The sequence below is a fragment of the Scardinius erythrophthalmus genome (assembly GCF_964197995.2).
Source record: "Scardinius erythrophthalmus genome assembly, chromosome: 10".
In the NCBI taxonomy this organism is placed as follows: domain Eukaryota; kingdom Metazoa; phylum Chordata; class Actinopteri; order Cypriniformes; family Leuciscidae; genus Scardinius; species Scardinius erythrophthalmus.
This window is the reverse complement of record NC_138230.1, coordinates 8,584,832-8,656,920: the sequence shown is the minus strand read 5'-3', so window position 1 is coordinate 8,656,920 and position 72,089 is coordinate 8,584,832. Positions and strand designations below refer to the sequence as shown.

The 72,089-nt window shown below is 40.0% G+C and overlaps 2 protein-coding genes and 1 long non-coding RNA gene across 3 annotated transcripts; all 3 read left to right on the top strand.

Annotated features, from left to right (window-relative positions):
* The first annotated feature begins 2,387 nt into the window (after positions 1–2,387).
* On the top strand, positions 2,388–3,210 carry LOC308697540. The gene is made up of 3 exons (XR_014030951.1): positions 2,388–2,481; positions 2,999–3,073; positions 3,164–3,210. It is a non-coding gene; the product is annotated as an uncharacterized lncRNA (long non-coding RNA).
* A 6,881-nt stretch (positions 3,211–10,091) lies between these two features.
* LOC308696848 (erythroid membrane-associated protein-like) lies at positions 10,092–13,296 on the top strand (the record flags this gene model as incomplete). The annotated part of the gene is made up of 5 exons (XM_081375751.1): positions 10,092–10,097; positions 10,989–11,222; positions 11,314–11,452; positions 12,266–12,301; positions 12,454–13,296. The coding sequence occupies 5 exons, from the start codon at positions 10,092–10,094 to the stop codon at positions 12,999–13,001; spliced, it is 963 nt and encodes a 320-aa protein (XP_081231877.1). The 3' UTR covers positions 13,002–13,296.
* Positions 13,297–24,460: 11,164 nt separating this feature from the next.
* Positions 24,461–49,935, top strand: LOC308696847 (uncharacterized protein). The gene is made up of 14 exons (XM_081375750.1): positions 24,461–24,581; positions 27,741–31,016; positions 31,173–31,744; positions 31,859–31,927; positions 34,640–34,807; positions 34,899–35,037; positions 35,425–35,460; positions 35,613–35,924; positions 46,043–46,596; positions 46,711–46,806; positions 47,123–47,356; positions 47,448–47,586; positions 48,393–48,428; positions 48,586–49,935. Exons 2-14 carry the CDS (start codon positions 30,947–30,949, stop codon positions 49,128–49,130), a joined length of 2,970 nt encoding a protein of 989 aa, XP_081231876.1. The 5' UTR covers positions 24,461–24,581; positions 27,741–30,946; the 3' UTR covers positions 49,131–49,935.
* The last annotated feature ends 22,154 nt before the right edge of the window (positions 49,936–72,089 follow it).

The following is a 72,089-nucleotide window of genomic DNA, read 5'->3' as shown; positions in this document are numbered from 1 at the left end:
AACAGTAGCCTACGTCTTTTTCACTTGGGTAGCTTACATTTATTTAGTATAGGCCTATTTTATTAAGTAATTTAAACCTTAAACAACAACACTAAATAATAATAATATTAATAAAATGAAGAAGAACCAGGAGAAGTTTTATTCTGTCACGAAACTGCTGCTATTCCTCCGCTGTCGTCGCTTCAGTGATCCTCGCGCTGCTCGCGCGCAACAAAGCTCAGCTGATCGACGTCATCGGGTTTGAAGTAACGGCTCCTCTCATCAAAGCTTCCGCCATTTGTTCGGCTCTCCGTTACAAGGTTTGTAAACTCGCCAAATAAATATAAATACAGAGTCTACTTACTATATATTCAAACACACACATATATAAACTAAATGTATTATACATTACTACGTTTTTACAGTGTTTACCATTTGTTTATTGCACAGTATCTGGTATGAAGGTTTTAGCCGCGATGCTAACTACGTTGATCTAATGAACAAATGGAAATTATTGATTTAGTCATTCAATTCAACATATTCTGTACAACTGTGTCTTCAAATTGCTGATATAGCCTAACTAATTTATTTCGTCATTGGCGTTTGTTATGAATAACAAAAGCAGGTTAATATAGTTTGGTCTATTTTTATAGCCTAAATTTACTGCTACAGGTGCCCTCATTCTCTCAAATACCATTTTAAAGCCATTTACTGGTCAATAAATATTATGTTGTGAATCAGGGCCGTGCACAGACCTTTTGAGGGGCATGTGCTGAAACTGAAAAAGGGCACCTCCCTCCCATTTTCAATAACAAAAAATAATAGTCTCAAAAGCTTTAGATTTGTTCACGATTAATAACAACCATGATAATAATAATATAGATAATATAGATAAACAGGGTTTTAAGGGCTTCTTTAAACCTAATTACAACAGCAACCTTCTGTGAGCCAGGGATGTTGGTCTCTTATTCACTACACTTCCCCTAAAATAAGCCAGCAATGAACAAAAATATATAAAATAGTGTGAAAAGTACAGCTGCAGTGAAAAGCATTTCTGAAGCATCACGTGACACTGAGTACAGAACTGGAGTAATGATGCTGAAAATGCAGCTTTGATCACAGAAATAAATTACATTTTAAAATATATTCAAATAGAAAACAGTTATTTTAAATTGTAAAAATATTTCACAATATTACTGTTTTTGCTGTATTTTGGATCAAATAAATGAAGCCTTGGAATAAATTAAATCATGAATAAAATATGAATATTCTGCATGATAAAATATAAAGATTTCACAGTGATCTTCTGTAATTCTGTAATTTTTTTTAGTTACTACTACAACATTACTGTAGTAAAACCATGTTTTACTACATTTTATACATGTGAGGACGAGGGGAGAGTAGAATACTATAGATTAAAAAATTAGCTAGCGAATACGCATATTAACAGCCTTGAATTAACCATCATTTATTATTATTACCATAACATGATTAGCCTAAATGTTAATAAATTAAGTGTATCAGCAATCATAAATCAAAGAAGAAATTTCTTACTTCTTAGAAATATATGTTACCTAGGTGACGAGGATCACTCGTCGCTTTGTGTAAGTTCCAGTACGAAACAGCGTGGGGGCGCACCTGTCATGATTTTCCGATGGTAAAAAATAAATAAAATTATGTTGTTGTATTACTTATCAATATATAGTTTTTGACCAGCGATTGAGTGCAAATGTGCATTTTTTTTTTTTTGTCGGTCATTAAAACGGCGCCGGCGGCATCACATTACATTCATCAACAGGTTACAAACAGTTTGCCTGTAGCTAACGTATAGGCGGGGCGCTCAGTTTTTCCTGTTTTAAAATACATTTGGCCAAAATCGCATTTTATAAAAGATGAAATGCTACTGTATGCACAGGATATTTAAGTGTAGGCTATGTATTGGCTATGACTAGATGGCAAATGCTAGCCTAGACCTCTCTTTCAGTCTCAGGCGACGTCCCACATGTCTCAGTCAGAGAGACAGACATCAAATAAATAAAATGTGAGCCTTTATAGACATAGTGTTTAGTAGTACTTATTCAAACAACAAGATATTTATTTACCCTTCGCAAAAATTCGTTCAGCTGCGGTCTACTGTGCGGCTGCTGTGGAACTTCAGTTGATTCAGTGAACATAGAGGGGGCGGAGTTATCAGCTTACTGACAGCTTGAGGATCGAATAAGATTTACACAAGCTCGTTTTAAGAACTTTCATTGGATAAATATTTGTAAAACAGACAGACAGGCGTAAAGGGTGACCAATAGCATTGATAAAAAAAAAAAACACCACCAAAAAAAGGGCACTTAGGAGTGTAAGGGCAAAAAGGGCATGTGCTCTGCACAGGTTGAGCCCTACCTGTGCACGTGCCTGTTGTGAATAATCAGCTTTGTTCTTTTGTTTCCCCAGAACAACCATTACATTTCTAAAATGATCTGAACATATCAGTGGCAACATTGAATTACAGTAAGTTACCTGCACCACATGCTGTACTTTATTACTATGAACTTTCTCTGTGTGAAATTGTATTGTTTGACTGTGTACTTGTGTTTTTTAATCAGTTATTCTCTGAAAATCTTCCCTCATGCTCTCAAATCTCAATCATGTTACTCAGAAAAATAATATCACAGGTTTGGTTCACAAATAATGCTATGCATTTTGTCTTATATCTTTATCATTTGCATTTGAATATAAGACATTTTAACTCTGAATTATAACTTCAAGTTTAGTATTTTTCGACAAAAAAAAAAAAAAAAAAAAAAAAGGAAAAAGCTAGGATATTATATGGCTCCAGAAGACTTACAACACAACCCATAACACATGAGTTGTGAACTCATTGATTATTTTTAGGATCTTTTCTGGGACATTTTTAGAGCTTAACCATTTTTACATAAATTGTTGCATTGAATTGAACTAGACAAGTGTACATAAGAATGGTTTCATGAATGATTTACACAATTTTTTCTGCTTGTGTTTCATGCAGTGAAACTGAATGGTGACTGGGGTTGCATTATGCCTGAGATCTGCTTTTGGGTTCCACAGACAGAAAGTCAAACAGGTTTGGAACATCACAAAGCTGAGGAAATTATTTAAATTTCACAACTATCACTTTAATAACATTACTAACAGTAAATTTTGTACTTTGCAGGGATCTCGGTAAGCTGAAATACAAGTTTGAACAAGAATAAAAATCCTCCTGTAGACCTGAAAATCATTGAAGTGCCTGGACCATCCACCAGAAAAGAGGGAAACCAGACGGAAAACGAATCTGCTGTACCTTTTCACTTTTCTAACTCTTTAAGTAGGCTACCTCACACCAACTTGGTCCCATAGTGACATTTTTGACCACAAACGAAATTGCTGATCGTGTGGATTCTTATTGAAATGACTGGAATTCACCAGTGAACATTCACAGAACAACAGATAATTTTACTGCACCTTAATACTGTTTCCGGGTCGAAGCCTCTACTTCCTCTATCTTGTTTCATGAGAATACTCAACAACCATTTATGAACACTGTTGATTCAAGTCACACATTTAAGCTTTTCAAAAGCTATAGTGAACATTACAGTCTCCAGTCTAATGGCATCCCAGACTTAAACATTTTATGATTCAAAATAGCTGAATAACTAACCATCTGAGATTTCGGTATAGAGATAAAGGTTAGGATCATAATTTTCAGGAATATTACAGCACAATGAGCACTTGCATATTAGCACTGTTTGTTGTTTGTTTTTGGCATCTGATAGAGTTTTGGACTTGGACCATCGGACTGAAACACAAATCTTTTTAAAGTTAAGTAAAGATGGACATTTTTAATTAGTCAAAATGTAATTTTATTTACATTGATTTATTTCGTGGAACATATGTGTTTCCATGCATTTTGTTGATATGTCTTTTCTTGTTTATCTATTGTATATACATGGTTGATTATTCATGTTGCTTATGTATTATACTATTTTTTTGTGTATTCATTGATATTAATCTATAGTTATCTTTTTTTCCCATGTGCATGGAAGTGTATGTATAAAAATGAATATCAAATATGTAATAAACAATTCTTATTTTGTATTTGGTTCAATTTGTTTATTATAATAGAAGTCAAAGGTAACCATAGTAACACCATGAAATTAAATATTAAAAAAAATGAAATTTGGTTCCTGGAGGCACCCAAAGTGGTTCCACACAGTGCCTTATATAAGAGTTCCTCAGGAAACCTGTGTGGTTCCTCAGAGAACCGCCCCTTTTTAAAGGGTGCCTAGAGGATCTACAGACGGTTCCGCCGGTGTGGCGAAGTGAAGAACCCCAAAAGGTTCCTCCAGGCACCTTTTATTTTTACAGTGTAATATATTCTGTGTATAGTTTATCAGCTGGTGAGCAGGGTTTTTAGATGAGACTGAGACATTTTGCCATATTGTCTCCCAATCAAAACTGCGATCCTGTGCCAAAAGCTCTCTGTCCCAAATTCGGGTGATACCAAGAGTCCCACATTTCTCCACGACAAGACTACCATAAATAATAGAGACCTTGGCTGTTTTCCCCTTCATGGATTCAAACCAATGAGCCATGGGGTGAGATGTCAAAGGTCTGTCCCAAGGAACTCCATAAGCTTTAAGTGAGGACCTTAACTGTAAATACAAGAACCATGAGAATCCAGGCAGATTATAACAGGACTGCAGATCCCGGAATGTCCTTAACCCTGTCTGATCATAAATATTATCTAATGTATTAATACCTCTATCTGACCACAGCGAACAGGTATATGATTTCATGTTTCGTAATAGGTAGTAATTGTTCCAAATGGGAGACTGCATGCAAAATTTGGATGAATGATTAACATATTTTTCTACCAGACGCCATGTAGATATTGAATTAGCTATAATTGGGCCAAATTCTTTAGAAGCTTTTTTAAGTTTGATTCCTGAAAATAGCACATCCTGCAATCTATGAGGAGAAACCAATGACTCTTCAATTAATTTCCACTGAGGAGCCCGGGAAGGTTGTACATCTAACCATGAATTTAAAGACTTTAACTGAAAAGACCAATAGTACAACTTAAAGTCCGGCAATGATAGGCCACCCAAAGACTTAGGACGTTTTAGGGTATCAAATTTGATACGGGGTTTTTTGTTATTCCAAATGAATTTAGAAGTCATCCTTTGGAGGTCTGTGAAGTAATCTTTAGGGGGAGAAACTGGCAGCATGGAGAACAAAAAATTTAAGCGCCCAAGAACATTCATCTTTACTAACGCAATCCTCCCTTGTAATGTCAATTTCAAGGATGACCACCTTTGTAAATCCGCTTGTATTTTGCCCTTAAGTGTAACATAATTCTCAAAGCCGATATTTGAAAAACAGGGAGGAATACATAGACCAAGGTAAGTAAATTTTGAAGTGTGCCACTCGAGAGGTAAGCTGTCAGGAAGGGGAGTCTTCTTCGCTGCATCATTTAAAGGAACTAATAGGGACTTCTCCCAATTTATTTTATATCCTGAAAAGGAACTAAAATTAGAAAAAAGGTTCATGATCTGAGGAAGCAAATTAGTAATATCAGAAAAATAAAGGATAATGTCATCAGCATATAATGAAATTTTATGACTTGTATCTTTAATAATTATTGGTGAGATCATGGAATTTTGTCTTATGGCCTGTGCTAAAGGCTCCACGGAAAGGGCAAATAAGACTGGCGAAAGTGGACAGCCTTGACGAGACCCTCTATTAAGAGGAAAAGAGTTGGAGATAACCTCCCCTGTTTGAACCACTGCCTGTGAGCAGCTGTATAGTGTTTCTATCATCTGTATAAAGTTACAATCAAAGCCAAATACATCAAGAACTGCCCATAAATACCTCCATTCAAGCCTGTCAAAGGCTTTTTCAGCATCTAGGCTGAAAAGTGCTGCTGGGTTATTAGATGCTTCAAGAATATTAAGAATGTGAAAAAGTCGTCTCCATAGTGACATTTTTGACCACAAACGAAATTGCTGATCGTGTGGATTCTTAGTGAAATGACTGGAATTCACCAGTGAACATTCACAGAACAACAGATAATTTTACTGCACCTTAACTCTGTTTCCGGGTCGAAGCCTCTACTTCTACTTCCTCTATCTTTTTTCATGAGAATACTCAACAACCATTTATGAACACTGTTGATTCAAGTCACACATTTAAGCTTTTCAAAAGCCATAGTGTACATTACAGTCTCCAGTCTAACGGCATCCCAGACTTAAACATTTTATGATTCAAAATAGCTGAATAACTAACCATCTGAGATTTCAGTATAGAGATAAAGGTTACAGCACAATGAGTGTATATTAGCACTGTTGTTTGTTTTTGGCATCTGATAGAGCTTTTGGACTTGGAAACAGTGATGTCAGACTAACCATCGGACTGAAACACAAATGTTTTAAAGTTAAGTATGATGGACATTTTTAATTAGTTCAAATGTAATTTTATTTACATTGATTTATTTCGTGGAACATATGTGTTTCCATGCATTTTGTTGAGATGTCTTTTCTTGTTTATCTATTGTATATACATGGTTGATTATTCATGTTGCTTATGTATTATACTATTTTTTTGTGTATTCATTGATATTAATCTGTAGTTAGCTTTTTTCCCCATGTGCATGGAAGTGTATGTATAAAAATGAATATCAAATATGTAATAAACAATTCTTATTTTGTATTTGGTTCAATTTGTTTATTATAATAGATGTCAAAGGTAACCATAGTAACAACATGAAATTAAATATTAAAAAAAAAATGAAATTTGGTTCCTGGAGGCACCCAAAGTGGTTCCACACAGTGCCTTATATAAGAGTTCCTCAGGAAACCTGTGTGGTTCCTCAGAGAACCGCCCCTTTTTAAAGGGTGCCTAGAGGATCTACAGACGGTTCCGCCGGTGTGGCGAAGTGAAGAACCCCAAAAGGTTCCTCCAGGCACCTTTTATTTTTACAGTGTAGGTACAGTATAGGACTTTGGCAGTTAATTATTAAATAATAAAACAGTAAAACAACATGAAAATCACCACAGTAGTAGTCTGTAAGATGTAGAACAAGAATCTGGTGAAGTTTGCAGAAAACAATTTGATTTAAAAAATGTATGAATGTATTAAATATTGCTATAGGCAGGTATACAGTATATGACTTTGACAGTTAATTATTAAATAATAAAACAGTAAAACAACATGTAAATCACCACAGTGGTAGTCTGTGAGATGTAGAACAAGAATCTGGTGGAATTTGCAGAAAACAATTTGATTTTATTATGAATATTTTTAAAAAAGTCTGCCGACACCAACCGAATACACATTGAGCCTACCACGCAACCTTGTGTAGACGCGCAATATGTTTTTAAGCGTAGATGGCGCGACCGCAGTCTCTTACTGGTGGTGACCACAGACCTGCATTATATGACTGAGAGACAAGACCGGTTTGACCTAAAAATATCAAAATTGAAACTACTGCGGATAAATAGACACCTACATCTTGGATGCCTTTGAGGTAAGCTAAAACATACCAAAATTTTATTTCAAAGTGAACTATCCCTTTAAGATGACTTCGTAATTATTCAGTTTTGTGTTTCACAATTCATAAGCTTTAATGGCACTGAATTTTAAAGCAGTTTATCTGCATCACTTCAAAAAATTATTAAAACGTTTATTAAAGGAAAATTAGTTATTTTGAAGAATGTGTTTTTCTTTAGTCCACACAATGAAAGTCCAATGTTATTTTGCACCCCATTCACTTCATTGCAAGGACAAAAGAATAATTCAGTTCTGTAGAAAAAACAGAAAGTCATACAGGTTTGAAACAACATGAGGATGTAATTTTTAGGTGAACTACTTTAAATAGTTTTAAACATTTTGAACTTGCCACTTAACTCTTTGTGTGCCGTTCCTGCGCAGAAACACCATAAAAACACATTTAAAACTACCAGTGCAAATACAGCTGCCGTTACTGCCAAATCATGCCTTCTAGATTCTTCACTGCGCTTCTCATCTGTAGGAAAACAACAACAGTCTTTTTACAATTTTTATGAATTCATAACAACATGCAATGACAAAAAAAAAAAATCTCCAAATTTAATTTGAGAAAATCTGACTGAGATTTGATCACAAATACAGGTAAAGAGGTCACAAATTAAAGTTAACTTCTGACAGGACATACTCTCATATTTACCCCACTGTGCTATAAGTGTCTGTGTCAGACTGCTATGAGAGACGTGACACTCATAACTCTCTTCTTCTTCTCTGTGAATCTCCACACTGATTCTCATCTGAAAGCTCTCGTCATCATTGGGTCTGACTCCAGTAGAGCTGAAGGGTTCAACGCTAGCGTTGTTCAATGTGATCTTCATCTCGATGTGTTTGGGGTAGAAGCCAGTGGCCAGACAGCTCAGATTCAGCTTGCTTCGGTCATGAGGAGCTTCAGAGGCAAACGTGTGAACATCTGGTGCATCTGCAATAAGAAACATCGTGAGTAAAGAATATTACTACATCTAAAAAAAGACACTTGATTCTGAATACAAAGACATGAAACACTAAGTTCAAAAGACCGAAGTCATCAGATCAACACATACTGCTTATTGAATTATTAAACATGGATATCCAGTCCATGCAGGTCCTGAGGTATGACTGGACGACCAGTCTGCGAACTCTTTGATTGTTCCACTTCATTTTGGTTTCTTTTGCCTTTGGATTTTTCTCCATCCACTGCATCGTGTCAGAATTCAAGGCAATAAAATCCTCTCCATCATATCCGTACTCATCAAACGCTTTTACATTCATCACTGCATCATCTGGACGTTTATCCAGCTCACAGCCGACTCTCCTCTGTAGTGTATGGAGGCTTAAAAATCACAGCATATACAGCAGTTGTATACTGGATAATCATTATCAAACTTTCAGTTTGCCTTATGTAGCACATAAATGTAGGTGTGATACCATGTATAAATAAATGATAATCATTTACATCATTTAGATTTCAGATGTAGTTGGGTTTATGGTTCACATTATAATTCTTTAATGTGCAATACGTTGTAATAACGAATGGCCAACTTGGAGGTGCAAGTTTCCCAAGTGCTCTTGATGGCAGAATTCATCACATTAACTAACAAAGTCATTGTTCTGTTTGTCATCATTTTTGTCTATCAACATTAGATCTAAAAATCCTCTTTTTGTCAAATGTTTACTTGAAAGTGTGCTGACACTTTTGAAGAAACACATTACACTTGATATGATATTTCCAACGCTATCTCACGACCAATTCGTACGAATTCGTACGAATGATAAAAAGTTGGCTAATTCGTACTAATTCGTAATTTCGTATACGACCTCACTCATACGAATTTGTACGATTTGTCTAAACCCACGTGATGGGTAGGTTTAGGGGCGGGGTCAGGGGTAGGTCATTCGTATGAATTCATACGAATTGGCCAATTCGTAAAATATGTACGATTTTGCAAAAATCGTACTAATTCGTACGAGTCAGGTCATATGAATTCGTACGAATAAGCCACCTCGTAGAATTTGTACGTTTCAGATATTTTATGTGTGACCTAAACGTCCAGTTATTTTGTACACCACAGTAAGTCCACACTCATATTACACTCATATTACAGGTCTGATCACTGATATAACAGCTGAACTCAGCAGACTCACCGTCACATTTGGATCTTGTGCAGTTTGCCAGAGTATAAACCAGATGTATAAACCAGTCTTTGGATTCATCTGGTTCTTCAGTGTCTCTCCAGATCTCTGAACTCTGGCGGTCTCTTTTCCAGTTTTGTTCTTCATTACTGTAGTGAGAGATCCGTCTGTCATCATACAGACCCACTGCACTGAACTCAGGACCGGAGGATCCAGCAGGTTTGGAGAGAGCGCTGTAAACATACTGGATGTCTCTCTGGAGGAAAATAAAAGCAAGACAAATTATTCTGAAAAGATACTGACAAGCCACATTGATCACTAAGTTACATTGGGCTAAGTTCCCAACCACATTCCTGAAAAAAATATAGCACAGAAAGATAAAGTCGTATCAAACCCTAACGGAACTTCTCCTTCTTCGTTGGTGTTTTATGGCAGTAACAGAATGTTTATTTTACGGTCCAATCCAGTTTCTCGTAGAAAATGAAACAGACATATTCTACCTTTTTCGCTATCTGTACATACCATAGACTGTAAAAAAAAAAAAAAAAAAAAAAAGTAGGCTATGTACATCATGCATACACATACACTGAAGTAACGTACGCAGACATGTTCGATGTTTTATCCACACGGACCGCTCTGACATCACTCTCTGACATCACTCTCTGACATCACTCTCTGACATCACTGTAGTTCAGAGAGATTCAGAGAAAGTGAAACTAACTTGATCAACAACAATAAGGACTCCTGAAACGATCAACCTCTTTGATCTATATTAGGGGGAAGCACAGGCGAAGCACTGCTACTTGGGCGTGATATCTCTGCGCCCAAGTAGCAGTGCTTCGCCTGTGCTTCCCCCTAATATAGTCCTTAATATATAAGTCAATATCTGCCTAGGAAATCGCCTAGTGTTAATCTGCATCGCTATTTGTACTTGTTGTGAATACGCAGGCCACAAGAAGTAATTAGGTGGGGTTTTTTTTATTATATATATCACTTTTACTCAGGACATGCTAGCTGGCAACAAAGGATTCCATTCATTATGCTAAGCTAAGCTAGCGCCGACCCTGTCAAACTAAAACAATGCATGCACTGAGACAAAAATGCATTTGCCCACCTATCTAAATGTAGGAAAGAAGGTGAATAAGCCCTAATTCAAAAAACGGTGGAGTGTTCCTTTAACATTATTAAATTAAATTATTTTTAATATCTATCATTGTTCATTGAATTGTTGCATAAAAGCAATTTCACACTCACAGTCACACTGCTGGTCTGAATATCTCTTAACAAACGCCACTAATAATGTGTTAATTGTCCTGGTTGAGCAGAGAAACACAGAGAAGGAGAAAGCAGCCCGTGTGGAGCTCTTCACTGATCTCATCCGCTCCATTGAGAGATGTCAGACTGAACTGCTGGAGATGATGGAGGAGCAGCAGAAAGCAGCAGAGAAACAGGAGGAAGAGCTCATTGAAGAGCTGGAGCAGGAGATCACTGAGCTAAAGATGAGAAACACTGAGCTGGAGCAGCTCTCACACACTGAAGATCACCTCCACCTCCTACAGGTCAGTCAACATCTCTCTGATCAATGATAATGCAGTATATGACACCATAACACTCCCCATGCTGAAGGATTTCTCCTCTCTCCTGCTGTAGATTTACTCATCCCTGTGCAGCTCTAGAAACACCAAGAACTGGTCTGAGATCAGTGTGAAGACTGATGAGAGTCTGGAGACTCTGAGGAGAGCTCTGACTAAACTACAGGACTCTCTACAGGAGAAACTCACGCTAACTGGTACAGCAATATCAAACACACCGTACAGATACATATATTTATCATCTTTTAATATCAGTAATGAAGAATGAGTCTGTTAAAGCTGAAATAAGAGAAGTGTGTGATCATGTGTGTGTGTGTCTCATTATCATCACAGTTCTTCTTGAAGAGAGCAGGTCATATTCATATTCATCTCTAATTTCAGGAAACATGCAGTAAATTCATCTTGTACTAGAAGCTTCATCACTGTAACCAGAACCTTGAGGCTTTAGTGAATCTGTGAACACTTTTAGATGAGAAACAACAGAAAGAAACATTCATTTTCTGCCATTTTCAGTCTTTTCAGCGGTTTCATCTAAATGTTGTGATTATGTGTCAGATAAAATCAGTTTAGCAGAAGAAAATCAAATCGATAGACATCATTCATGCAGATTTGTTCTTTTTTTTAGGAATATTTCTGACCTGTATCAAACAGCTTCGCAGTGCTGGGCTTCATTTTCACTTTCTCTAAGGTTATTTTTATAGTGTTGTCTTTGCTGAATAACCACAACACTAATACACTCCAAAACTGAGATGAATAACATTAGCCATAACAATATCTAAAATAAAAATTTCATAAAATGTTCACAAAACATTCCCAAAGATGCTCTAAAAAGGAGGAATATTTCGAGCTCAAACACAATAGGAATTCAGGGATTCTCTAAATATCAGCAGAGAAACATTGATCAGATAAAACATGATGTTGTTCACAATTCTTTAAATATAACCTTAAATCTTGTCTATAATTCCACACATAAACATGTCAAAGATCTGATGGTGTTTTATTGTCATTAGTCTCTACAGAACTGAAGAGGAGACAGCAGTATGCAGGTACAGTGTGCTGTCTGCACTACACTAGATTACATTCAGATACTCACAGCTTCATCACTGACCGACAGTATGATTAAACACTGATTACATATTACACACATCAGCACTAAATATCTGTATTAAGTTGTGATTTATATTCTCTGTTTTCTCAGTGGATGTGACTCTGGATCCTGATACAGCTCATCCATATCTCATCCTGTCTGATGATGGAAAACAAGTGAGAAATGGAGACATTAGACAGAAACTCCCAGACAAACCAAAGAGATTTGATAGATGTGTAAATGTCCTGGGAAAGGAGGGATTCTCCTCAGGGAGATTTTATTTTGAGGTGCAGGTGAAGGGAAAGACTAAATGGGATCTAGGAGTGGCCAGAGAATCCATTAACAGGAAGGGAGAGATCACACTGACTCCCAGTAATGGACACTGGACTGTGTGGCTGAGGAATGAGAATGAATATAAAGCCGGTGCTGGTCCTGATGTCTCTCTGTGTGTGAGTGTGAAGCCGCAGCGGGTCGGTGTGTTTGTGGATTATGAGGAGGGTCTGCTCTCCTTTTATGATGTGGAGTCCAGCTCTCATCTCTACTCTTTCACTGATCAGTCTTTCACTGGGAAACTCTATCCATTGTTTTGCCCGTGCTTTAATGCTCGAGGTAAAAACTCAACTCCACTGATCATCACACCTGTCAAACACAATAAATGAATTTACACCCCTAATATGAAATACACAATGAAAATGATTTCTATAATTAAAAATCTAATCATGGTTTGCTATTTTTTCATAATTGGTTTTTCATTGTTAAAATCTATAATTCTAGCTATAATTGCAAATTAAAAATATAATGCTTGTTTAACAATTTTATTTTAAATTTTTCATAATTATTCATGCCGTTGTTTTCTCCCATCTCAATCTGACAAAGTGAAAGTGTCTGTACTTTTTTTTTTCATCAAAATCAGCCATATTATGATAATATTAATAAATTATCAAAGCTGTGTCTAATTGCTGTGATAATACTGTGGTAAATCAGATAGTAATATATATATATATATATATATATATATATATATATATATATATATATATATATATATATATATATATATATATATATATATATATATATATATATATATATCAGAACTGTATGATTACCATATTCATACACTACACTATGGATCTTCAAAATATACATAAAAAGCACCATGATATTATGATCATTGTAATAACAAAAAAATGAAAAAGGAGAAGAAGAAGAAGAAGACATTGTAGGCCTATTACCAAGTTACCATGTCTAATGTTTAACCATAAGAATATAATAGAATAATAGACAAATTTCAACACACATCAGAATTATTTAAATGCTCATTTTTTATTGATACAGTTATATACATCTTCAAATAAAATATAGGACTGTTTAATATCTGATGGTGCTGATATGAAGTAATAAAATAAGGTCATCGTTTTGAGGAAAAGGAATATAGAAAGCAAGTCACATATTCTGGTCTTTTCACATTGTTCTGTGTCCTGAGAGAAAGAGTAGAAAACTTGATCTCTTTAAAGTAAACCAGTCACAGTCAAGAAACTCATAAATGATGACAGAATTATTATATTTGTGTGAACTATCACTTTAAGATTCTCTGAGGCCTCTGTGCTACAGCATTACTGTAGATAATGTTCACTAGGTGGCGCTATATTGTTTTAATTTAATTTAATTTGTTTAGTGATTTTGTTTTATTTAGTTTACTTGGTTAAAATTTGTTGGTAAATGTCTGGTAAATAATTTTTGATTGTGCATCTTTAGTCCTAATGATTAATAATCATTAATGGATGAATATATTGGATCCACATTTTAATGCACTGTGTGTGTATTGAGTGTGTGTTGCAGTATTTAACACATGATGGATTGAGTGATTGTTTAGTTCTGATGGTTTTAACAGAGACGGCAGGACAAATGTTCTGTCCACTGAGGTTTAGGACACAAGATGAAACCAAAGACCCCAGAGAACGGCTTTAATGGGACCCGGAGTCTCTCCTGGGACAAAGACACAATATACATATTTCCATAAACAGAGTCACTGCATCTAACGGAAGAGTCATGAGAATTTCTTAAACCAATGGCTGCAGATTATGTTTATAAAGGGGTTTGGAAAGATTATTTCTGCTTTGTGATGTTTTTAATCCTCATATTTTATGTAAAGTCTATTTGTACTTAACATGTATATGGCTGTCATTAACAAAATGTCAAACCAATAAGCTGCATTATCATTAAACTTCATTATCACAGACCTTAGCCTTTAAGGAACTCTTAGTGTCTCCATCAGTCCATCTTTTCCACTGGATGTGTGTGGAAAGTTTGATCAGTGATTGTGTCGTTCTTCAAGTATTGGCCTGTTGGATTCAGCAAATCCACACTAAAGTAGGGAGACCGGGGACAGTTGCAACACTTTTTGCATTTCTCTCAGTTACTCAGAGACTATTTGGACTAGACCAATCAAATTTGTATATATTAAACTTGCATCTGTCTGCTAATTATCCATACCATTTAAAGATGATTATATATGACATATTGTTCACAGTATTTATTTGAACGGAAGTCAGATGTTGCAACAGACCCCGACCCAGGGACGGTTGCAACACGTTAAAAATACCTTCAATTTCATTAATTAACTTAAGCTTTTTGTCTCAATGAGCATAGAATTATGAAAATATTAACTGTTTTAGGCCTATAATATTATAGTATTATTTATTTCAATAATATTATTGTATATATTATAGCCTATTATTTATTTATTTAGTCATATTCATCAAATAACAGTTATGGAGTTTTGTTTGTTCATGTGTAGAACATAGGCCTATATAGATTCAGTGTGCAGGTGTTACAGATGATATTCAACCTCTCCATATTTCAGTGTCAGACAGGAAGAATTGAACAATTTACAATGCAACAAACTTTTATTAAACATGCAATTTGTAACTTGTTGCAACCGTCCCCAACCCTATCAGCCATACGCCTGCTAGACACACTGACTTTGACACATGCTAACCATGTCACTTAGAAGTCAACAAAACAATAATTCAAACTAAGTAAGTTTTGATTCATTCATACAAAATTTCAGGACAGTATGACAAAAAATATATCTCATGAAAAAAAAATACTTTCATACCTCCAAAACAAGTTTTGTTCAATAAATGCAGCAGCAGATGTTGAATATGTCTACTTTCTTTTTGGTGGGGGGAGGGTCTAACTGTGCATGTACAGTATGAATGTCATCACTCTAGCTTGTTTCTGATTGGAGAACAATGACATGTTGCAACCATCCCCTGTTACAACTGTCCCTGGTCTCCCCCTTCCTGAACTTCCTGATCTTTGTGCTTCAACATCCTGCAGTGAGAAACCTGTAATTCTGCCATCAATCATTACCAATTACATGTTCCATCGTCATCTTTTAGTTTTACTTGCATTTATTTAAGGTAAAAAAAAAAAAAAAAAAACTCTCCGAAATTTGGCATCTGGTAAAAACGAGTAAATTTAAATAAAAAAACTTCACATGAAGGGTTTATTCATGATTAGAGATGTTAGGGTTGAGTTATATAGGCTATGCAGGATTTCCATAACCTTATATTCTTATATTAAACTGCATATTTTATCAGACATTTTGTCTCAGAAATGTATATGTAGGCCTACATGTATAGTTAGAAAAAATAGAAAACGTAATTTTACTGAACCTCAAATATTTGAAAGTTGTTGTTTATTATGTAACAAACATTTTATGAAAGGAAACACAGGAGCAGTTTTACAGAAGCCATTCATATGTAAAAATACATCAAACATTTAAAAACAAAGTTAAAAGTATTCTTTTGAAAGCAACACAAATAGGAAGCCATCTGTTAAATCATAATTAATATGTGAATATTTGATTTGAGAATTATTAAAATGAATGGATAAAACACTAATTCATGTGCATTAAAATAGTGCACTGTAAAATTCACTGTTTCATACAAACAACATTTTCTGTCCACATTCTAATGCATCATTACATGATTCAATCCTGTGTCTCGCTGAACACACACCTCACATATTAACACTCAGTGTGTGTTTTGTTCAGATGTAAGTTTCATTGAGGAATGTTGCTGTTGGAGGGAATTTAAAGGCCTGATGTTAATGCAAACACATGGAAAATTACTCAAACGTAAAATCAAAACTGAGTCACTTTGGCACGAAACACGTTCGGTTCAAATGATTTGAGTTTATCATTTAAACTGTGAAATACATTTACACAATCTAATGTGTTGTTCTAGTTTAGAGATTTTTAACATACAGATTAGGGAGAATGTAACACCTAAATGTATATCATGTATATCATACATGTATAAATGATGTCAAACGTTTCATAAATGTGTTTCTATCACACAGCGCTCTGTTCTTCAGCACATCTACAGAAGCAGTTTTGAATTATTAGGCATTGCAGTTTTTGCAGAGAATCTTTGTCCCGTCGGGGAAGAATCCAGCGCCGACCAGAGACACCGAACACTCAGAACACTTAAAACACGACTGATGCCACTGACGATCCTCAAACGACACCTACTTCCCTTCTCCAAAACCTGACAAAAACATTGAGAGGAGTTTCATTTTGAGCAGCCGTTTCTAAAATCTCTATAACAACATTATCATCATTTCATCTGAACATCATTTAAATTGTTAATAAACATTGATAAGGATGCACTCTAAGAAAAGTCTATGTGTTAATGAAGGAATATTCCGTATTGATGTTTCAGTGTGTTACCCGTATTTTGAATTATGCATTGCATTGTGTTGTGATGTATGGCTAATATAAAAGTCTGTAAATTTAACTGTAAACAGAACTTTTCAGTTTTTTATGGATTTTTTTTTACAGTTGTTCTGCTAAAGATGATTTACTCAATGTTGTTGCAAACTTATATTGCTTACTTCTGTGCAACAAAAGAAGTTCTTATAGACATAATGAAAGTGAATGGAGACTGGGGCTGTTGAGTTTTTTTTAAATGAAAAAAAACAAACAAAAAAAAAAAACATGGTTTATGCAACTTGTATGTTATGTTTAAGTCATGTTTTGCTTGACTACATTTGTAATGTTTTTATGTGTGGAGCTTGACAGCCCCAGTCTCAATTCACTTTCATTAAATGAAAAAGAGCAACATGGACATTCTGTGTAATATCTTCTTTTGTTTTAGAAGAAGTCATTGGGGTTTGGACCGACATGAGGATGAGAAAATCTAAATAAATTGATGTATTATATATATTTAAATATACATTTTTTAAATAGACAATTTTTATATTTAAAAAACATTTTTTATGTGCTTTTTTATGTCATATTCAACACAATTATATGGCTAATGGTATGATTAGTGAGAATATGAAGCTCATATAGTTGGAGGAAAAAAAACACCTCAATTTTAATCAAAGGTCCAAACTGAGAAAAAACATACAATTTGTTGTTGCTGATATTTATATGCCCCATAAATGGATGAAATTCTGATTGTTTGTAATTTAAATCATTGAGATCTTTATAACAGTATAGCGGACTGCATGAAATGCATGTAAAAATCAGCTGTCACTCAATATCTCCCAATAATGTCTTAGTTAGATGATATTTAAATGCTTAGTTTTATGATCAAATCTCTGTAGTTTTTATTGTGGGAGGCAAAACGTATAATGCAATACAATGATGACTGAGAGATGAACAGATAAATGTAACAAATAAAAGTTGCTTCAGTCCAGTTTATCTTGAAATATTAATAACAATATAAACGTTATTCTTTCATTTACTTATTCTTAGATTTCGCAGCAAAAAGACACGTGAATCACGACCTGAAGGGGGACGTTATAGTTAAATTTACACTAAAAGGCCTTTTACTTGCTAAAATGTATAAACTATCACTCATACAATAGATGGAATGTAGTAGATTGTGTATAAGTTTTCAGCAAAGTTTTGATAATGTTTTAGAAATGTGCGTATCAAATATGATACACTAAGGTTAAAACATATAAACAGTGAGATATTTGACATTGATATTTGAGTTAGATATTATATTCTCATAGGTCATGACCCGGTGGATGAGAGACTCTTGAGTCCCGATGAACAAGCAGAACTTTATTCAAACACACTCAACAGCCTCCAAACACACGACCCTGTTTATGTGACAACTGTCTCTTGTTTCTGACAGTGTTTCTGTTATCAGCTGAAGGAACTGCTAATGAAGAGCGCTCTTGTTATAAGGACACATTAACACACACTGACCTGTGATGGGTTTGTCGCAGGCGGCACATGTTTGGGTGTACAGGTTACTGAAGCACTTCACACAGAACGGATCTTCACCCTGCGTTGTGAAAGGCTGTCCGGCCAGCTGAACTTTACAACCCGAACACAAGAAACATTCTTTATGCCAGGGCTCGTCTCTGTACGTAACGCCACCCTGAACCAAGATCTGGAAGAGACGAGACCAAACACACTGTCATTCACTGCGTACAACTTAACGAGGTTGGCAGTGAAAAAAAAAGCAAAAAATACTCATTATTTAGATTAATCTTCACATGTGTGTAGTTTACACTCTTAAAAGTAAAGTTTCCAAAGGGGGTTTTCACAGTGAAAAAAATAACATTTGCCAAAGAACATTTCAGTGAACAATTTTGAAGGCAAGACACATAAATAGGTACAATTTTAACAATAATAAATATCACCATACTTCCTGTGTTGATTGATTACATTAATAATTCCAAACATTTTTGAAAGTTTTTTTTTTTAAATATTTTTAAATATGCAAATGAGGCATTTTCTAATTAACTATGCACTCATTTGCATAAACTCCAAAACAAAAATCTGAATATTGGATGAAGTCAGGTTCAAAATTCTTGTTTCATTTTGTTGACACATTAGAATTAAAGGTTTTTAGAGAGAGGATTTAGGATTTCTCTTTTTATCACTCCATAAATCAGCAAATACTGTCAATAAATACATTTTCACCATGTTTTTAGGAATAAATTGTTGTAACATATCAGGCAAATGATATATGAACAAACATCTCTGTAAAATCCTTCAGAATATAGATATGAATAAAACTGTAAAGTTTGGTGTGTGTAAGTGCTACTGAACTGGAGGAGAAAAAAACCTAATTTTAAAAAAGCAACCTTTAAAGATATGAATTGTAATTTAAATCTAGAGATGCAAATATATATAGTGCCATAAAGTAAACACTTAAAAGTGTATTTTGGATTTTTTGTTTCCACTAGTCTGAAACAATATGATATGAAAAGCGTCTATTGAAAATTGACCAGTGCATGAAAAAAATACTTTTTTGCCTGTCGTGTCTTGCTTTAAAACAACACTTTTTTTCTCAGTGTAAATAATATTTTATTTTTATTTTAGTCTTTTTCTATATCTATAAAGAACCTGACAGCAGAGAGAAGTATCAGCAACCGGAGGAACAACACACTGTAACCTTCGCTCACTCTCTCCCTCCGTCTGTCCTCTCTGGTCTCAGACACACTTACTCCCACTAATCATCTCATCATCATCAGATACTAACAGTGCAACTGATACTCTTTCTCCACTCTAAAATCTTGCTTTGACTTCTGCCCCCTTTCCTCCAGGCCAGCCCGCGTCACCTCCTCTGCCCCTGGTCATGTGATGTTCTCCGCGAGCATCGGTCTTAACTCAGGGCTGCAGATCCCAGTCAACATGTGAGATCATGAGACCATTCTCATACAGTGACACTCACAGTGTGAATATTACATGAGCTCATTGTGAATTCAAAATGTTGAGACTGTGGACACTGCAGGATTTGTTAGCAAACCGTTTGTGCTGTACAGTTGTGTTCTGGACACAGCATGGAATTGTTACACTGGAGAAATGGTGGGTGGTCACTTTAATTGCATTTCACATACGCTCATATGATATTATAATGCTAATATGCACTGTGGCCTGGCCCTGTGTTAGCAGAGTACTGTCACATGACCAGGTACATGTGAACCATCCATCTTACCAGCTCATGTGTAGAGTCACCTGGCTTCAGAAATCACACCAGTAATCAAACATATTGCTCTCTGTGTTTCAGGATGTCAAGTATTTTCAAGGGGAAAAAGAAATAGAGGTTAAGAAGTGAAAAAGAGTCACCAAAACCACACCAGAATCTGAATGCATCCGTCAAATAGAAATATTTGTGTCAAATGTCAACACCTGAAAAGAATACAAAATAAACAAGAAAACTGAATTTTTGAAATACTTTGTTGATGGAAATAAAATATGAACTTCTACATGATGTTTGTGATATAACTGACCAATATTAGAGGAATTTTAGATCACAGTAAACTCACTAAACTAACAGAATGAGAGTTTAACACAATGACTTTACAGTGGTCTCGCATGCTGAGCTCACAGTTTGAGCGCACAGTGAGTGAGCTTTCAGGTTACACTTTTAGCTCACTGAAATAACTAACTACCACAACAAAATGAACAATTCTTCTGACTTTTCAAAACCCTCCTCGTCCCTCGTAACAGGGCACACAGTAAAACTCGCTCTTATCTGGGAAGAACGACTGTCCGCCGATGGGCTTCTCACAGCCGCAACAAACACAACATTCCTCGTGCCACGAGCAGCCTCTGTACTCCAGCCGCTTAGAGCCGAGAGATCCACATCTGTTCAAACTAACTGTACAACACTTCATCTACAGTTAGAGAAAGCAAAGCAACATGACAAAACCATTTTAACTTCATGTAAGTGTGCAGGTGCTGCTTTTTAGACACTTTTCCGTGTTGTTTATTTTTTTTATTTTCTTTTCCCACTAGCCGGTGGGCTGTAGTTAGTGAACTACAAGAAGATTTGTGTTAGTGAACTGATTGTGGCCACCGGCTAGCGGTTTCTTCTTTTTGTTTGTCTCGCCCCCCTTCCCTAGTAATAGCCTCGGTGTGGATTGGGCCCATAGGATAGACTAGCCCACCGGGATCTAGCCTGCTTTCCTCAGAGTGTTTCACCCGTTTGGAGCCGATGTGTGCAGTGTAATGCTGTGAAGTGTGTGTCTTTTGAAATAGCTCAAAGAGCATGGTTGCCGTGTTGTGTGAGCTGAGTTTGTAGTGTTCGTTCTACTCTAAAGTGGTGTGCCTTAGCTCACGTGTGGTATTGAAACCTAGGCCTGGTCAAGCTTGTATTCCGGTGCCCCCCCACCTGTGGCTTATCCCTATGTTAAATGATGGATTTGTGTGTTATTTATTGACAACCAAAAGCGGTTCATTTTTAACTAAGATAAAATAAAGATTGTATCTTTTTACTTTGCTAAGCCAAGCCTGTGTGTGCGTCTTTGTAAAATAGAGTCCCCTTGCTCTCGCCAGTCTTGTCCAGCGGGTGGCGTAGTCAGCACTGCCATAGACTTACAGGCGGCGACATAAGAAAGACAATGCAATGTGAGCAGGAACTCTTCCATATCTTTCTCTCGTCCAAGCAGAAGGTGCTTTCTCATTTCACACTGCCAAAAATCATATTTTAAATATGTATTGTAATTTTTTTTTGTTTTTGTTTAAATATCTAAAAAATTATTGTGTAAAAACAAGATGAGCAAGATAAAACAATTTAAAACCAATTTAAAAATAGTGCTTCTAAATTCAATCTGATCTTGTTTTAAATATGTTTACACATTTTTATTGAGAAATAGGCCAAGTAAAAGAAATGCTATTTGTCTACAAATTTATTATATTATGGAGACATGTAGGTCTATTAAATGTTTTAAATGAGTAATGAAATACAGGCCAGATTACAGGCATAGCAAATTTTTTATTTTACTTTTTGCATTTGTATTTATACTAAATCTGACTAAACACAATAAAGCCATTCATCAGAAACCATATGTGTGACATGTGTGGTTTTACCTGTGGTTCTCATGATCTAAATGTATGATAGCTAGACCAATGATTAATTTTAATAAGAGTATATTAAGAGTTCTAACTTCTATCTCAGTAAGAAAATCCTATTTAAATTTTGCCCTTTAAAAATGAGGCTGTTATTTATTTTATTTTATTTTTTTTACAGATGTTCGCTTCTGTCTGTGTTAATGAAAATAAATGTACATCTGTATCCCAACTGCTATTGTCAACTCAAGCTTCTGTCAAATGTGCATTTCCAAGAGACAAAACATGTAATATTATTAATACATGCTGTATCGTGTGTTGGTGCCACTGGTCTCAAATATTCTAGAGCCCTGTCGAATCTGCCGCCGTTAAAATAAAAAAAAGTCTGGACACCCCTGCTTTAAAATTTAATTGTCTCCCCTTTTCACGTCTAATCCCACACTGGAAAAAAAAAAAAAAAACCCGTAAAAAAAACGGCAATTTTCTGGCAGCAGGGGCGCCAGAAAATTTCTGTTAAAAAACGGAAAAATACTGTAAAAAAAAAAAAGGTAATTTCTTCCCGTTGTTTTTACGGGAAAAAACTGTATATTTAACATTGGATTTCAGTAATATGATATAATGTTAATTTACCACCCTATTGAAGTATTAATATCTGTTTTGTACACTGATAACCACCAATTACAGCAGTGATGAGAGTCACATGATCAATCAAAGCTCAACACAAGTAGTTCTTCCACAAGAAAGTTAATACTAATATATATAGAAGCTGCACAGTGTCATTCACACAAACATTAAACACCATCATGGTAACACGTGAAATTTAAAAAATGCAATAAACATTAATTTAACAACATTAAATGTAACATAAACCCCTAATGTACATAACTGATTAGAAAAAAATGAAAACTATGAAGAAACATAGTTATTTCAACAAAAATACATCAAATGTGAAGTGTCACAGGGAATTGTGGGAATATCAATTTATGGTTTTTCACTGTAAATTATACAATGAGTTGTTTTTTCACTTTCAAAAACTGTAAATTTAACGGTATGTTACAGTAAAATTACATTAAATGTACCGTTAGATCTATCACAGTTATTTACCGTGTATAGTACGGAAACTTTCTGTTAACCAATTAACAGTTTTTCACTGTAACATTTTTACAGTCTTTTGCCAAAATTACGATCATATTTTACAGTGCTGGAATCTTTCTAAAGCAGGTAAATACAATATTGTCTATCAAAATGACTGAAATAACTTTGAAATATTATCACTCAATGCTAAAGTTAATGAACATTTCTAATAGGGTCCTGTGTTTCATGGCCATTAATATTAAGCTTTCTAATAGATGTATACTCTCCATTCCTTTTCTCCAAATGATAAAAGTATCTGGAATAGTTTCCCCTTCCTCTAACCAACGTCTTTGTGATCTAACAAATGTTCCTTTTGTCTTGATTATATAATTTATCTTACTCAGCCTGCAGATTCATTAACAAATTAGAATTCCCATCAGTTTTATTATTAGTGATGTTACAAATAGCTCTAATGATTTCCTCTTCCTTTGACTTTTTAGACTTTGCAACTTCTTTGCCTTTATCAATTGCACTAAATCTAATCTGAAACTTCATAAACTCCCAATTTTTACAGTATAAATGTATTCGCTTATCTTTATTCCAATATGTTTGTATTATCTTCTTAATTTCCTGAAAACTATCAATTTCCAATAATTTATTTTTAGTTTCCATTAAGTCTTAGAAATTTTATATGAAGTTTTGTTATTCCTTTAATGAGAAGATAAATTATTTTGAGATCAGACAATATCGATGGTTCAATTTTGTATTTTGTTCTAATGAATTAGAAATGAACCAAAGATTGATTCTTGACTTTAGATTTATCTCTATTACTCCATGTGTATACTCTTTCAAATGCAGGTGTTTATATCTCCATATATCAATTACCCCTAAATTTCCACAGAATATAGACAGCTCTGAATCGCCTGTAGATGATCTTATAGGAATTCTATCCATCTTAACATCTGGGACTGGGACAATATTAAAGTCCCCACCTAGAATCATTTCAAGATCATGAAATCTTTCTCTTACTTTGTTAATCTCATTTTCAATATCAGAGAACAAATCAACATTATATTTTTTTAATATGTGAGGCATATACAGTACCCAACAAAAACATTTTCCCATCGATGGATACCGTTAGACAACACATGAAATACATGTAGGAGGAGCTCTGACATCACTCTCTGACATCACTGTAGTTCAGAGAGATTCAGAGAAAGTGAAACTAACTTGATCAACAACAATATGGACTCCTGAAACGATCAACCTCTTTAAATACAGAATATTTATTGATGCGTTCAAAGAGTCTTGTGGACACATCTGATCCTCACAGGTAGAAATATAAGAGAGATTGTGCTGAACAGGTTTCTAATGGAAGTGAACTGGTTTAGTACGTTTATGTCGAACTGGAATAAGTTGAACAGAACCAGGCGCCGTTTGCATAAACCTAGTCCTTATAGTCCTTAGTTAATCAAAGTTAATTTTTTTTTTCTTTAAGACTGTTCATAACTTTTTAAAGTCAGTAGGCTACATAAAAACGTAGATTGGTGTAAAGTAAGAGCGATTACTGCTAATTCTTTAGACAGTCTTAACATAATAGTTTTATGCAACTGGCCCGAGGGTTTAATCATGTCAAAAACTCACTCAACTATTTTAGTTGTTCACTGCACTGAAATGGAAGCTATCAGAATTGTATTTAAATATGTCATTTGATTGCTTGTCAAGCCAAGTTTGGGCTTTCTTTAATTTTAGTCACACGACATAAAGCCGTAAGAAATAGGATATGACCCTTACACAGACACTGACAAACCTTTGGAGAAGGACCTGGCTGCAGTCTGCAGATCGCGGCGGGGCTACACGTGTGATTTATTTGTCATTTTGATTATTTCATATCACCATATGAGAAAGGAAATGTAAAGGGCAGGGACGGACTGACAATCTGTGCGTTCTGGAAAAGTCCAGAAGAAAAAGTCTAATAAAGCAATATGAACAGTGAACAGCCAACAGCAGGGGCACTGATACGATGCTACGATATACCTATGCTAAAAAACAACAACTGAGGAAGAAGAGTCGGCCTAGCCACTGACAGAACGTTAGTTTTATAAGGCTTACCTAGCTATTGCACTTTTAAATTTGCTTACATTATATTTGAATAGTTATAAGTTATAGTCGGCTATATAGCAGTGGTCTCCAACGTGGTGGCCGCGGGCACCTGGTATCCCGCGTGGAGCCTGTGAGTTGCCCGCCGTGCCAGTAGCGATCCGCTGTAAATCGGGGCTCCAGGCGTGCCGGTGCAACTAAACATTTGCACTGTTGCCACTGAATTACCCAACTCTCTTTGATTATACGCTGTCATTTGCGTTGCGTATGAGAAACATCAAATGGGAAACGCTCAAAAAAAAGCGAAACGAAACTTGTTTGATCTGTGCACGGCCAAAGCAAGCAGGGCCAATCTCGATCACGCGAACATTATTACATAGAGATGCGCGATCCACTGAGAAGCATTTCAATTCAGCGCAGAATTCTCTATCTCTATTATAAATCCACAGATGACTATGTGATTTAAGTTAGTTAAAAGACAGATGAAACAGCGCAAAAAACAGGCGAAACATTGTTCCAAGAACAAACCAGTTAGAAAACATTTCACTCCACAACTTTACTGTAGTAAAACTGTAGCAAAACAAACTTTTTTTGGCAGAAATGTGCCTGTATATATTCATATTAAAAATGCTTTTATATATAGTCATGAAGCTATTAAATGTAATGCAGTAATGTTTTTGTTTAGAAGTTACGGCAGTTTATCTATTTTGCATTTATAATACTAAATATTTGTGCTACTGTTTTGATAATATACAATAGGCTTACGTTTATAGAGAATAAAAAAATCAATATATATTTTCATAATTTTTCTGGAATTGTTGACTTTTTGTCTGAACCAGAATATCAATATATTTTATTATTTCGCATATGATGATGAAAAGTAAAAAAAAAAAGTTAAAAGTAAAGGTAAAGTAAAAAGCACCACCATGTTATGTATAATAAATATTTTTGAGTATAACAAATAAGTTGCCCTTCTAGATTATTTCATCCCTTGAGGTATAGCCCTCGCACAAAAAGGTTGGAGACCCCTGGTATATAGTAACTACATGTTTTATAATTACAAGTTTGTGTAATTTGGGGGTTTCTGGCCAGTGACATTTCATTATTTGTATTATAGTTTCAATGCAGATGTAATGGCATTGTACATTTTTTTTGTTTTTATTTGAAGGCTGAGGCTGCATTAATAAACACAACCCCAATTATCATCATTGGTTTTGAGATGTTACTTGCTTGTCTGATATGCTACAGTATTGTGGCATAGTATCAGGACATCCTGGCTATAGTGTCGGTCGTGCACGGCTAGGGGCGAATGGCAGGATGATGGGCCTATTTGGGAGAAAGCCCAGGGCTGTTTTTTAGCCCCAGTCCACTCATATGGAAAAGGTTTGCTAAAAACACCTGTGATTCTTATATGTTCCAACAGAATATTGTAAGGGACATATATGCTGCAAAAACCACATATATAAATTGCATAATATTAATGTATTTTTAATCATATTATGTCATATATGTCCTATACAACTAAAGCCATATAGATTTTCATGATGTAAAAACACAGGAATATAATGCTCATTTAATATGAATGTCCAGCATGGACGTGTATAAAACACAGTGCAGTTTACCAATCAGTGTAAGGCTGTACTTCACTCATGCTCTTGCTCTTATCTTGTCCTAAGTCAAGCCCTATGCCTGCAGTCAATCATGGTTACTGTATACTGTATAATCAGCCATAGATGAAACACAACATTTAAACTACACACACAAGCACACATTTTAATTACAAAATTATTTATTAGAGTGTATTCTACAAGATACATTTGCATATTTCACATATCACTAGTTTTCATTTTAAATCCTGCATCACCAGATTTCATTTTCATCTGTGACAATTTCTATAAACTTTATCACAGTACTATGGTATACAACAGTTCTATTCTTAACCTACAAACATAAAACTTTCCTAAATGTCGAAGTGATTCTCATGCTTATCACTCTAAAAAATAATTAAGTGGCTCAGTAAATATCACAGTAATAATTAACTTTATAAACTTAATAAAATCTCTGAATATCATTTACTTGATAGTTTGAGTTGAACATACCGAAATAATTGACTAAAACTCCAACAATTAATTTTGTCTAAAATTTACAGTTATATTTAAGTTTGAAGTTTTTCACTAAAATAATTTAGTATTTGACTAACCAATTATTTATTTAAAATACACTTAGCTAATATATTTGTGAAATTTCCATCACAATATTTGAGAATGGATAATTAAACTAATCTGTTTCAAGAACCACAAATATTACTTAAATAAAATTAATATTATTAATATTTAACACGCATAAGAAATTTATTAAGTTTACTCAATTAAAAGTCTCTGTATCATCACAGAACGATCTGACCACATCATGGATGCAGCGAGTTCAACCGGTTTGAGTGAATTCATTTCACACAGTATCACAAGAATGGATCAGCAAGAGGAGAGCATCTCTAACACAGGTCGGGCGGTACAAGCACTTGTGGCGCAGGTGTCCGAGCTCACCCAACAACTTCAACATCTAAGGGCTCCCGCTGCGCCACCCACACCGCCCGTTCAACCCATCCACCAGAGCCGGATTACCAGCCAGAGCCACGACTACCGACACCAGAGCGTTATTCAGGTGAACCTGACTACTGTAGAGCCTTTCTCACTAGATTCTCCATGTATTTTTTGTTGCAGCCACAGACTTTCAACCGTGAACAGTCGAAGGTAGCATTTGTACTCACATTGCTGTCGGGTAAAACGACTCTTTGGGGAACGGCTGTGTGGGAGAACCAGGATCCATGCTGCGCCTCATTCCAGGCACTCCCTGAGGAGATGAGAAGGGTCTTCGATTGTGCGGTGGCGGGTAGGGAGATGGCCAGACTACTCGCAGACCTTTGCCAAGGAGATGGCTCGGTGTCGGAATATTCCATCCAGTTCCACATGGACATGTTCCTGCATGGGCTGGGCTTCTTTTTTGTGGGGAAGAAGGATGGTTCTCTGCGACCTTGCATTGATTACCGAAGGTTGAACGACATCACGGTAAAGAATACTTATCCTTTGCCGTTGATGTCTTCAGCTTTTGAGAGGTTACAGGGAGCATCCGTGTTCATAAAATTGGATTTATGTAATGCCTATCATTTGGTTCGCATAAGGAAGGGGGATGAATGGAAAACCGCGTATAACACCCCCAGGGGGCATTTTGAACATTTGGTCATGCCTTTTGGGCTGTCCAACTCCCCAGCGGTTTTCCAGGCACTCGTCAATGGCGTGCTGAGAGATATGGTTGATCAGTTAATTTATGTCTACCTGGATGACATATTGATTTTTTCGTCTTCTCTCCAGGAACACGTTCAGCACGTCAGACGAGTGCTTCAGAGGTTGCTAGAGAATGGGCTTTTTGTCAAGGCGGAGAAATGCGTTTTTAATGCACAGTCTATTCCGTTCCTAGGTTACATCGTCTCATCTGAGGGAGTTCGTATGGATCCTGACAAGGTTAAGGCTGTGGTAGATTGGCCAAGTCCAGATTCCTGTAAGGCCCTACAGAGGTTTCTGGGATTCGCCAATTTTTACATGTGTTTTATTCGCAACTTCAGCCAACTAGCCGCGCCTCTGACTGCCTTGACCTCCCCCAGAACGACGTTCAGGTGGTCCGATACAGCCGAGGCTGTATTCGCCAAACTCAAGAACCGCTTTATTTCGGCTCCCATCCTCATTGCCCCTGATCCTTCACGTCAGTTCGTGGTGGAGGTTGATACGTCAGAGGTGGGGGTAGGTGCAGTGCTTTCCCAACGTTCCCACAGATGACAAGATGCATCCTTGTTCGTTTTTGTCCCATCGTTTATCACCTGCCGAACGTAACTATGACATTCGTAACAGAGAGTTGTTGGCAGTCAAGTTAGCATTGGAAGAATGGCGTCATTGGTTAGAAGGGTCGGGGGTACCTTTTATCGTTTGGACCGATCACAAGAATCTAGAATATATCAGAACCGCCAAAAGACTCAACTCCAGGCAGGCTCGGTGGGCTTTTTTCGGACGTTTTAACTTTTCGTACCGCCTGGGTTCCAAGAACATTAAACCCGATTCTTTATCTCGTATTTTTGACCTGTCCGAACGCCCGTCCACTCCCGAGTGCATTTTACCCGAGACCCTATTTGTCTCCACACACACATGGGAGGTCGAATCGAAGGTCAAAACGGCCTTAGAAGGGGTAACGCCTCCGCCCCGGTTTGGCCACCGAATCGATTATTTGTGCCGGAGGGATATCGGTCCGACGTCATTCAGTGGGGGCATTGTTCCATTAATCTTGACTTGCTCGGTTTGTGCCACTGGTAAGACTTCCAATCGACCCCCAGATGGGTTACTCCAACCGCTGTCTGCCCTTCGAGACCCTGATCCCACATTGCGCTAGATTTTATTACAGCCCTCCCGCCCTCCCAGGGCAAGACGGTTGTTTTGACCGTTGTGGACCGGTTCTCGAAGGCGGCTCATTTCATTCCCTTACCTAAATTACCCTCTGCCAAGGAGACAGCGGTTACTGTCGTAGATCACGTCTTTCGCTTACATGGCCTCCCGATGGACATGGTTTCTGACATGGGTCCCCAATTTGTATCCAAATTTTGGCAAGAATTTTGTGAGTTACTGGGAGCGAGTGTCAGTCTGTCTTCAGGGTTTCATCCCCAAAGCAATGGCCAAACCGAGAGAGCCAACCAAGATTTGGAAAGAGTGTTGCGATGTTTGGTTTCTAGGAATCCTTCCTCCTGGAGTCAGCAAATCTCAATGGTGGAGTACACCCATAATTCGTTTCCAGTGTCATCTACTGGCCTCTCTCCGTTTGAATGTAGTTTAGGTTTCCAGCCACGTATTTTTCCTGTACTGTCACGGTTCATGAATCTACTGTCTCCCTCTTGTGTGTGTGTATGTGTGTGTGTGTGTGTGTGTGTGTGTGTGGGTGTGGTTATCCAATCTCAAGCTGATTATTAGCGCCAGCAGTAATCAATTCCCTTTCCCTTTATATGTTCAGTGATCACTGTCTCATGTTGTCAGATTGTTGTGGCTTCCCCGATGTTGTGTCCTGTTCCAGTGTGCTTCTCTCACCTTCCTCGTGTGGATTATCTTCGTTGTGCTTCATCTTCGTTTGGATTGTTGTTCCCTGGATTCCTGCGCACGCCGATCACCGCACGCCATCACCGGGTTGCCCGTCGAAGTCCCTGCGTAATTTGTCACCTGAGTGTTTTGTCCTCTGACCTGTTGTTATCTTCTACGAAGCTCCAATAAACCGTTTTACTTGCATTTGCATCCGTCTCTGTATCGTCACAAAAATATAATAAATATGTAATATAGTGCTCATATAAAAACTTCTCCCATGTAGCTCATTTTGAGGTAGGCTAAATGTAACATCATTGTTCTCGAGCTGTTTTATTTACCTCTTTCCGCGGTGGAAAAACACTGAGGTTATCTGGGGGGTTATCTGTACTTGTCCTTTAATGTAAACAACATTTCCTATTTAAGATTATTCTGTTGTTGTTGTTGTTATTTTCTTTTGCCTTGAAAAGGCATGAAGAGGTGAAGAACAATGGCAGAATCTTTCCCACCATCAACAAAAAAACGAGAAAGGAGAGGGAGTATGGATATTCCTCCTCCATGTGAGTCAGTAACCCACTCAAATCTATCTCATATTTTATCTTGAAAATAGCCTTGCATTGTTTAGAATTAAACTCTGCACATTATTAACATTCTCTCAATAAGATTTTGACTTTAAACTAATGCAGGTGATTTATCTTCATCATTTCTCTCTCCAGGGATGTCTTCCTCCAGCGGTCCACTGACTGAGGAGCTTCAGTGCTCTATATGTCTGGACGTGTTCACTGATCCAGTCAGCACTCCATGTGGACACAACTTCTGCAAGACCTGTCTGAATAAGTGCTGGGACAACAGCCAGACCTGCAACTGCCCATATTGTAAAGAAACATTCAAGCACAGACCTGATCTCATGATTAACACCACACTCCGAGAAGTTGTAGATCACTATAAAAAGAAAAGTCCTGAGAAAAAAGCTGAAGTTCTGAAAAAAGCTGAAGTTCTGTGTGACGTCTGTGAGGAAAGAAAGCTGAAAGCCCTGAAGTCGTGTCTGGTGTGTCAGATCTCTTACTGTGAAACTCACCTGGAGCCTCATTCGAGAGTGGCAGGTTTAAAGAAACACAAACTGATGAATCCTGTGAGTAATCTGGAGGACTATATATGTCAGAAACATGAGAGACCTCTGGAGCTGTTCTGTAGAGATGATCAGACTATCGTGTGTCTGTTCTGCACTGAAGGAGATCACAAGAACCACAACACTGTTTCTTTAGAAGAGGAGAGTGAAGAGAAGAAGGTAAAAGTTAATGACAAACTGATTTTAAATGTCTCTTATCATGAGGAAACACATGTTCTTTGATATAAATGAATCAGTTATGAAAACATATTGTGTGTTGTTCTCTGTCTATAGACTCAACTGATGAAGACACAGAAAGACACACAGCAGATGATCCAGGACAGAATCAAGAAGATTCAAGACGTCAAACCATGCGCGTAATTTGCACGGGGGTTACGGGGGTTATGACCCCCCCAAAAATCTGATCCAGCTAATATAACCCCCCCCCCCCCCCCCATATTAAAATAAATATGAAATATTCCGAATGAATACTTTTGTTCGTTTTCTTTATTTCATTTGCCAGCAAGAAAGATAGTATCATATTTTAAATAATCTGTAATGTACTTCCCGCCCACCGCACCGCCGACTACTTGGTATTACCCAACCCGCTTTCTCTACCAAGTTTGTTCACTATATTGCGCAGTCGCTGGGATGAATGGTTGGAGAAAGCTGACGGTGCATGCTAACGGATGGAAAGATGAAAAAGGACACTGAAAGGCAGCCAGACAACGATTTTTCATTGTTGGTCGACACCATTTTTTACAGTCTATGGTCGACACCAGCCAAAAAGAGGAAAAATCCTGACCAAACGGAGGTGCGTTTCTCAAAGTGTGAGGCGCGGGCGCGTGCGCGGCCCACTGCTGGGGGGGAATAGAGACATGACAAATGGGGCGCGACAAACAGGTTTTGTGCCCATCTTTTTAATTCCTTTATTTATTGACCATACACTCAAAACAAAACAAAGACACATTTAAATGTAAGCCTTGCTGAACCTTTTTACACGTAAGTTTAAAAGTAGTAGCTAGGCTATCACTTTATGGTTCCCATGGAGACGCGTCATTCATTGCTTGTCACACCGCAGCCACAATAGCGCTGAATGAATGACTGATGATCTGCTTTTATTTCTTTTTATTCAAAATTTCACAAATTTGTTAGCTATAGCAGGATATATCTGATATTCCGATTGTCAAATATGTGCAAGTGGATGTGTTTTGTTGTTTAAACACCTTTATAACGATCGCGTTAGTTGTATGCGCAACGTATTTTAGGTAAGTTATCTTAAAATACCTAAAAACAAAAATACGTAAATTATTAGGAATTTACCACCTCCGGCTCAATTTGAGATTATTATCATTATTTTTATTTTTTATAATTTTTTTGTTCTTTTTGCAGTTTGCAAAGTGACAAAATGAATCAAAGCACAAGTAGTCCACACTTTCCCAGTTTCTGAATTTGATGTTATCAGAGGCTAAATGCAAACACAATTTTTTTTTTATCTACTTTTGAGTCTTATTTCATGCAAAGTGATAATATAATTGCACTTTCATTTTCTCTCTTTGAAAGTTTTTAATGCTGTTATTTGATGTTAAGTTTTTAAAATGTGATGTTAATAAAATACATTTTAACAGATAAACTTAAAGATTTTGTTAGTGGATGGTGAGTTTTGGTGATGCCCACCAATATGTGAAATCTGTTCAGAATAAAGGTGCAAGCTGCACTCCAGTGTGCCACCCTATATTGTAATATTGAGAGTTGAATTGTGCATAATACATTTGCTGCATGTAGGTGCCAATACAGTGATGCAATTGATTAATCTTTAAGTTTTTTTTTTTTTTTTTTGTTTTTTTTTTATAAGATATTGAACACACAAAAAATCAATTAATTGGAAGCTGCCACTGCTGGCTAGTGCTTAAACACTGTGTCATTATGGCATAAATAGTCAAGTGAACAACTGCATTTACGTTAAGTAGCCTAAATCAGTAAAAGTATCACAATGTATTTCTAAAACAGGAACGGCAAATTACCTTTTACACAAGAAAATTATTCAATAAATAAATTAATAAATATGCAGCGAGTTTAACCCCCCCAATGGTAGACCCAAAGTTACGCCCTTGCGTCAAACACTCAGCAGAAGTCAGAAAGGTAGCCTAAGTTAAATTATGTAATTCAGTTTTCTTAAATATTTATTTCATCAGTTAGTTTTGGGGGATTTTTTTCATTGTTTGCATCACTCTTGTCTGTGTTTGTTCAACAGTCTGTTAGTCAAGCCCAATTTAAACTTCTGTGTCGAACTCACGCCGTAGCTATACGTCTGCTGTGTGTAGCGCTCGTACCCTTCAGCGTACCCTGATGCGCACCTCTCCAAAATGTAACAACGCGTCAACTCTACGCGGACGCAATCGCTGTGATTGGTCTGCTAGGACCCCTCCCTCGGGTTTCACATGCTCCCTCTGCAGGTGTAATTGCGCGTCAACAATGATGCTGAAGTATAAATGAAAACCAACGTGTAGTCTACAGCGTAGAGGCTCTGGCGTAGGTCCGATGCAGAAGTATAAACCAGCCTTCAGTCTGTATATTAGTGCTGTGGACTGTACAGTCACTCTTTCTGCAGGTTACATTGATACACCATTATGGCAAAAAGTGACTGTTTATGAGAGAGACATTGATTTTAATTCATTTGGTCTACCAACTTGTTTAAAAGAAAGAAAGAACCGCATAAACACCTGTTTGTGTTGCTCAGATATGTTCAGCAATTGTTTCTTCTGTGGTTTTGTTTGGAAATGTTTTTGTTGAAGCAAAAATAGATGAAGTATGCATAACTGTCAATATTGTGTCTATAACGTAAGTTAATGAATATTACATTTTTGTTTAGTGAACTGTTGTATAAAAGTGCTAATTGTGATTGCTGTCATTTCATTAGTTGTTATTCTGATCACTTAAAGTGACAACATAACTCTGCTCTACAAGGCACATGATTTGAGGAATTATTCAGTCCAAACGGTGCAAATTAAACAAAGAAAAAAACTCCCTAACACACTGAAATATGATCAATAGTAATACTGAATCTTGCTTTAGATATTTTATACTGAACTGCTGGAGATGATGGAGGAGCAGCAGAAAGCAGCAGAGAAACAGGAGGAAGAGCTCATTGAAGAGCTGGAGCAGGAGATCACTGAGCTAAAGATGAGAAACACTGAGCTGGAGCAGCTCTCACACACTGAAGATCACCTCCACCTCCTACAGGTCAGTCAACATCTCTCTGATCAATGATAATGCAGTATATGACACCATAACACTCCCCATGCTGAAGGATTTCCCCTCTCTCCTGCTGTAGATTTACTCATCCCTGTGCAGCTCTAGAAACACCAGGAACTGGTCTGAGATCAGTGTGAAGACTGATGAGAGTCTGGAGACTCTGAGGAGAGCTCTGACTAAACTGCAGGACTCTCTACAGGAGAAACTCACGCAAACTGGTACAGCAATATCAAACACACCGTACAGATACATATATTTATCATCTTTAATATCAGTAATGAAGAATGAGTCATATGCATTATGGGTTTAAGAGGTATACATTTTATCCTTCATTATATCAGGCCTAAAGCTTAAACTTTAAAATCGTGAACGTTTTTTTTAATCCTTTTTTAGCTTGTTTGCACTCCAGAAATACAGTATGATGAAATATTGAGATGAATAACATTAGCCACAAAAATAACATATTGATTCTCTAAATATCAGCAGAGAAACATTGATCAGATAAAACATGATGTTGCACACAATTCTTTAAATATAACCTTAAATCTTGTCTATAATTCACACATAAACATGTCAAAGATCTGATGGTGTTTTATTGTCATTAGTCTCTACAGAACTGAAGAGGAGACAGCAGTATGCAGGTACAGTGTGCTGTCTGCACTACACTAGATTACATTCAGATACTCACAGCTTCATCACTGACCGACAGTATGATTAAACACTGATTACATATTACAAACATCAGCACTAAATATCTGTATTAAGTTGTGATTTATATTCTCTGTTTTCTCAGTGGATGTGACTCTGGATCCTGATACAGCTCATCCATATCTCATCCTGTCTGATGATGGAAAACAAGTGAGATGTGGAGACATTAGACAGAAACTCCCAGACAAACCAGAGAGATTTGATAACTATATATGTGTCCTGGGAAAGGAGGGATTCTCCTCAGGGAGATTTTATTTTGAGGTGCAGGTGAAGGGAAAGACTGACTGGGATTTAGGAGTGGTCAGAGAATCCATTAACAGGAAGGGAAAGATCAAACTGAACCCCAGTAATGGATACTGGACTGTGGCTCTGAGGAATGAGAATGAATATTGGGCCGGTGCTGGTCCTGATGTCTCTCTTACCCCTTTTCCACCAACAAGAACCGGGTGCTGGTTCAGAGCCAGAGCCAGAGCTGGTTCAGAGTTGGTTCGACTGACGAGCTTACTAAGAACCAGTTTGCCTTTCCACCGGCTAGAGAGCCACAACAGAGCCAGATCTTACGTCACTGTATACGTCTCATGTTGCCCAGCAACCGCTAGTGCGGAAGTGCCAAACAAAAACAGGCCAGGCTTGTTCGAGATGCATCGGCTTCTCGCAGATCGTTCGCCGCATGACATCAAAGCACTGCGATAGCGATCTAAAAGCACAAGGAGTCGTATGCTCTCCAAACACTCCCGCAGCTCCGATCGGTCCTTGCCGCTCCGATGCATCTCGAACAAGCCATCAACAATAACGGACGTTGCAATACTATGGATGCTCATGGGTTGGCAAAAATACATCGGAATCCAACGCGTTCGTGCAGCTCGCCGTAACTTACATAGACGGATATTATAATCGAGCAGCTATTAGCTCAACTAGCTGCTATTTAAAAATGGTGGTCACAAGTTTCTATTCGTCTTGTTGGTCACGGTAACCCCGCCCCCAGCCTCTGACGCAAGCGGTTCTTTCTTGGCTCCGTTCTAGACCCTGCAATGATTTGGTGCTACTTAAGAACCAGTTTTACTGGTTCGGAGCTGGTGCTTTGGCGGTGGAAAAACAAAGAACCGATTTGAAACTAGGCTCTGGCTCCGAACCAGCACCAGCTCTGCCTTGGTGGATCATCACACCTGTCAATTACAGTAAATGAATTTTCTCCCGTAGTATGAAATACACAATGAAAATTATTTATATAATTACAAATCTAAACATGTTTTGCTATATTTTCATAATTTGGTTTTCATTGTTAAAATCTATCATTTCTAGCTATAATTGCAAATTACATTGTGAAAATATAATGCTTGTTTAACAATTTTATTTTCAACTTTTCATAATTATTCATGCCATTGTTTTCTCCCATCTCAACCTGACAAAGTGAAAGTGTCTGTATTTTTGTTTTTATATACATCAAAATAAACCAAACTATGATAAAATTGATAAAGTATATCAAAGCTGTTTCTACCATTTCAATTACAAAATGATCTGTGATAATACTGAAGTAAATCAGATGTTAATTCCTCAATATATATCACTGTATGATTATTACCATATTCATACACAACACTATGGATCTTCAAAACACCAACAAAAAATTTAAAAAGAGGAGGAGAAGAAGAAGAAGAAGAAGAAGAAGACAAAGTAGAAGAAGAAGACAAAGTAGAAGAAGACGAAGAAGAAGATGAAGAAGAAGATGAAGACAAAGTAGAAGAAGACGAAGAAGAAGACGAAGAAGAAGATGAAGACAAAGAAGAAGAAGAAGATGATGATGATGATGAAGAAGAAGAAGAAGAAGAAGATGATGAAGAAGAAGAAGAAGAAGAAGAAGAAGAAGAAGACGACACTGTAGGTCTATTAACAAGTTACCATGTCTAATGTTTGCCCCATGCAGGTAGGCCCGCCCTCACGTGATACCGATTGGTCGATAGATAAGCTTAAATCTGATTGGCTAAAGAGTACGACTCATCGCTGCCAGGAAAGTCTCAAACACACACACACACACACACACAAATCAATAGGTTACTGTCGTAACCCCGGTTCTCTGAAACATCGAGTGGAGAGATCCACCTATGGGAAGGGCATCCGTACCTGACCTCTGCAGAAGCATCCAATTGCACCAAGTCTGGCTAGACAGACAGAAGCGCGCAGCCAATGCCAGGTAAGGCCACACCCCTTACCTAGACATATAACTTCTCCGCGCGCTGCTATTCCTCAGTAAGTATATTCGCTTCTCGTGCGGCAAGCGGGGCAACGCTGGTGGATCTCTCCACTCGATGTTTCAGAGAACCGGGGTTACGACAGTAACTTATTGTTCTCTTTCATCATCTCGTTTCGAGATCCACCTATGGGAGAGACATGGACAGCTCCCCGATTGCCCAATACACTCACAGTGAGGTTCTGAAGGCCAGAGAAGGACGGTCACCTCAGAGAGGCGGTGCCTGACACGTCCCACAAACATGACCCTGCAAGGGTGACGCCACACTAAACTGCTGTGGACAAGCAGGGCATGAAATATGCATGAGACACATACATGATAATGACCCCCACACCACCAATGCACATAGCTAAACCCAAGAAGGAATGCGAATGCTTGGTGACAGGAATGAACATGGCCAGCCGGCCTATTCACTCCTCGTTGGTTAACCCAACGGGGCTGTGGGAAAGGGCTAAGAGGACCCTACCCCTAGGACCGAGTGTGCCACCGAAGTTCTGGTGACATCCAACCGGTAGTAACGCTCAAAGGTATGAGGAGAGGCCCAACTGGCCGCGGAGCAGATGTCCTGCAGTGGCACTCCCCTGAACAAAGCCCAAGAGGTGGCTAAGCCCCTTGTGGAATGAGCTCTGATGCCCCCTAGGGGCTGCACTCCCTTTGCTTCATAAGCCATAGTATAGCGTCCACAAACCAATGTGAGAGGCATTGCTTTGAAATGGGACTCCCCTTGTGCGGGGGGAGCCCTTGAAACAAAGAGCTCTTGCGGAAAGCACTGGTCCTGGTCATATATGCTTGCAGAGCACGGACGGGACACAGAGCATTCAGCCTCTGATCCTCCGGGGAGGCAAAAAGGTGGAGGGTGAAAAGCGGATAGCTCCGAAGTGAACGCAGGGAAGCATTTCGGCATGACGGCCGGGTTAGGCTTAAGGGTAACCCTATCTCCACTTAGGGAGAATTTGGCACGAGGGGTGAACCGAGAGTGCATGTAGCTCACTGACCCGTTTAGCAGATGCCACGGCCGAGAGCAAAGCTGTCTTGAGGGACAGCAGCTTAAGGGAAATACTCCCCAGAGGCTCAAAAGATACAGAGGCCGTGCTTCCAGCATCATGGAGAGGTCCCACTCTGGAACACATCTCCTGATGACCGGCAAAGAGCGGCGTGCACCCTTCATAAAACTGCAGGTTAGAGGGTGTGACGGTGGAGCCCTCAAAACCCACATGTCAGGCTGAAATCGCAGCCAGGTAGACCTTAATGGTGGAAAAGGACCTGCCTCTTTCCATGAGGTCTTGCATGAAACCCAAAATGTCAGGTACCGAGCACTGATAAGATGTGAGACCATGCCCATCACACCACCCACTGAACACTTGCCACTTACAGCCATATAGGGATCGCATGGAAACGGCCCTGGCATTCTGAGTAGTGGCGATTACACGCGGCGGGCGCCCCAGTGCATTTAGGTTTGTCCTCTCACGGGCCAGGCCCAGAGAGCCACCCTTTCCGGATGGGGGTGGTAAATCTCCCCTTTGGCTAGGACAGTATGTCCGTGCGATGGGGGAGGCGCCATGGCTCGGCGTATAACAGAGGGATTATCTCTGCCAGCCACGGGTGGCTTTGGGCCACCTGGGTGCTATCAGAATGAGAGACAGGCCCTGCTCTCTCACCCTGGCCAGTGTGAATTATCAGGCACAGGGGAGGAAAAGCATACAGCAGCACTTTGGGCCATGGGTGGGCCAGTGCGTCTGCCCCGAGGGGCGCGTCCATGTCCTTTAGCGAGAAGAACATAGGACAATGGTGGTTTTCGCACAAGGCGAAAAGATCAACGGCTGCCTGTCCAAATCTCATCCATAACATCGTCACTATCTACGGGTGAAGACGCCAATCCTCGTAGATTGGGTTTCCCCTCGATAGTAGATCCGGCGCCTCTGTTCAGAAAGCCTGGAACATGAGTCACGCGTAATGACAGAAAAACCCGTCTGCTCCACATCAAAAACCTGTAAGCTAGAGCGTGGAGTTTCGACGAGCACATGCTGCCCTGACGGTTGATATAAGCCACTGCCGTGGTATTATCGTACCGTACTAGAACGGGATGTCCCTGCAGGCGAGGCAGAATATGATTCAGAGCTTTCCAAATGGTAAAAGCTCTAAATAGTTAATGTGCGCTGAACGTAGTCTGCTCAGCCACAGACCGTTCAGCATTCTGCCTTCCTGGGTGGTTCCCCAGCCTGTTAAGGACGCATCTGTCGTCACAACTTTCCGCATCGTAACCATCCCGAGGGGGGTTCCCCGTACGTAAAAGTTCTCGCTCTCCCAATGGCGCAGGGCCGCCGAGCAGGCGCGCGCCACTGTTACCGAGCGGCAGAGATCGCAAATCGGGCTGAAATGTAGTGACAAAACCCATTTCGTGAACGCTCTCATTCTCAGGAGACCCATTGGCACAACTTGGATAGATGAAGCCATGAGACCCTGCAGCCTGAAGCATGTGCGATATTGTACTCTCGCCCCTTCTCTGAACTGAGACAGACAGTCCATCAGCGAGCGAACGCGCTCTTGAGAGAGACGTTTAATTCCAAGCCCAGGAAAAAGACATTCTGACTGGGAGTCAGATTGCTTTTGCTCGCATTCACCTTGAACCCGAGGGATGTGATGTGCGCGATCACCCGGCCGGTGACCAGCGACACCTTCTCCTTTGATTTGGCTATGATGAGCCAATCGTCTATGCAAGTACGAATTCTTAGCCCTGCTAGTCTCAGGGGCGCCACGCCCGCCTCCGCACACAAACAGAAAGTTCGGGGACTCAAATTGCGCCCGAACGGAAGAACTGTGAATTCGTAACAAATGCCTTGGTAGGCGAAACGAAGATATTTCCTGTATGGAGGGTAGATGCTTATGTGAAAGAAAGCATCTTTCAGATCGACTGATGTGAACCAGTCGTTCTGCTTTATGGCACGGGCGAGAGAGCCTTGTGTCACATTCTGAAATTGTATTTCCTCAAATGTTTGTTCAACACTCGAAGGTCCAATATAGGGCGGGGGGCGCCACGCCTTTTGGATAATGAAAATACCAGGAATAAAAACCATGGTTTATCAGATTGGGTGGCACCATCTGAATCACTCCCTTGTTTAGGAGGGAGGAAATTTCCTCTTTCAGAATGTGTGAGGTATTTTCTTCTGTGTGAGAAGAGAGAACGCCGTTAAAATGCGGAGGTTTTATTGCAAACTGCAGCCTGTAACCCTGGGTTACGGTACGCGAAACCCACTCGGGCGCTGAAACGGCTTGCCAAGCCGCTTCGTGACTCGCGAGCGCCCCCGCTCGGGCCGGAGCGGGTCTGTATGGGCCCAGCTGGATCATTTGTGATGCAAATGCACCATCTAGTGGGCACACTAGAGGCAACATGCAGGGGTTCGGAAGGATTTCCTCTCTCTGCAGTGAGAAGTTTTCTCTGCGGAGAGAGGTCTTCTTTCCAAAACGTATTCATTTGATTCGTAACTTTGTGTGTTTTGTGTTGGGCAAACACTGGGGCCGAAAGCCTTATTGACAGAGTGAGGGGAACATAGTGTGGTGTCCACTGTGCTAAACTTTCCCTCACAAAGTGCCCCCTGATTTTTAAGTGGGGGGAAAACACACATCTCCTGAACACATGAACTGGGCAGTCTCAAGTGCAGGCAGAAAAATAAAAATCCGCGGAGAGAGATACTCTCTCTGTAACAGATTTATTTAATTTGTTTGTTTTAACGTGTTATATAGTTATGTGTTTTGTGTTGGGGAACACAGGGGCCGAAGCCTTCCACACACAACGTCCACTAAAAACACGGGCTGGGCAGCCGCAACTGAGCTGTGTGAGCCCAGCTGGTTGATTTGTGAGGCAATGGCGCCCTCTGGTGGACAGACTCGGGGCGACATGCATGGGATCAGAGATATTTGCTCTCTATGTTGGCAGATATATAAATCTGCACGAATTCATTTGATTCGTTTGTTAAATGTGTTGTTTAGTAATGTGTGTGTTTTGTGTTGGGGAACACAGGGGCCGAAACCTTCCACACACAACGTTCACTAAAAACACGGGCTGGGCAGCCGCAACTGAGCTGTGTGAGCCCAGCTGGTTGATTTGTGAGGCAATGGCGCCCTCTGGTGGACAGACTCAGGGCGACATGCATGGGATCAGAGAGATTTGCTCTCTATGTTGGCATATATATAAATCTGCACGAATTCATCTGATTCGTTTGTTAAATGTGTTGTCTAGTAATGTGTGTTTTGTGTTGGGAAAACACTGGGGCCGAAGCCTTTAATAACTGGGTGAGGGGAACCAAGTGCGTGCGGTGTGGTACCACTGCTTATGTACTTTTCCTCACGACAGCATCGACTAAACACACGGGCTGGGCAGCCACGAGACGGGATTAACCGACCGTCCGCGGGAGACCCTGTGTCTTTTGGACAGGGGTTCCGGGACCGGGAGAGAATCCGGAGGGCTCGTGGCCCGTGAAAGCGGGCTCGATACTCCCAACGGTCGAACAACAGGCAGGCCGCTTGCGTTCGGGGCCGCGCCTTCCTAGGAAGGCATAAATTGAAAGCCTCAACACGTAGCAATCGTAACACATCAAGGCCCGTGAGACCGTGTTAACAGTCTAGTGGGACGCTCCAGCTGTGCTTATGAGACGAACGGCCGCTCGCTCACAAACTTCCAGGAGGATGTAACGTTACTGAGGCAAAGCCGCGTGAGCGCTAGCCTAGGGAACGTTAAAAGGACCGCGTCATCCCCGTCGCCGGAACCGGCCGGTTCGTCAACGAGAGTGAGGTTTTCCCGCGAAGATGTCCTCTTCAGGGAATGCGGATTGGGCTGATGTCAGCTTAAATATTTTAGAGAGGTGGCGCTCCGGGAGTCCCCCGGTAGCACGTCATCATCACCGTGTCCTCCATCCGAGTCAGAAAGGCCGAGCACGGCTTAGTAAAAGCTAACGTTACATGGACAGCAATTACAATGACCGCAATTCTCCGGGTTCTCCTAAGCTTCTTGAGCGTGTAAAGCCCAAGCAGACTGCGCAGAACGAGAGGGTCCTTAGCGGCGATGAGAGCACCACACGCGGCCGGGCAGGCTCGTCGTGATAGGCTGTTCCCCGGAGAAGCGGCGGTTAGACGGTCACATAGCCATGGGTGGGCCAGCGGTGAAGAACTCGGAAAAATCCGTGGCGGGCAGCCATGTAAGGAGGAGCAGGTGAAGGACAGCGAGAGCGCGGGCGGCTCCGGATGCAAAAAACACAGCGGATAGGCTGAAGAAACGACTGTCACTCGCGTCTGGCGGAGGCTGATCTGGCGATATGTCCTCCTGAAGACTCGAAAGTGAGCAGCGTAACGTTAATCCAACCGAACTGTGTCAGTGCAGAGATCGCGAGAAGCGAATGTCAACTGAGGAATAGCAGCGCGCGGAGAAGTTATATGTCTAGGTAAGGGGTGTGGCCTTACCTGGCATTGGCTGCGCGCTTCTGTCTGTCTAGCCAGACTTGGTGCAATTGGATGCTTCTGCAGAGGTCAGGTACGGATGCCCTTCCCATAGCTGGATCTCGAAACGAGATGATGAAAGAGAACCAAGGCGATTCACACGTGAATGACGATTTGCACATTCACATTCAAGGATAAACTCGTACATTTTAAACATTCAAAGGTTTTTGTGCACCGTTGTATATTTATGAATTGTGTTTTGCATTTGTGAAATGTATTTTATGAATATATACTTTTATTTTGCGCATGTGAATTGGTTTTTGTGAATGTATTTTTTTTTTCACGCACGTTCTATATTGGAATATGTGGTGAGCTGGAACCTGCTTATGTCACATAGTACCGCAAACATCCAATAGGAAAATTCAACTGCAGTAGCCACCATTCAACCTGAGGAGGGCAGCACTCAGACCTTTTTACACCATATATTGTAGAATTAAAACACTTTGGCCCGGTTTCACAGACAGGGCTTAGACTAAGCCAGGATTAGACCATAGATCAATTAGGACATTTAAGTAATTTTTATAAACATGCTTAGAAAAAAACATTACCGATGTGCATCTTAAAACTAAAAAGGCACTGATATATTTTTAAGATCAGTCAGTGCAAGTTTATTTCAGTGAAACAGCTCAGACTTACATTTTAGTCTAGGACTAGTCTTAAGCCCTGTCTGTGAAACCAGGGGTATATACCCAAATGTCAAAAAAAGTTACTCGAATCAATGAACAGCACTAATAAAGCCCCATTCTTACAGATCATTAACTAAAAAAAGTTGGTTTAGGGTTTAGTTACCCTTTAAGTCCACTATTCTTAATTAATTTTATTCTTTATTATTTGACCAGATCCTTGTTTTATGTTTAAATAGACTTCATCTTATTAAAAAAAAAACAGCAGTAAAAAATAGCAATCTTTTATTTATTAATAAAAGATTACATTTTATTAATAAAAAGGTACTGAAAGAATGAATGAGGTGTTTAAACACTGCTTCCTCTTTAAAAAAGGGGAGGAGACTGAAAGAAGCTCTGGGTTTACCAAAGAAAACCTGTTCCCGACCAGGTTAGGTTCACAGAGTAAGTCAACATGGTATAAGTTACCTCTCTTTCAGAAACGGGCTTGACTTACTCTGCTTTCTCAGGTTTAACATACCTCCCATTCTGAAACAGAAAACTCAGATTTTCCCTCATTTCAGGGTTAACATACTCAAGAGTTTTCACTTAACCTCCTTTCTGAAACAGGCCCCTGGAGTTTGTTCATCTACCATCATGGTACAGGCCCCTGTTGTCTTGTTAATTACTCTAATCAGCTATGTCTCGTTTCCCTGATCTGTTCTGTGTATTTAAGTCTTGTGTTTCAACTGCCCCTTGTCTGTCATCATTGCGTTTAATAGGTTGTTCTGTTCATATTCCTTTGATCCTGTGCTTGAGATTTGAGTTTGTTTAATAAAGATGCTGCAATTAGAACCTGCATCCTCTCTGCTTCAACCTGCTTGTGACAATATGAACCATATGGTTTTTACCATGGACATGGTAGTGAGGTGCCATGTTTTACCTGTGCTCATCATGATCTAAATGTATGATAGCTATTAAAGACCAATGGTTAATTTGAATAAGAGTAGAGTTCAGTAAGAATAGCCTATTTAAACTTTACCCTTTAAAAATTAGGCTTTTACAATATATATATATATATATATATATATATTTTTAAAGATGTTAGCTACTGTCTGTGTTAATGAAAATAAATGTACATTTGTATCAGAACTGCTACTGTCAAATGTGCATTTCCAAGAGACAAAAAAAATTATAGCTAATGCTTTTACATTTGTATGTTTCCTTTTGTTGTTCGATTGTTGAAAGGTGAGTAGAATAATTATTTGTAGCCAGTTTAAAAAATATTAGCGCGTTCATAGAGCGAGCCGTTCACTGATTGTTACCAGTTAACGGAAGTCACTGCTGCGCAAAGTGTCATGGGGCCTGTAGGAACAAAAGAAGTCACTTTTTGGAGACTTCGGAAAAATACTGCTTCTTAATTTTAAAATGTTAATGTGTGAATACAGGAGCTCTGACATCACTGTAGTTCAGAGAGATTCAGAGAAAGTGAAACTAACTTGATCAACAACAATATGGACGCCTGAAACGATCAACCTCTTTAAACAACAGAATATTTATTGATCCGTTCAAAGAGTCTTGTGGACACATCTGATCCTCACAGGTAAGAGATAGAAATATAAGAGAGATTGTGCTGAACAGGTTTCTAATGGAAGTGAACTGGTTTAGTAGGTTTATGTCAAACTGGAATAAGTTGAACAGAACCAGGTTTAAGCATGTCAAATACTCAACTATTTTAGTTGTTCACTGCACTGAAATGGTATCTGAATTGTATTTAAATATGTCATTTGATTGTTTTTGATACAAAGATTGGCGTTTCTGTCATTTTGTCACAAATAACGACTAAAGAAACAGGAAGTAAATTACCCACAGACAGACTGAACACAAAACTTCTAAACTGCAGATGAAAATCACATTTACATTAAACATTATTAAGATGAAAATTACTCTTGGCCATATAATATATTTTATGGAGAGCTTTATATAGTTATATAAATATACGAGCCCGGTGCGTCGCGCAGGTGTCGCTCATCAATCACGCCACCGGCCTCGTCCTGCTCGCCACGATATATTTTAATATTATAAGAAGAAACTTAAATTGAGTGTGTGTATCAAGTGTGTCCAAACTTTAGACTAGTAGTGAAGGTGATTTATCTTCATCATTTCTCTCTCCAGCGATGTCTTCCTCCAGCAGTCCACTGACTGAGGAGCTTCAGTGCTCTATATGTCTGGACGTGTTCACTGATCCAGTCAGCACTCCATGTGGACACAACTTCTGCAAGACCTGTCTGAATAAGTGCTGGGACAACAGCCAGACCTGCAACTGTCCATATTGTAAAGAAACATTCAAGCACAGACCTGATCTCAAGATTAACACCACACTCCGAGAGCTCGTAGATCACTGTAAAAAGAAAAGTCCTGAGAAAAAAGCTGAAGTTCTGTGTGACTTCTGTGAGGAAAGAAAGCTGAAAGCCCTGAAGTCGTGTCTGGTGTGTCAGAGCTCTTACTGTGAAACTCACCTGGAGCCTCATTCGAGAGTGGCAGGTTTAAAGAAACACAAACTGATCAATCCTGTGAGTAATCTGGAGGACTATATATGTCAGAAACATGAGAGACCTCTGGAGCTGTTCTGTAGAGATGATCAGACTATCGTGTGCCTGATGTGTGTTGTAACAGACCACAGGAACCACAACACTGTTTCTTTAGAAGAGGAGAGTGAAGAGAAGAAGGTAGAAGTTACTGACAAACTGATTTTAAATGGCTCTTATCATGAGGAAACACATGTTCTTTAATATAAATGAATCAGTTATGAAAACATATTGTGTGTTGTTCTCTGTCTATAGACTCAACTGATGAAGACACAGAAAGACACACAGCAGAAGATCCAGGACAGAATCAAGAAGATTCAAGACGTCAAACACTCAGCAGAAGTCATAAAAGTGAGTTTAAAATATTTAATTAAATTAATTTTAATATCTGTCGTTGTTTATTGAATTGTTGTATAAAAGCAATTTCACACTCACAGTCACTCTGCTGGTCTGAATATCGACACGTCTGTGATTCCCTGATCACTTAGTAAAGTAATAACACATCTCTCCTCAACAACACACATGATTTGAGGAATCATTCAGTGCAAACGGGGCAGAATGAGGGATTTTGAAAACCAGCTAAAACACTGAAGTATGAGAAATAATAACACTGATTCTTCTCTTAACAAACGCCACTAATAATGTGTTGATTGTCCTGGTTGAGCAGAGAAACACAGAGAAGGAGAAAGCCGCCCGTGTGGAGCTCTTCACTGATCTCATCCGCTCCATTGAGAGATGTCAGACTGAACTGCTGGAGATGATGGAGGAGCAGCAGAAAGCAGCAGAGAAACAGGAGGAAGAGCTCATTGAAGAGCTGGAGCAGGAGATCACTGAGCTAAAGATGAGAAACACTGAGCTGGAGCAGCTCTCACACACTGAAGATCACCTCCACCTCCTACAGGTCAGTCAACATCTCTGTGATCAATGATAATGCAGTATATGACACCATAACACTCCCCATGCTGAAGGATTTCTCCTCTCTCCTGCTGTAGATTTACTCATCCCTGTGCAGCTCTAGAAACACCAGGAACTGGTCTGAGATCAGTGTGAAGACTGATGAGAGTCTGGAGACTCTGAGGAGAGCTCTGACTAAACTGCAGGACTCTCTACAGGAGAAACTCATGCAAACTGGTACAGCGATATCAAACACACCGTACATATACATATATTTATCATCTTTAAATATCAGTAATGAAGAATGAGTCTGTTAAAGCTGAAATAAGAGAAGTGTGTGATCATGTATTTATGTCTCATTATCATCACGGTTCTTCTTGAAGAGAGCAGGTCATATTCATCTCTAATTTCAGAAAACATGCAGTAAATTCATCTTGTACTAGAAGCTTGATCACTGTAACCAGAACCTTGAGGCTTTAGTGAATCTGTGAACACTTTTAGATGAGAAACAACAGAAAGAAACATTCATTTTCTGCCATTTTCAGTCTTTTCAGCTGTTTCATCTAAATGTTGTGATTATATGTCAGATAAAATCAGTTTAGCAGAAGAAAATCAAATCGATAGACATCATTAATGTCAGATTTGTTCTTTTTTATAGGAAAATTTCTGACCTGTTCAAACAGCTTCGCAGTGCTGGGCTTCATTTTCACTTTCTCTAAGATTATTTTTTATAGTGTTGTCTTTGCTGAATAACCACAACACTAATACACTCCAAAACTGAGATGAATAACATTTGGCATAACAATATCTAAAATAAAAATTTCATAAAATGTTCACGAAACATTCACAAAGATGTTCTAAAAAGGAGGAATATTTCGAGCTCAAACACAATAGGAGTTCAGGGATTCTCTAAATATCAGCAGAGAAACATTGATCAGATAAAACATGATGTTGCACACAATTCTTTAAATATAACCTTAAATCTTGTCTATAATTCCACACATAAACATGTCAAAGATCTGATGGTGTTTTATTGTCATTAGTCTCTACAGGACTGAAGAGGATACAGCAGTATGCAGGTACAGTGTGCTGTCTGCACTACACTAGATTACATTCAGATACTCACAGCTTCATCAATGACCGACAGTATGATTAAACACTGATTACATATTACACACATCTTCACTAAATATCTGTATTGTGAATTTGTGATTTATATATTCTCTGTTTTCTCAGTGGATGTGACTCTGGATCCTGATACAGCTCATCCTGATCTCATCCTGTCTGATGATGGAAAACAAGTGAGAGATGGAGACATTAGACAGAAACTCCCAGACAAACCAGAGAGATTTGATAGATATTTAATTGTCCTGGGAAAGGAGGGATTCTCCTCAGGGAGATTTTATTTTGAGGTGCAGGTGAAGGGAAAGACTGAATGGACTTTAGGAGTGGCCAGAGAATCCATTAACAGGAAGGGATCGATCACACTGACTCCCAGTAATGGATGGACTGTGATTCTGAGGAATGGGAATAAATATAAAGCCTGTGAGGATCCTCTTGTCTCTCTGTGTGTGAGAGTGAAGCCGCAGCGGGTCGGTGTGTTTGTGGATTATGAGGAGGGTCTGGTCTCCTTTTATGATGTGGAGTCCAGCTCTCATCTCTACTCTTTCACTGATCAGTCTTTCACTGGGAAACTCTTTCCATATTTTAGCCCATCCTTAAACTATGGAGGTAAAAACTCAACTCCACTGATCATCACACCTGTCAATTACAATAAATGAATTTACACCCCTAATATGAAATACACAATGAAAATTATTTATATAATTACAAATCTAAACATGTTTTGCTATATTTTCATAATTTGTTTTTCATTGTTAAAAAATATAATTCTAGCTATAATTGCAAATTACATTGTGAAAATATAATGCTTGTTTAACAATTTTATTTTCAACTTTTCATAATTATTCATGCCATTGTTTTCTCCCATCTCAACCTGACAAAGTGAAAGTGTCTGTATTTTTTTTTTTTACATCAAAATAAACCAAACTATGATAACATTAATAAAAAGTTGAAAATAAAATTGTTTAACAATTTTATTTTCAACTTTTCATAATTATTCATGCCATTGTTTTCTCCCATCTCAACCTGACAAAGTGAAAGTGTCTGTATTTTTTTTATTTTTTTTTTACATCAAAATAAACCAAACTATGATAACATTAATAAAGTATATCAAAGGCTTTGATGTAATGTACATTTCAATTTCAAAATTATATCTGATAATACTGTGGTAAATCAGATGGTAATACCTCAGTTTTTATCACTGTATTATTATTATTACCATATTCATGTAGCGCCCCCTACCCTCTTCTTTGATGGGCGGAGCACCGGGTTCTAATGATATGTCTCTCGACTTAACTAATTTACTTCCTTACTTTTCCCCCAACTAATCACTCTACTAAAACGAAGATATTATGTGATTATCTTTCTGAGAAGCTGTTATATAAAAACACAAAAAGGTAAGTTCTTATCAATTAACAAGTGACTTTATTTAAAGTAAAAACAGATGAAAGAATGAAATATTGTAAAAATAAATAAATAAAAGAATTAAATGAAATTTTCAAATGTTTGTTGTGTAATTTCTTTCACAGAAAATCACCTTTGGATCCTCTTAAATCAAAACTCCAATATAATACTCAAATATCAATATTCAATTTTGTATCAGCAAGAAATCAGTAATATAATCCCCTTTGAATCTACCGGTATAATACAATCTCAAAATTAAAATGCAGAATACACTCAGAGCAAATTAGACAATACGTAATGTGGGCCCACACACACTCTTAGTTTCAATAACCCCAACCTGTTGCAGGCCTGTGTCGTTGCTTGAGAACGGTGTGGCCGTGAAAACCAACAAATGGCCTCTTCGCTCTAAAGAGCTAAATAAACAAACAAGTGTACCTGTGTCTTCCCGTTTCGACACGCGCGCTGTCCACCGATCACATTACACTCCCGTATACGTCTGCAGTCTCACCAGCTGTCCGCTGAATGATTATGAATCCCGCGATGCCAGAGGAATTCTAAACCACGAGGGGATTTAGAACGCTATCTGGTTCCTCCATACTGTAGTCGTCTTCCTCGGAACGATTAATAAACTCAGATCCCGCGAGTAGATTTTACTCGACGTAAAAGGAAAAGATTACAGCGCGCTCAGCAGCAGTAACATATGCAAGTCTGTTTAAACTTTTCAGTCAAAATATAACAAATGAAACGAATTACAGAAACGTTCTTTAACACTTTCTGTATGCTAAATATACTCTTTGACCACTTAGTCAGCAGTTATTTGTGTATATTTTCTCTCAGAATCACCAGAAAATAAAGTGCGACATCACTTTCTGATCTGCCTCCATCTCTCTCTCTTCCTCTCTCTCCCAATCAGAATTGTCAATACCCACGCATGGGCGGGAGCAAGTAAACCCATGTCCAATCACAAATAAAAAACATACATGCTGATCAAACCCACATGTTGAGAGAGTACCCCTCACATAAACTTTACCGTAATCTGTATAACATTAATACAAGTGAAATGCTGTACAAATATATAACCACATAACGTTTATGACAGTTTAACCCTTGAAGGTCAGAAACATTTACCTATTAGAAATTATGCATGTAGGAGATAATAAATAACCCTAACTGGGCTACACTCTCCCCCTCCTAATGTTCTCATGTCCCCATGAGTTTCCCCATCCCCTACATATGCAATAAGGCTTTGGGTTGGTAATCAGTACCCCCACTAGCACATAAATCACATTTGGCTAAAGGATGACACCATACTGTGCTACATGAACTTTGTCTGGTAGGATTTTGAACAGTTACCACCATACCCCTATACGCTAGTGTTAAGGGCCTATCTGTGGATTTCCCCAATTCATCATAGCTTAATTTCTTCACAGGTTTCACTTCTCTCCTGGGACGAAGTTCCCTTCTCTCACTTTCCTCTACTCTTGATGTACTTCTGGACGGATTGTCTCCACCCTCTAATCCTAGACCTTCAATACAATCAGAAGCTGTTGAAGCAGTACTCCCCACTTCATGCTCTGTAAAGTCTTCTGTCACTTCCAAATGAGTAGGGCTTTGAGTAGCTCTGTAAGGTACTTGGTCTCTATCCGACGCCAATGAAGAAATGAACAGTCTGTCAAATGATGCCTTTTGCTGAACTGGATAATATTCATCCATGCTGTTTTCACTTTCAGACTCTATTACTTCAGACTCAAGACCTTTTTCTCTCCTGTCTTTGTCTTTCATCTGGTGTTTCTGTGTTTTTTCCCCAGCTTTGGACCTTGTTACCCGTTTTGCTGGAACTTCGCTTCTTGGATCAGGTAAGTTTATTCTCACACCTTCTCCTATAGGCAGCAAATGATCCCTGTGTAATGTTCTTATCCCTCCAGTACCAGTTTCTGGTTTCAGTCTGTAAACCGGCAAGTTTGGCAATTTCTGCTGAACAACATAAGGGAGGGAATTCCAGCGATCCACTAACTTATGTTTCCCAGTTAAGGCAAGATTCTTGATAAGTACTCGATCTCCCTTCTCCAGAATCTGATGTTTTACTCTACGATCATAGAGCCTTTTATTTCTTTGTTGCGTCTTCAAAGAATTTTCCACTGCTAGCTGGTATGCATGTCGTAAGTCTTTTTTCACACCCTCAACATACTGGTGATGTTTCAGACCACTTTCACCTTCTGATGAAGTCCCAAATTGTACGTCCACAGGAAGTCGAGCCTCTCTCCCAAATAGCAGATAATACGGGGAGTACCCAGTTGTTTCATTTTTAGTACAGTTATACACATGTACTAATTGGCTGATACTCTGACTCCATTTGCTTTTCTTGGCTGGATCTAGTGTTCCCAGCATGGAAAGAAGAGTGCGGTTAAACCGCTCAGGCTGTGGGTCTCCCTGGGGATGGTAAGGGGATGTTCTGGACTTACGAATTCCTAAGATTCCCAGCAACTCTTTGATAAGCTTGCTCTCAAAATCACGACCTTGGTCGGAATGAATGCGGGCAGGCAGACCATAATGCACAAAAAACTTCTCAACTAGAATTTTGGCAACGGTCAATGCTTTCTGGTCTTTTGCTGGATACGCTTGTGCGTAGCGAGTGAAATGATCGGTCATAACTAAAACATTGCAAATCCCTTTAGAGTCTGGTTCAATGGAAAGGAAGTCGATGCAAACTAGGTCCATCGGTCCACTACTGGTGATGTGATTCAGGTAAGCAGATCTTTGGGGTAATGTTTTCCTTGCAATGCATCGTCCGCAATTTTTGACGTACTGCTCCACTTCTGTACTCATACGTGGCCAATAGAAACGATTTCTACACAGTTCTGTGGTCTTCTCAATTCCAAGATGGCCAGACTCATCATGAAGAGAATGCAATACTTGAGATCTGTATTCTTTTGGGAGCACTAATTGTTGAATCTCCTTTCCGCAGGGACTCTTAATGACTCTGTACAACAGATTGTAGCGAATCACTAATTTGTCTCCCTGTTGTCTCAACAGGGATTCAGGAAGAGATGAATTCTTAGTAGCTGTAAGTACTTTCCCCTTTTTGACTTCTTGTCTCACGGGTCCAATGATGGAGTCCTGCTCTTGAGCGACTCTCAAGTCTAAGTTGGACAACTGCGTCTTATGTTCCAGTCCCAACTGTATGGGGCAGACATATGCGGAAGGGATACTTTCCGAAGGAATCCCTAGCTGATCTACTAGCCTACTGCACGATTCTTCAGCAGAAGTAGTATCTGCAAGTTGACAGATAGCCTTCACACCTGACCTTGGGATGTCAATCCATTCAGCTGGCACATCTGTGGACATAGGATATCTTGACAAGATGTCAGCATCTATGTTGTGACGACCCGGTTTGTACTGGAGATTAAAATCGTAAGTGGCTAGGGCAGCCAACCACCTATGACCCGTGGCATTTAGTTTAGCACTTGTTAACACGTAAGTCAAGGGGTTGTTATCAGTCTTAACCGTGAATTTTGCGCCGTACAAATAATCATGAAATTTGTCAACTATTGCCCATTTTAATGCCAGAAACTCCAATTGGTGTATCGGGTAATGCCGTTCAGCTGTACTCAATTTTCGGCTTGCATATGCAACTGGCCTCAACCCTTCTGGGTATTCCTGGTTCAGCACAGCACCCAATCCACTCAAACTTGCGTCCACATGTAATATGTATGGCTTAATGGGATCCGCATATGCAAGCACTGGAGCATGTGTAAGGCAATGAATGATGTGATGGAAAGCATCTGTGCAAGCCTTGTCCCATCTTTCACCAAACGGCTCAGATTCCTGGTAGTATTTTCCGTTTGGTACAGTTTTGCGTTGACCCTTCGCAGGAGGATACCCTTTAGTTAACTCAGTCAATGGTCTTACAATCGCAGAGTAGTTCTTGATAAATCTACGGTAAAACCCGCAAAATCCGAGAAAAGATCTCAAAGACTTCAAATCAGTGGGCATTTTCCAGTTAATGACAGCCTTCACCTTTTCAGGATCTGGAGATACTCCTGCCGCAGATACAACGTGCCCCACATAATTTACTTTCGGCTGACAGAATTGACATTTGTCAATGGACACTTTTAGACCGTACTCTTGTAGTCTATCCAGCACTTTCAACAGTCTCTCTTCATGTTCCTCCAACGTCCGTCCAAAGACAATAATATCATCCAAGTACACGATAACCTGGAGGAGATTCATGTCTCCAACAGCCTTTTCCATTAGGCGTTGAAAAGTGGCTGGAGCCCCAGTCACACCCTGTGGCATACGTTCAAATTGGTAGAAGCCCAGAGGGCAGATGAACGCAGTCTTTTCTTTGTCCTCCTCAGCCATCTCAATCTGGTAATATCCACTGCGTAAGTCTAAGACAGAAAACCACTTACTCCCCGACAAACAGTCTAAAGCATCCTCTATCCTAGGGGTGGTGTATTGGTCAGGGATGGTTCTAGCGTTTAGTGTCCGATAGTCAATACACATTCGGATGGTTCCATTCTTTTTCCTGGCAATGACTATTGGTGAAGCATACGGACTTCTGGATTCAGTTATGATCCCGGCTGCCAGCAGATCTTTCAAATGTCGCCTAACATCATCAATGTCTGCTGGTGCAATTCTTCTCGATCGCTCGCGAAAGGGTCTGCAATCATTCAGTCTTATGGTATGTTTCACGTCTTTAGCTCTCCCCACATCCCATTCGGTCACAGAAAACACCATTCCTCGCTCCGACAGCTTCTCTCTCAACCTTGCTTTCCAATTGGCTGGAACTGGCGAGTCACCAAACTTAAAGATTTTTGGGTCTAATCTTTTGGAAACAGTCTGAACTCCTTGCGCTACTGTGACAGTGTCAGTGGGAGATACTTTGGCTATCACCGTTCCTACGGGTATGGTGATATCTCGGGAGGTATCATTGCACACCAGCAGTTTGAAACTATCTACATTCATGTCAGTAGAATGAAGAACAGTAGGTGGAACAAGAATTCCAGCTGGAAGCTGGCTATCCTCGGATGCTTCAAGAAGAAAAATGTCTTTCCTCAGTTGTTTCTCCATTTCTACCTTGCACACTGCATACCGCTCACCTCTTGATGGTATGGTTAATCCTCCTGGTCCAGTCCACAATATTTGTCCCTCATCTGATTCAGTGACCTCCACTTTCCCTTTGATCTGTGGCACAGGTAGTTTAAGAAATTCTGATTGGATTCTCAAGGAGGAGGCTTTATTGGAAACACTAGAGGCTGGGTTGAGCGCAGTCAGTCGCTGAAAGAAGTTTGCATTAGTTCCAATGATTACCGGAACCTGCTGAGTTCCTTGCAGTTCTGGGCAAATCAATGCCAAGATGGAAACGGTCTCTGCTTCACCCGTGAGTATAGCAGGAAAGGAGACATCTACCACTATGTAGCCCTTATAAGGATAACTTGATTCACTAAGTCCCCAAATAGACAGTCCAGTAAGTGGTTGAATAGGAACTTGGGATAAGTATTTGGAATACCATTGTTCAAAGACAATAGTGACCTGCGATCCACTATCGAGAAGGGCTGTACACGGGCATCCATTCACCTTCACAGGAATGTTAGAAACAGGACCCACTAGTCCTCTGGGGAGAGAATTTGCTTCACCGCTGGCCATTTCACTCTGATCAAAGGAACAATTAAAACTATTAGCAGAAACATTGTTTCCAGTCGATCTACTTCTCTCAGATTTAGCTTGCCGGAGAGAGCGAACTAGTTTCTGTATCACTAGCGTGGTATTTTCGGGAGCTTTACATTTGGTCGCAATGTGCCCATCCTCTCCGCAGCGGTAGCAGAAAAAATCTTCTCGACTCTTTGATGATCTTCCCTGATTTCGAAACTGGACTGGCTTCGGATTCGACACATCCTGTGGTGACTGTGTAGTAGAGCTCACATTCATCACTGAGAGTTGCTCTTGTAACTTCTGAACCTGATTTTTTAACAGTTGCACCTCAGACTCTTCCTGAACTTCCACCCTTTTCTTAACGTGTTGGTCTCTAGACTCCACTCTCAATGATGCAATGGGTTTCTTCTCAGAATCGCCTTCCACTCTGGACCTTAACTCCTGTATTTCCTCACGTAGTTGCTTCACCACAGAAGAGCTCAGTTTGTCATCAGTTTTGAGATGAATGAGCTTTACTGAAGTTTTGATCTTATGACGGGTAGCTTCATTCTCCTCCGCTTCCTTAATTTCGTTCAGTAATGCTAAGAAATTAGGAGGTTGTTCTTTCCTTTCTCTGAGTCTCAACTGCAGCAGCATAAGGTCCGCTTCCACAGCTCCACGAATCCATTGTTCAACCCTCACTCGGTCCATCAACTGTGGTGCCAATCCTCCTCTTTGGACCACTTTAGTTAAGGATTTCTCTAATCGCCTCAGAAAATCGGACAACGCCTCTCCTGTTGATTGTCGAAGAAGACGGAAAGCAAAGTAAAGATCCTCTCCAGATTCAAATGTTCCAAAAGTATTCTCCAAAGCATCCAGATACTGCAAAGCACTAGCATCAGGACTTGAAAATCTGACAGCCTTAACAATATCCAATGCTGGACCTTTTAAACATTCCATTATTCTTCTTCTTTTTTCTCTTTCAGAACATTCACACTCTACAGTCATCAACCTGGCTTGTTCCATCCAGTTTTCCAAACTTTCCTCTCCTGTGGGAGTGGGAACAGTACCCGAAAAGGTACGTAATCGACGATAAGCACTAGCATCAGTCGATGGTTTAGAGGTTTTCTCCAATAGTTCACCCACGGCGCGTATGATAGATTCAGGAGAACTAGTGGTAGAGCCAGACTGAGTGAATAGAGCTTGCAAGTCAGACATAGATTTTCCCTCTTCACTTAAGAACGTGGACAGTTTCTTTGAGAATTCTGAAACGGGAACCTCAGCTGAAGCCACAACTACCTTCCAAGTTTCCTCTCCAGGAGCAGGCAGTAATTCGGGTGGAATTCGAGTTGGATCAATAACTTCTCGGCATTCACAGAGCACCAAAATAGTACTAGAACTTGGTCCTGCTCTTGAGTCTCTCACACGAACCCTGCCGAAAGCTTTTACAGTCTGCAGTGTCTCTTCTATAAACATCACATCAGTCTGAGCAGGCACTCCTATTAACAGTATGCCATGATTCTCCTCAATGTCCTTTTCCTTACACCATTTGGACAATTCAGCAAGCAGAGTTGGATCCTGTGCAAAAGCCATGCTTGGAGCTCTGGTTAGTGATGGTCAATTCACTAAACTAAACTTAATACTTAATTCAGTTCTTGTTTTTTAGGGTCAGCTGATGACAGGAAGTAAGTTATCCCGGACGAGCCCCCATAAATATGTAGCGCCCCCTACCCTCTTCTTTGATGGGCGGAGCACCGGGTTCTAATGATATGTCTCTCGACTTAACTAATTTACTTCCTTACTTTTCCCCCAACTAATCACTCTACTAAAACGAAGATATTATGTGATTATCTTTCTGAGAAGCTGTTATATAAAAACACAAAAAGGTAAGTTCTTATCAATTAACAAGTGACTTTATTTAAAGTAAAAACAGATGAAAGAATGAAATATTGTAAAAATAAATAAATAAAAGAATTAAATGAAATTTTCAAATGTTTGTTGTGTAATTTCTTTCACAGAAAATCACCTTTGGATCCTCTTAAATCAAAACTCCAATATAATACTCAAATATCAATATTCAATTTTGTATCAGCAAGAAATCAGTAATATAATCCCCTTTGAATCTACCGGTATAATACAATCTCAAAATTAAAATGCAGAATACACTCAGAGCAAATTAGACAATACGTAATGTGGGCCCACACACACTCTTAGTTTCAATAACCCCAACCTGTTGCAGGCCTGTGTCGTTGCTTGAGAACGGTGTGGCCGTGAAAACCAACAAATGGCCTCTTCACTCTAAAGAGCTAAATAAACAAACAAGTGTACCTGTGTCTTCCCGTTTCGACACGCGCGCTGTCCACCGATCACATTACACTCCCGTATACGTCTGCAGTCTCACCAGCTGTCCGCTGAATGATTATGAATCCCGCGATGCCAGAGGAATTCTAAACCACGAGGGGATTTAGAACGCTATCTGGTTCCTCCATACTGTAGTCGTCTTCCTCGGAACGATTAATAAACTCAGATCCCGCGAGTAGATTTTACTCGACGTAAAAGGAAAAGATTACAGCGCGCTCAGCAGCAGTAACATATGCAAGTCTGTTTAAACTTTTCAGTCAAAATATAACAAATGAAACGAATTACAGAAACGTTCTTTAACACTTTCTGTATGCTAAATATACTCTTTGACCACTTAGTCAGCAGTTATTTGTGTATATTTTCTCTCAGAATCACCAGAAAATAAAGTGCGACATCACTTTCTGATCTGCCTCCATCTCTCTCTCTTCCTCTCTCTCCCAATCAGAATTGTCAATACCCACGCATGGGCGGGAGCAAGTAAACCCATGTCCAATCACAAATAAAAAACATACATGCTGATCAAACCCACATGTTGAGAGAGTACCCCTCACATAAACTTTACCGTAATCTGTATAACATTAATACAAGTGAAATGCTGTACAAATATATAACCACATAACGTTTATGACAGTTTAACCCTTGAAGGTCAGAAACATTTACCTATTAGAAATTATGCATGTAGGAGATAATAAATAACCCTAACTGGGCTACATTCATACACAACACTATGGATCTTCAAAACACCATGATATTATGATCATGGTAAAAACAAAAAAAATAAAGAAGAAGAAGAAGAAGAAGACATTGTAAGTCTATTACCAAGTTACCATGTCAAATGTTTGCCCCATGGTAAAACTAGGTTTGTTTAACCATAAGAATAGAATAATAGACAAATTTCAACACACATCAGATTCATTTAAATGCTCATTTTTTATTGATAGTTATATACATCTTCAAATAAAATATAGAACTGTTAAATATCTGATGGTGCTGATATGAAGTAGACATACAAATATGAAACCGTATAAAAGAGTAGGCCTATCTTATAAAATTAAACCTTATAAAAAATATTTTCCTTCTATCAGGACATAGTAGAGATTATTCTATTAAAGATGCCTATTTATATTGATGTTTATGTTTAATTTCTTTTGATCTGTATGAAAATTGAGCACAGCTTCTTTTTACAGTAGATAGTGATAAAATAAGGTCATCGTTTTAAAGGAAAAAAATATATATAGAAAGCTAGTCACATATTCTGGTGTTTTCACATTGTTCTGTGTCCTGAGAGAAAGAGTAGAAAACTTTATCTCTTTAAAGTAAACCAATCACAGTAAAGAAACTCATACAGGTTTGGGGAGAGTAAATGATGACAGAATTATTATTTTTGTGTGAACTATTACTTTAAGATTCTCTGAGGCCTCTGTGCTACAGCGTTACTGTAGATAATGTTCACTAGGTGGCGCTATAGTTTCAAATCAGAAAATACAGAGAAAACGTCTCGGTTACGTATGTAACCCTCGTTCCCTGAGTAGGGAATGGAGACGTTACGTCGGATGACGACGAATGGGGTTTCACTTAGAAAGCCTGTCATTTTCGAGTATACAAAACAAGCCAATGGCAATGAAATGCCATGGGTCTGCGGAATTTGCATAGCGTAACTCCGCCCCACCCTGGGGGTATATAAGGAAGTGCGCTGGCAACATGCAGATATGTCTTCGCTGAGGAGCCGAGACTGAACTCAGGCGTTCCAGCGGTACATCGGAAGTGGCAGGGAGACGCAACGTCTCCGTTCCCTACTCAGGGAACGAGGGTTACATACGTAACCTAGACGTTCCCTTTCGTAGTCACTCCGAGTTACGTCGGATGATGACGAATGGGGTTCCCAGTGTAATCACGCCACCTCTCGACTGTCTTCCAGCGCCCTGCATAAGTCTGAGCTCCCTGTCGTGAGACTAGCACGGACGAAGGAGTCCTACTTAACACAGGAATACCAAAGTACACTGGGAAGCATATCTCAGAGGAAATATGCAATTATGCCCAGCCCGAAGGGGGGGACTTGGAATACACATATGACCCTGGGGGGCTGCATATGGAGAATCACTGGGGTGTCCAGCCACAGGTAGAATCTTTCAACCCCAGGGGTGGCAAAGTGGCTTGCCAAGGGAAAGACACATGCTCAGAGAGGCTTACAGTGGAATACACATGTGGGGGTCACCCAGAGGGGGAACCATGCACATGGAGGCACCTAGCCAAGCGCGAAAGCTGCCGGTGGCATAACTCTGGCGTTGACGTCATCAGTGCTGGAGGAGACTCAGGGCTTATTAGGCTCACCTGAGGAAAATATCGCACGTATCCCATCCGTGGAGAGGAATGGCGAGCAAGCGAAGACACCTGAGCAGAATCTAGCACCGGCTAGTTGAAGCGAGTACATGAGAAGAAACTGGCTCCACTCGGAGATTGTAGAATCTCGCGAATGTGTTAGGTGTCGCCCAGCCTGCAGCTCTGCAATGTCTGTTAGCGAGGCGCCATGCGCTAGAGCCCAAGAGGATGCCACACTCCGAGTGGAGTGGGCCGTCACACCAAGGGGGCACGGTCGACCTTGCTGCTGGTAAGCCAAAGCAATGGCGTCCACTATCCAGTGAGACAACCTTTGCTTGGAGAGAGCCTTTCCCTTCAGCTTCCCACCATGACAGACAAAGAGCTGATCTGAGGTCCTGAACACTGCGTTCTGTCTACGTAAGCACGGAGGGCGCGTACTGGACAGAGCAGTGCCAAGTCTGGGTCTGCCTCCTCCAAGGGCAGCGCTTGCAGGTTCACCACCTGTTTCTTGAAAGGGTGTGGTGGGAAACTTGGGCACATATCCAGGCCGGGGTCTCAGGATCACTACCCTCTTGATGGAGGTCCCCTACCCTCTTGATGGAGGCCAATGCAACCAGGAGCGCTGTCTTCATTGACAGGAACTTAAGCTCCACTGATTGCAGAGGCTCAAAGGGAGCACTCTGCAGGGCAGTTAAAACCACTGAGAGGTCCCAAGAGGGAACGAGAGGAGGGCGAGGAGGATTCAGTCTCTTCGCTCCTCTCAGGAACCTGATGATCAGGTCGTGCCTTCCCAGAGACTTACCATCAACTGCGTCGTGATGTGTGGCAATGGCGGCAACGTACACTTTCAGGGTGGAGGGAGACAGCCTTCGCTTCATCCCTTCTTGCAGGAAGGAAAGCACGACACTGATCGGGCATTTCTTGGGTTCTAGATGATTAGAAGAACACCAGCTGACGAAGAGGTTCCACTTCAACGCATAGGCATGTCTCATGGACGATGCTCTAGCGGAAGTGATGGTAGCCACCACCGCTGGTTGTAGGGTACTCAAACCTACCTCGTCCCATCCAGGAGCCACACGTGGAGGTTCCAAAGATCGGGACGAGGGTGCCACAAGGTGCCCCGTCCCTGAGAAAGAAGGTCTTTCCTCAGAGGGATTGGCCAGGGAGGAGCTGTCGCGAGGAGTATAATTTCTGGAAACCAGGTGCGGTAGGGCCAATACGGGGCAACCAAAATCACCTGCTCCTCATCCTCCCTGATCTTGCGCAAAGTCTGCGCAAGAAGGCTCACTGGGGGAAATACATACTTGCGGAGGCCCCACGGCCAGCTGTGCGCCAGTGCATCCGTGCCGAGCGTGCCCTCGGTCAGGGAATAAAACAGGTGATAACGACCACGGGGTGAAGGTCTGACGGCAGGTCAGAGTCACTGGAACTCGGAGCGTGCCGTGATGCCATGCCCACCTCGGGACTCGATCGCAAAGCCAAGCTGAAGCGGTCTCATATGTAGCAATCCGAGCGGCGTGACTGCGGCTGCGGATGCCATATGCCCCAGGAGCCTCTGAAATAGTTTCAGTGGAACCACACTCTTGCCCTCGAACTGACGAAGGCAAGTCAGCAGTGACTGTGCGCGCTCGCTCGTAAGCTGCGCGCACATGGCGACCGAGTCGATCTCCATACCGAGAAAAGAGATCCTCTGCACGGGGCAGAGTTTGCTCTTCTCCCAGTTGACCCGAAGGCCCAGACGAGCTAGGTGCTGGAGCACAAGGTCCCTGTGTTCGCAAACCTGGTCTCGAGAGTGAGCTAGGATCAGCCAGTCGTCGAGATAGTTCAGGATGCGAACCCCGTGTTCCCGTAGAGGAACAAGGGCTGCCTCGACGACCTTCGTGAAGACGCGAGGAGACAGGGCTAGCCCGAAAGGGAGAACCGCGTACTGGTATGCCTGCCCCTCGAAAGCAAACCGTAGGAACAGTCTGTGTCGGGGAAGAATGGTGACATGGAAGTAGGCGTCCTTCAGGTCGATCGCTGCCTTCGGTACAATGAAGTAGGGGCTGTAGAAGCCGGACTTCATTTCGGCTGGAGGGACAATCTCGATCGCACCCTTCGCCAGTAGGGTGGTGACCTCCGCTCTCATGACAGGGGCATTGCCATCGACCATAGTGAAGCGGACTCCCCAGAAGCGGGGAGGAGACCGCGCGAACTGAATCGCGTAGCCGAGCCTGATGGTCTCGCGACCCAACGGGACAGTCTGGGAAAGCTCCCAAAAGCTGTACCAGCGAGGTCAAGCGAACCAGACGTACACTGGTGGTGCAGCGAAGCGGAATGACCGGCCCGGACATGGGTGGCATAGCGGCCCGGTGTGGGGGCACGGTCATTAGCCGCGCCCTGCCATAGGAGGCCAGGGGAGGACCAGCGTCCCACGGGGGCGTGCTCTGGCAGGTGTCTGGTGACAGAGGGGGACGAGAGTGGCGAGGCTCGTGAGCGGCGCGCACTGTCATCCACAGCCTCTTGGGGCTCGGAGGAAGGGGCATCAGTTCTTGAAACAAGAGATTCTCCCCCGGCCCTCCACCGGGGGACGGAGTGGCCCTGCTACCAACTCCTGAGAAGAACTGAGCCCTAACTCCAAGCTGCCCGTCTCGAAAGTGCTACTTAGCCTGGTGTTTGGCCAGCTAAGGGGCAGAGACGGGCAGTGCCGCCCTCCTGCATCCCCCTCCAGCCCGGGGCCGGTGAAGGCTCGAGGGGAGGAGCCGCAGGGAGGTGGCCTCGGCGGGAAGCAGACTAAGGAGACCGCACGGAAGGATGACCATTAGTGCAGAAGGCCTCAGTCCACTTCAGGGGAGGGGTCAAAGACTGTAGGGTACAGTCCTCAACCACACCGCCGAGGAGCCCAGCCTAGGACATGGGGGAGCTGAGAAAAAAAAATTCTCAGACCCCCTCACATCAACCTGGCTGAGCCTACTCCTGGACCACAGCTGTGGACATCACCTGGCCCCGGGATCACGCAGGTACCGATGTTGCCCGTAGAGCGAGGTCAGTAGTGTGCGTGGCGGATCGACCAGCCCAGACATGGGAGGCATAGCGTCCCTGCGTGGGGGCGTGGTCGAGTTTCCGCGTTCTGTCAGTGTTGGCTAGGGAAGGACCAGCGTTCCACGGCGGCCTGGTCTGTCAGAACTCCCGAGTCAGCACTGCCTCGAAGGCGAAGGCGACACACAGCACTGCATGCCTGTGCCACGATAGTGACAGAGAACATACAGCCCATGATCGCCACGCGATCGAGTGCAGCGAAGGCGGAGGACACCTGCGGGGCGCGATAAGTCACGGGGACTCACGCGAGCCGGAGGCGTCCTGATGCACGTCCGGGAGAAAGGCACTGGGAGTGAGTGCTGAGAGCAACACGCGCCCAGGAACCAATCGTAAGCCTACAGCGCTCAGGGGGAGGGTGACGCCACTCCTACCGATGCTTTCAGCTGCCCGGGAAAGCATGGCCATCAGCTCTGGATCTGACCCGACTAACGCTGACACTCCAGAGGGAGGCAACGCAGTCGAATCCTCATTTCCAGAGGAATCCAGCCCGCCTTGTGATGCTGTGAGTGACATGACACCACCTGCTGGAGCCCCGAATGAAAACACTGGGTCCCCTAGAGGAACAAGGCACACATGGAAGCCCCACGGTTTGCGATTTGGAGGGGGGCGTGGCCCGAGGAAAGCTCGTCGGTATATGCCACACTGTAACCCTCAGATCACCTTGGCCACCAGCCAAAGTATCCCCTCTTGAGGAAGAGATAGATTGGGGTGTGGCAGAGGGGACTCTCACACAGAGATCTTTGGGTCTCGATCTATAAATATTGCGATGGTTATGTTCCCGCAAAGAAAACATGACTCATCCACGAGCGCTGCCGAGCGTGAATAAGCCCAACACGCGAAACAGCGCTCGTGACCGTTGATGAATCACGCGCCCACATCCAGTAAATACACGGGCGAGCCGTCTTGAAAAAGACGTGCCACGTGCAGCTCTTTTAGAGAGAGGAAAAGCTCAGCAGAGTGCTGAAGCGCCCAGGGAGAAACACACACACTGTCGGCAGATCACTGCACAGATCAGCAGCAGGCAATGCGATCTCGCTGGAACACGCCGTCACACCAACACACTGAAGAGCCGCTCGTCTCGTAGAGTGAAGATGATACATAATGGCTTGTAGGAGTGAAGAAAACTCTTGGCTCCGAAGCGAAAACATATCTGCATGTTGCCAGCGCACTTCCTTATATACCCCCAGGGTGGGGCGGAGTTACGCTATGCAAATTCCGCAGACCCATGGCATTTCATTGCCATTGGCTCGTTTTATATACTCGAAGATGACAGGCTTTCTAAGCGAAACCCCATTCGTCGTCATCCGACGTAACTCGGAGTGACTACGAAAGGGAACAATGAGGTTCACACAGTGAAGAAATATGTTATTTAAAATTTTTACATTTAATTTGTTTAGTGATTTATTTTTAGTTTACTTGGTTAAATTTGTTCTTTGTGAGTGCTGTGTCTGGTAAATAATTTTTGATCATGCATCTTTAGTCCTAATTATGATTAATTATATATATATATGTGTGTGTATATATATATTAGTCATGATATCGAGCTGACAACTTGATGATGAACTCAGAGTTTAGTATAATATAAATCTTAAAGTTGAAGTCATAGACAGTATATAAACTGGACACAGTGACCCCATAGACTTCAACAGAGACAATTAGAAGCACTCACTTCCTGATGACTGAGCGTACTGCGCAGAGTCAAACTGAGCTTGACGACGTAGATGTGACGTGAGCAACCTGTCTGTCTTCTAGTAGCTGTGCCAAGAGAAATCTGAATCATTCCCTTCTGAATCTTGCAGAGACGGAGAGCGTGAGCTAGCCTATTTTTACAAAAACTGCTTCTACAGGGCCACAAGGTAATGGAGCCTTTTATATATTTTCGGGTTTCTTTAGAAATAAATAATGGACAAATGAAGTCTTTAAACACCTCAGATGTAAAGTTATTCGCTGTCAAAGTGACGCCAAAATGAATGGGAGTCAATGTAATGCTAACAGCAGGCGAAGGCTTGTTAGCCAATGGATGCCCTAGAGGTGATGATACACAGGGCAACTTTTTGTCAACGGGCAATCAGATGAGACACAGGGCCCACAACCGATCTAAATGATCCAGATAGAAATGTATTGCCCATTTTCAATAGGAAAGTGCCCAAGCAACAATCGCTCGGCAAGATTGCCCAGCAACATTGCTCAAAAAGTTTTCCTGTGTATCATCACCTTTACGCTTTCCGGCTGATGGATTACCCCCTTGGTTGAAGCATAGACAGTAAAAGAAATGGACACAGCGACCCCATAGGTTTCAACGAAGACAAGTGAAGTCAATTAGAAGCACTCACTTCCTGGGGGTCCAGTGTACTGCGCAGACTCAAACTGAGCTTGACGATGTAGATGTGACGTGAGCAACCCGTCTGTCTTCTAGTAGCTGTGCCAAGAGAAATCTGAATCATTCCCTTCCGAAACTTGCAGAGACGGAGAGTGTGAGTTGGAGGTGTCCATGAGCTAGGAGCAGGATAAACTTTTACTAAGTATTCTGATTAATTACTTTGTCATTTTGCCTCCACGTCCCCCCGATTGCTCGTGAGCTTCTCCTCCTGTCCATATGGTAATTTCTCTACTGTGCGACAGAGAGTCGCGGGTTATGACGCAATCGTTAGCCTCGTTAGCCAAAAATGGCTTCGGGGCCATATCGTAAGCTACAAGGTAATGGAGCCTTTTATACATTTTCGTGTTTCTTTAGAAATAAAAAATGGACAAATAGAGTCTTTAAACGCCTCAGATGTAAAGTTATTCGCTGTCAAAGTGACGCCAAAATGAATGGGAGTCAATGGAATGCTAACAGCAGGTGGGGGTCGGCTAATCAATGGCGGCTCCCGGGGAACCTTCAATAAAATATCAAACGCTGCCCCCCTGGGTTGAAGTCGATGGGGTCGCTGTGTCCATTTCTTTTACTGTCTATACCAGCTTTTACCATACCGCCACCTCCTGTACTGGAGTGTGAAGAGATTTCAGGCTAGGCATGTTATGAGATATATATTCTATGCTAAAGTCCACTATTCTTAATGAATTTTAAAACTGTCTTTATTATTTGACCAGTCCAGATCCTTGTTTTATGTTTAATAAATTGCAGATTGTAAATTCATTGCATCCTATGTTCTGTAGTTCTCTTTGCAGTTCATTCCTTTCCTGTTTAACAACACATGATCAACTGTTCCCTTCACTCTGCATATTTCACATTATCCTGTACTGTGTTTTCCTATTATGTTCAGTGTAGAATTAAGTATTATATGGCCCATCTTTAGTCTTAATAAAATTATCGGATCTTCTCTACTTAAGTTTTGTATAATTTTACTTTGTCTTACCATGTTTTGTATATTATAAAAATGTCTTCCGGTTTTACAGTTTTTCCAATTTCCTTGCCATATCCGATTGCAAGCTTCTTTAATTCTGGGGTGGCAGTGGCTCAGTGGTTCATGTAGGTTGTCTACAAACCGAAAGGTTGGTGGTTCAATCCCCGGTTCCACCTGACCAAGTGTTGAGGTGTCCATGAGCAAGACACCTAACCCCAGCTGCTCCTGACGAGCTGGATGGCGCCTTGCATGGCTGACACCGCCGTCAGTGTGTGAATGGGTGAATGTGAGGCTATATGTAAAGCGCTTTGGTGGCCATAGGTCTGTGAAAGCGCTATATAAATGCAGTCCATTTACCATAATTATAGCTTTTCCCTCCTTCCTACTTAAAGAAACTGTTGAACACCCCCAGAACACTATACGACACCGACACGCGTCACATGGGGTCATTCTGTGATACTTTTGTGTCTTCTTTTTAAGTTTGGTGCTGGTTGCCATTCACTGCCATTATATGGAAGAATTTCAGATTATATAATGATGAACACAACATGATTTCTATATGATTAAAAATATGATTTATTAGATGAAACAAACAAGAGAAATAAAAAACTTTTCTCCTATCTCATCAATTATCAACTATATAAACTAATTTCACCACTTTTATTTGCACTGATATAGCAAGATGTCCTCTTTTAAAGACAGCTATTTTCTTCTTGCCGTGTAAATGCATTTAAATTCTTAATATTTTTCAATCCTGTAATATTCTGTTCACTACTGATGTCACACTTTCATGGGCATGTGCTCCATAGATATTCCTAAACTCTGTTTAGGAAGTAGTGATTAATAAAGGACCCAGAAGCATTATTCTTAAACATAAATAAATCTGGATTATGCAAACAAAAGACAGTGGAATTAATGAGAGATAATTCACAAAATAGAAAAAATAATTACAATATATAATTTAAGCATGTAATGTTACATAAATCTTTTATTGACATTTGCCTTTAAACATTACTGTAAAAATGCAGGTTATAGAAAAGACGTGTGTGGTTTCTATAGCAACAGACTAAATACATTGCTTTGAATCTCTGTGTTTTTTTAACATTAAGTCTTATATTCAGAGCATATCTTTATTTACATTTGCAGATTACAACAACACCCCATAAATGTTCATAATCTCAGTGGCTTTCTGTCCTGCTTTTGGCGACGGCAGGTCAGTCCAGTTTCTTCTCTATTCAAATCCATTACAGCACAAGATCAGCCACAATCCACAAGCTTTAGGAGAACAGCAAACCTCAAAATACTTCATTTACCCGAGAGAATCTCACAAAAACTGTCAGAAATGACCAAGTTAAGACTCGATCTGAAGATCTAGTCTGACCAAATTAGTTAGGGCTAGTCCAGTCTACTTTCTTATGTTACTTACTTAAAGTTATGACCAGTCTTGAGGTAAAAAATGAGATGATTAACTTGTAGGTCATATTTCACCCCAAAACGTAAAAAGTAATAAAAAAAGACAGAAAAAAATGTATATATATATATTTTTATATATATATAAATATATATTTACAAAAAAGTTCAAAACTGCATAAATATGATTCATACTATTTTATAATCGCATAAATAAAATTAAATTGGTTTTAAGTACCTAATTAAAAATCTCCTCGCATTGTGACATTATTTTCATGACAATTAAGCACATTTAAACACACCTTGCAGTTCGCTTACTGCAAATAATAAAAAATAATAACTAAAACGTATTTAAATTTTGAAGCATACATCATGGTAGTATTTGTTGTACTGAATATAATTTGATAAAATAAAATAAATGTAAACAATAAATAAAATAAAGGATGTTTTTCATTCCTCATGTATGACTCCTCGGGGTGAAATGCGTGACCCAGAAATTTTTTCAATTCACCAAATCATCGGACAGCCAATGTTTTATCATCATCATCATCTCTATCTGTTCTGCACATCTGGAAACATCCCGTCAAACACAAAATAACACAAGTGCTATAGATATATATCAACAAAAGCTCTGTGTCGTCTATCACAGGACGTTCAGGTGAGATGTTCGCACGTCTGTGAACAAAATGTGTCAGTGTGGAAACAGATGAAGCTCAGATTCAGACATCTGTGGCCTAATAACTCGGACTCTTTCCTGAGCTCTTCATTTACAAATCCATAATTCCCTTTAATCAAACAAATCGAGAAATCAAGTGATGTAATCAACTCAGATTTTGGCATCAAATCCCACTTTAGAAGTAGTTTTGTTCTGTGCACTGGATCGCATCACGTCAGAACAGATCGGGGTTCAAGGCTTTTGTAAAACATTTCACAATATTAAAATCCTCTCATATTGCATTGCTCTCCCATAATAGTGCTTGGCACAGAAACGTGTGTTTGCAAATGACCCAACTTATTTTTCTTTACATTTACAAACGTAGGCTATATACATTCTTACACGATAATGTACAAACAAAGATGTAAGTGCAAATACAATATGCATGCATGTCACTTTAAAATCTCGTTAAAACTGAAACGAGTTTCACACCAGAGCTTCAGAACTGCGAATATAAACGACTGTATCCAAACGAGAGCGAGTGAAGGGCAAAAACTGCACGAAACGAACATCTTCAAGAGCCTCGACCACCGAACGGACCAAGAGATAATGACTGTGAAATAATACTGTCAGGTCACTGTAGAAATTACACTTCAGAAAAGCTTCAGTCACGGGCGTGTCGTGGGAAAGACTGGCTGTGTCACATCTGGACTGAGCTCAAACTGGAAACATTAAATAATATGAAACAATAACTCAACATCATCATAACAAGATTTAGTAGAAAGTGAGTACTTGGCCCTATATGACATCATCATGACCTTTGACACCAGTTGTGTTTGTTCGTTCAGTCTGAGTTTACTCTGTAGGGCCGGGCGATATGGGTCAATATCACTATAAAGTGCCTTTGGTGTCCTCATCAGAATCGCTCAGTCATCATGAACATAATGCAAAATAATGAAATTCTGAGGTTGTATTATAAATGGCCAAACACTTACACACATACAAGAACAATGATACGTCTCTTGAAATGTGTTTTTCTGATTTTATACCATTTTCTTTGATTGGATGTGTGCGATTTTGGCATGTCCCACACGCTGCTCAGCTAAATTCAGTGAGTGTAAAAAGTGGTTAATTTACATAAAATTAAAATACTTTTTTAATGTACTTATTGTCCTCAGCAAGCTATTTAATAAAACAAGTCATTATGATTATTTATATTTTATGTTCATAATAATATTAAGCAGTTTGCATGTGTCCCTGAAATTGCTGTCCACCCTGTCATTATGGGGTAAACGCCTCTTTAAGAAACCAACTGATGTACACAGTGACATCCCCTCCCCCATTTGGTCTTTCTTCAGTGGAGGTTAAAACATCTGCAACACACACAGTAAGTATCTACACTTATATTTCCTAATTTTCATCATATTGTGTTTGTAGTTGCGTGTTGTCAAGCTTAACATGTCCACCCTGTCATTGTGAAATATTAATTAATATAAAAACTTTTCAGAAATTCTAAATATATATTTTAAACAGTGCACAGTCAGCTTCAACAGTGAATCACTTTGCTAACTGCTGTACACCATGTGCTCATTAAATACTAACTTTAGCCAAAAAATGTCCACCCTGTTCCATGACAGGGTGGACATGGTTCATGACAGGGTGGACATTTGCAACTCCTGAAAATCCGCCTGAGCCAGGCCCCTCCTTCTTCTGTATTGGTTAAGGGTTTCTTGAAGTTCCTGATGTTTTTCTAATGTTCCCTGTTCTATTTAACTCATTAAAGCATTTGTCCACCCTGTCATGCCAAGTTCCACCCTGTCACTTTGTTGTCCACCCTGTCATGTTCAACTTTTATGATGAAAATAAACTAATTATTTTAACAAGTTAACAAAACCTTGTGTGTGATTTCTTAATAAACAAATGAGGGCAGGTTAGTATTGTTTTAAAGTTTGACTAAATATCTTTGTTGTTAGATTTTATTTAGAATAGAATGTGCAACTATCGCATATTTTATTGGGCAATATATTTAAGCAGTAACTTCATTATTATCAAAATACTTTTAACATTAACTAAAATGTTTTGTTGGGAAAGGGACACATTATCTTTCCACAGATCTACATTTTATAATCACTATGCAATGAAAATGTATTTATTCTACTATGAATTTGTCCATGACAGGGTGGACATATTTTATGGTTTGCTCGTATATTGTCAGCTTGCAGTTAATTTATAAAAAGTGCTGGAGCTTGACCAATATGCATTTCTAACAGCCGCCTAATGTCTCCTTAATACAACACATATGAAGTTAAATGGAAAATCTCAGATTTTTTTTTTTTTGGAAATTGTGAAGTCTCAAAGGCACTTTATGGTGATTTTGACCCAAAGAGCAACATTTGGCAATTTTTTTGTTCAATAAAATTCCTCATTCACTTGTTGAGTAATAAAAACACCATCTCCACATCGCCTTTACAACATTTCCAAGCCACCACAACAGCCACAGGAAAAAGAACAGACACAGGTACCTGATCTCCAGCATGCCCTTGGGGTCCAGGATATAAGATGGTTATTTATTTAAGACCTCATTCCGGCTGATCCAGTGCTAATTCAGAACAGGCTGTGAAATATTTGATGTAATGTCCTGTGGACTCCTCTGTTTGGATGTGGCAGCAGTCATAAATTGACATATTCATAGATGATTATGATTGCCACGCCTCTTTTCCCAAACAGGAGTTACTTCAGTTTAATTTTTGTCCTTTCCTTTCTGTTCTTTTATTTTTGTTCTTTCCTCTCTTATGGATTTGTCCTAAAGTCTCTTACTCAGTCCTAATGTTTATCTAATGCTGTTTTGGTCCAGTTCAGACCTATAAGAGCCCATGTTTGATTAGAGAATGAAACACTCAAATGAAACCGTTTGAATCTGTGTTTGTATTAGATGGACAGAAGGAAGATATTGAGGAGCTAGTTTTCAACGTCTCACTGAGTGCAGAGGATATACAGCCCATTTTCTTACTGTATTTATAGATGATTTATGGAAAATTATTATGGATTGTTATTATGGATGAAATTATTAAAATTAACCTCAAATGTGATTTTCACTATTAATTCTTGTAAGCCTGTAGTTTTTGTCGTTTTTATTCTATTTTTTTGGGAAATGCACAATATAATATATGAACTATTTTCAGACCCTTTCAAATTTTTCTTTATTGATGTTCAAAATAAACTCCATTTGCTAATATAATCGTATCATTAAGCCACAAAAATGATGGTGAATCTTGATTTTGTCATGTGTGGTTTGCTTTGGAGCAGATGAAGTTTGCATCCAGGATCGTTTCCCATTAAACGATATTCACTGATATTCACTGATGCCCTATAAAGGATGCTTTAGTGTCTACATATAAACCCAAGTGTTGACA

Bases quoted from the DNA above. Each gene is read 5' to 3' on its own strand.
- LOC308696847 (XM_081375750.1), top strand. From the start codon at position 30,947: ATGGCAGAATCTTTCCCACCATCAACAAAAAAACGAGAAAGGAGAGGG. The intron at 31,928-34,639 runs GTCAAACCATGC...ATCTTGCTTTAG, and splicing joins GAATCAAGAAGATTCAAGAC to ATATTTTATACTGAACTGCT. The intron at 46,807-47,122 runs GTGAGTTTAAAA...CTGGTTGAGCAG, and splicing joins ACTCAGCAGAAGTCATAAAA to AGAAACACAGAGAAGGAGAA.